Source organism: Epargyreus clarus, unplaced genomic scaffold, assembly GCF_041222505.1.
Source record: "Epargyreus clarus isolate Ecla_fem2 unplaced genomic scaffold, WU_Ecla_fem_2.2 ptg000014l, whole genome shotgun sequence".
Taxonomy (NCBI): Eukaryota; Metazoa; Arthropoda; class Insecta; order Lepidoptera; family Hesperiidae; genus Epargyreus; species Epargyreus clarus.
Genome location: NW_027332222.1, coordinates 1736036 through 1807142, shown reverse-complemented (window position 1 = coordinate 1807142; position 71107 = coordinate 1736036). Strand labels below are relative to the sequence as shown.

The 71107-nt window shown below is 35.3% G+C and overlaps 2 protein-coding genes across 4 annotated transcripts in view; one reads left to right on the top strand and one right to left on the bottom strand.

Annotated features, from left to right (window-relative positions):
• Positions 1-17585: 17585 nt before the first annotated feature.
• Positions 17586-43393, bottom strand: LOC140747508 (uncharacterized; the record flags this gene model as incomplete). Its single annotated transcript, XM_073080007.1, has 15 exons — positions 17586-17757; positions 18724-18813; positions 19765-19929; positions 21582-21755; positions 22161-22283; positions 23060-23172; positions 23562-23697; positions 28774-28854; positions 29447-29578; positions 30128-30233; positions 31609-31776; positions 32285-32402; positions 32751-32878; positions 33212-33339; positions 43364-43393. Coding segments are annotated over 15 exons (1848 nt in total), but the record flags the coding sequence as incomplete, so codon positions are not given.
• Positions 43394-66244: 22851 nt separating this feature from the next.
• Positions 66245-71107, top strand: part of LOC140747101 (inactive ubiquitin carboxyl-terminal hydrolase MINDY-4B) — a 16322-nt gene continuing 11459 nt past the window's right edge. For 2 of the 3 annotated variants that reach the window (XM_073079353.1, XM_073079351.1), the window contains exons 1-2: positions 66285-66593; positions 70259-70347. In XM_073079353.1, coding sequence (XP_072935454.1) covers positions 66554-66593; positions 70259-70347 — 129 coding nt within the window. In that variant the 5' untranslated portion in view covers positions 66285-66553. Of the gene's footprint in view, positions 66594-70258; positions 70348-71107 lie in introns of all 3 variants that reach the window. The other variant, XM_073079354.1, reaches the window with a different exon arrangement.

Genomic DNA, 71107 nt, shown 5'->3' with positions numbered 1-71107 from the left:
TTTTTGTTTTGTATAGGCAAAATTTTGTAATAATATGTAAAAGAACAATCACATCTATAGAGAGCCCTCTCTGATGCGCAAATGGTCCCGGGTTCAATCCCCGACCAGACAGATGTTTGAATGATGAATTTAGATAGCTCTTCTGGTGTTTGGGTGTGCACGTGGTACCCACGACACAGGAAATTCTAGAGTGTGGCTGTGAGAGATGAGGTGTGAACAAGAGTATCTCTATTACAATATCACTCTTTGGTCTTGTGCTATGTTAGTAAGTAAAACAAACTTAAATAAAGCTGAAAACACCTTATTCCTTACTTAAATAAGATATTACCGTCAGGTGGAATGCACGACTATTTGTGATTGATATTTCTCTATAAAACCGATCTAAATAATGCCGTCTCAAGGAAACATTATAAAACTCTTTGTTAAAGGCAGAAAATAGATAACATACAATACAAAAGTAGCGATCATATTTGATCGCTTAATATGACCGACAGTTCAAATTAACTAAGCGACATCTGCCACGGACACGCCAGAAATATCAGTTATTTGGAAAAAGCTGACCGGTACACGAACTTGAACCATAAAACATAAGTCAGAAGGTCCACTAATACCTCATATTAATATGGAGGCTAATGTTATCAACGTTTCAGTGACTATTTTCAACTTTATGATGTTAAGGACAAATGACAATAAAGGCTGCGGTCATTGAACTGACTTAAATAAAATTAGTAACATTGTTTAACTACAATTGACCTCAAATATAAAGGTCGTTGACCTGAAGCTTTCCCATGCTCATTATTTTGTGAAATGTTTCATCAATTGGTATTCATAGAATCAGTATAAAGGCTCTTTAAATAATTAATACCTACTAATATATAATATACATAATAATATCCCGATTACACGAATTACGTATTATACTCGTAATACTGAAATGACACAATGTAAAACAAAAGCGAGGAACATTATTATAAATTGAATTAATCCCAGAAATTCTAAAATTTAAATTTACTGAATAGCATTTTACATTATATTTATAGGTCTATGTTTGTTATAAAACAATACAATTTATAGCTCACTCCACTCCAATACGAATTTAGAGTTCCGCAGTCATCTAAAACGAATCCTAACAGTTTACCCATAGCCATCACTCCCGTTTAGCAGCTAAACACAATAAATACTAATTAAATAACGCCTACAGGTCTTTATAAATATCGGTTCTTTGACACCAAACCCAATTAAAGATCAAAGTTTGACAATTCTGTCTACTAGAAATGTCCAATTTGGAATTATAGTAAGCAAAACATTGTAGATTGATTATTAATAACGGCGTTAAATAATGTATGGATTCTTCAAGTTCTTCGATTTTTCGTTTGCACTTTTATAACTTTGCTTGAAATTAGATTAAGTGGGACTTCACTTTGTGTTACACATTTTCAAATATAGTTTAGTTATTTTTTTTGTTGAGTTTAATCTTATGTATAAAATTCTCGTGTCACAATGTTAGTTAGCGTACTCCTCCGAAACGGCTTTACCGATTTTCACCAAATTGTATATCATGTTCAGTAGATCTGAGAATTGGCGACTATCTATTTTTCATACCCCTAATTGATAAGGGTTATTCACCCTTAACATTTTTTTATTTATATGGCAACACAACGTTTGCCGGGTCAGCTAGTCATATATAAAATACGTATAAACTATTAGTAACTTTTACATTTAATTTCACTGCAACATCAACTTAGTATTCCGCAGTCGTCTAAAACTAATCCTCACAGCTTACCCGCAGCTCTGCCCATCGCTCCTATTTAGACGCTAAACACAATAAATACGGATTACGCGTCTTGTAAGTAGCGGTTATTTTTTATACATTCACACTGTTCTTAGTTATAAAAATAACGCTAACTTCTGAAGTTTATTATTTCGTAAATAATTATCTTATATAAAACTTAGGTATACTGATTCTGTTACTCCTTAAGACTTAATAATAGAAAAAAGGAAAAAGCAACAATCGATATTTTTTGCGTAAATACTGCTTGACCGCTAAACACAATAAATACTGATTACGCCCCGATGTAAGTAGGGGTGATTTTTTATTAAAAAGCAAATAACTGTACCGTCCCGTGCCAAGCAGTGGAACAGTAATGGGTTGATGATGGTAATTATTAATTAAGTTAATTATTAATTAAGCAAATTTTCTTATCAGTCAACTAAAATAATATTTATCTCTCCGCCTATTAAACACCGCACAATAAACACGCATTGCGCCCCGGTGTAAGCAAGGGCGATTTTTTTTAAAAGTAAATAAAAGCAACGCAAATTTTCTTATCAGTCATCTGAAAGAATTCTTAGCTCTACCGCCCATTGATCGTGCTTAGCCGCTAAACAAAATAAATACGTATTATGCTCCGCTATACGCAGGGGTGATTTTTTGTAAATTTAATAAAAGCAGGCCCCTGCCAATCAGTTGGATAGTAGTGGGTTGATGATGATGATGATGATTAAATAAAAGAAACGCAAATTTTCTTATCAGTCAACTAAAATAATGTTTAGCTCTTCCGCCCATTAATCGTGCTTAGCCGCTAAACACAATAAATACGGATTACGCTCCGATGTAAGCAGCGGTGATTTTTCTATATTTCTCTTGTTTCCTGCGTAAGTCCTATTATGTCGTTCCCAGGCTTAACGGATACAAAGACTATTTGAGGTGCCTTGTGGTGTCTTCCTTTATTAGAGTAAATCTATGTATATGTGAAAATATACTTATGTTGTAATCTTCTTAACAGTACAATACAATTTTATGTAGGTTGTACTGAGTCGTCATGACCTACCTTTACAACTGAAATGTTTTTCTACGGGGTATTATTAAGTTGGATAGACAATTCTTACACCGAAATAATATGTTATTTCGTTTTCATTTGGAGTTACACGAAGCATTTACTCCTAAAAATTACATCTATGAACATTTTGGGCATTGCAATAAGCTGGATAACAGGCATTTACGAGTATATGTTCATGGACCCTTAAAAGCGTTAGGTCTATCTGAAAGTGCTTGGTTCAATAATTTCCCTTAAATATTTGCACCTTGCAATATCAACATATTATTATTACATCACATTAGTTGTAAGTTCTGCAAGTCATGATGATTATTGTGATGATGTTTGTGTGATGAGTATTGTGATTGATGTCGATGGAGGCAATTCTCCAAATGAAGGGCGAAAGGGCGGGCTTTGATTGCTTCTCCATTGTTATCGAAAAGCGCTTGATAAAGGGTTTGTTTGGAATGCTTTTGACAATATATTTTGTCGAAAATGTAGACGCCGCTTGTGCGACTTTGTTAATTACTTACATATATTAAATGTTACAATGTCTAGTATGAAGAAATTCTATGAGTTTTTAAGAGTATCAAGAAGATCTATGGTAGGCAAAAAAATTGGTAGATTAAAAACTTATAACGGGCGTAAACATGGCGTCCTAAATTAAAGTAAGATTGAAACTACTACATTTAGTTTTAATTGGTCATTTTTATGAACTTTTTTATATCCTCACTTATAACATTATAAACTATGTATGACTTCGGACAATTTATATATTTTTTTACGATTTCATATGTTCTACTTGCGAGGTTCCATATGCAAATACCTACATAAGCTCAAGTTTTGAGTTTATACCTAGTGTTGTAAAGTATTACATATCACTGCAAAATGCACACCGCGTTAAAATCGCGTACCTCCACAATTTACTCTTTTATTTGTTACTCTATTTTGTTCTAAACAAAATTGGTTTCATTTTATAAAATCAACAACACAAAGGGGTAGTTACTCGGTTTCAAAAGCGCAGTCCCTGAACAATCCACATCGCGGTTCGTGCACAGAATGCCGAAGCAAGCGCTTATACGTTGCAGCGGCTGAAATATTTTGTCATGTAAGTTATAAGCACATAGTCTTTTGTAAGTTGTTTCTGCAGTGAGTGTATGAAATAACTAAGAGCAATGACTTACTAATTGATCAGAAATGTAATGCTGCAATAGAAGTAAATAATTGGACAAGTGCGTGTCGCCGCCCTTTTTTATTTTTTTTTTATTTTTAGTATTTGTTATCTTAGTAGCCATAGAAATTAAAGCATTGTGGAAGTTTAAATTCTCTGCCTATTATGGTTCAATAGGTAAGTCAAAAACTGTTATTACGTAAAAACGTTGAAATACTCAACGATAATTATATAAAGTCACACTAAGTTAGTATTGTCTTATCGTGGTATTGTGGACTATGAACTCTTATTTTGAGAGGACACTTTTTCCTGAAAATGTGACAGAAACATGTCAATGATAAGACATTATACTCATCTCTGAAAATGAAGGTACCGTTACTGTGCTAAAAAATCCTCCATTTATTAGTGCACCTTTTAAGCATCACACCTATTCACATTCAGCAGAAAAGTTTTTCAATATTTAATAAAAGTTTTTATATTTCAACTCTAGTGAGTCGATCGATATAGTTATGACGAATGACCTGCTTTTTCAGTATATTAATTTCATATGATAAATGGATACTGTAGCTGACAGATCCATGATCAAATATTTATTAGTCGTAGTGATGCATTCATACCCCGTGGCTTGTATTGAACCAATATACAAATTATGCATCGTTGGTGGCTTCGGAAGGTTAATAAATAACTACTATTGTATAACTTCAAATGCGTTTATTCCTTTGACAAGTAAGAAACTCTGCCAGGACACCAATGTACCAGTGATCAACTACAAATAGAAATGCTTTTTATATTTGAATTCCGTAATATGTATCCAAGCCAGCGAGTGCTTACTATCAGACAACGTTATAAAATCTATCAAGCAATCTTAATTTAAGAATATAAATAATTATAGTTCAAAAACTAAAAACCACTCTAAAATCGCACAACGAAAATCGTTAATCCTTATTCCTGGCGATCCTGATGAGGAGAATGGAATAAAATTATTAAAATCGTATATTGTCATCGGTTCTTGATAATTGTTCAAAATTTTAAATTAGTCGGACCGTTCAAAGTGGGTAAAAATCGAGGTCAAAGATTCCATTACATACATACATACAACCTAAGCTTATAAAAGCATAGTAATAAGCATAGGTACACTTATAGTAAGTTTTATAAATAGTTTTCAAGTTTTATGCGTATTACAAATTCATTATAATCTGATAGTAGGTTTTTTTTATAGTTTTCAAAATTAGAATAGTGTCATTTGTTTAAATGTAAAGTATACGTTGTATACATTGTACACACACATTTATTTATAAATAAATATTTCTTTTTACTGGAGACATGAGCACAAAATGCATTTGAAAGCAAATCCGAGGATTACTGCTAGTATATCTTCAAAGCTTTGTCATTATCTGCCAGAACTCGATACATACGTCTTGTTAAGAGGATTAGTAGAAACGTGACTGAGAATATTAATGTATATTCATTATAGAAGACATGTTGAATCAAGATTTAGCCTAAATCTTAAGGAATGACGTAATTTCAACACTGTGCTCAAACTTAACATTATTGATGTAAGATTAATTAACCTTCGCAATGGTTTGCAAGCTTTAAAAGTATGCATCATTTCTTCTCATTTTTTTAATTGAATTGAATCCCATTATTTACTGAAAATATTTTAGATCCGGCTCGAAGGACATCGTCTTAACCGGGATCGAAGGCTTCAATTGATGAGGTTGACTACAGACGCGTTGTTACACTGATGACTAAGTTGGAATGCCTCAAATAAGTATGTCTCCCTTGTAACACTCTTCAAAGCGGAACACAGCAGCACTTAACACCGCCGCTAGGTGCCGCTATAATAGAACCACAAAATGTCCTCAACCTTCGCGGATGGATTTAAAAGTAAGCGCATTCCGTCGCTCAGTTCACAGAAGTGTAGCTTCGGGCGCAATTTCTGTAATTTCGACTGCATGTTGTTTACGAAACGCGATATTAGCTTCCAGATACGAGACGGTATTTATTCAAGTCTGTAGTCACTTCGTGGAATGGAAATTGGGAGAAGCGAAACTTTTGTACTTTGCTTCTCAGTAAATAGTGTGTACGATTTATGTTTTAAAGTTTTAGGATGGCGCTGAATTAAGTGTTATCGTTACATTGGGTATACGCGTCGCTACCCCAAAGGACAAAATTGGAATGCCCCTTACAAGCATCAAATCGTACCACACATTTGGAATCGGAATACAGCAACGCTATAATATTGAGGTATCAAAAGGCATGTAGTCCACCTGATTGTAAGTAGCCGCGCCGCGCAAGGATATCTGTAAATAATCTATACATATAAATAAAATTGGAGCGTCCGTCTGTTTTTAATATTGAAATAACCGTTTTTACTACATGCATAATTGTATATGAATATACGGTACATACACCAAAATATCATTTTTTACAATTTTTGTGTGTCTGTCTGTATGTTCTGGCTAATCTCTGAAATGGCTTGACCAGTTTTGACGGGACTTTAATTTGCAGGTAGCTGATGTAATAAGGAGTAACTTAGGCTACTTTTATTTTAGAACTAACTTTTTTTGTTTATGATATTGTAAAATTTCTTTTTAACCCGGGTGAAACCGCGGGGTACAGCTAGTCTCGTATAAAATTAGATTCCTACCTACAGTTGGCCACAGATGCATGCTACCTCTAAGGACTAAATTGCAACATCTGATATGTCACCACACCTTTCAAAACAGAACATAAAAGCGGTTAATACTACTTCTGAAATAGAAATATAGCAGAACATCTGGAGTCGAAAACCAAAGAGTACTGTGCACAAATAGAATTTTTAGAAAAACATAATAATAGTATTTTTTTCATTTGGAGTTTTTTAACTACGCATATATTTTTCAATGCTTTGTACATTTCCGTCAAAACGTATACATTACCTTTGCAGTAATTTTAGCTGTTGCAACGTTAGTTGAGTGCCTTTGAGATGTATTCAACTTCTATGAACACTTTGAATCAAAAAGAAAGAAGCATTAGTTAGTATAGTATAGTACTGTTGTTTTTCTATTCATTATAAAACATTAATCATAATAAGTATTATATTTTTTACTTAACAAATAACGTAGTACATTTTTTTATGAATAAATTTTATGTTGTAGGCCAATATATATGAGTTTAAATTAGGAGTAAATTCATAGAGTTGAATTTAAATTAAAGATGTCAAATTTTGACCATATTTATTTAGCCACCCATGACACAGGTACATGTTTCGGGGGCGGGGAGCAGAACAGTACTAGTAACACAGCGTTCCCACGAACCAAGCGAATACGATCGCCATTGCTAACCATGCACATTGCACTGTGTCCCTACAATATTATTAATTATAACATGTTTAAACGCTTAAACGCATTCTACAACCTTTAGAACATGTTGGCCAAGTATTAGTCGAACTGGCACCCAGAGGGTCCCGTTCCACCAATTTCTTATTATTAATTTTTAATACATGATGTCGTCGCTGCTATAAAACTACATGCACGCTGCAAATGTAAACTGTCTACCTATAACCGTTTAATAAAATTATAGTACCAAAAATACAGCCTTTGGCAGATACAGATTTAACGTATAATTGCAGGAATCCATACAAACTTCATACTAGAATTAAGAAACAGTCACTATAAAAGAAAATTGATTGTTCAGACCAAGTAATCTGTCATAATTTTACTATATAAAGCACTTTAACTAAACTAGAAAAACTCATAAACGATATTTGTATTAAGATAACTTATTCACACCAGTTCTCGTATATGCATTTTGTATACGCTAAAGATAATAATATATTCATTTTACTCAGATATAAGAAAAGTACCTTGAGCATAGGGCGCTTCTACACTATGCGTGTAAACAAATATTTTTTTAATAATTTTAACGTATGAACCTGAATATCGCTACAACAGACTGGATCATCAATATAAAAATTAATATGTGTCTCTTGAGACCTAACTTCATACCAAAAAATATCTACAAATGGTGTTAACAATGTTTTAGAGTTTGTTTTATCTTCGTCTATTTGTACCATATATCTTATATTAGTAGACATATATGTTTTGATGTCTACATAGAGGTACAAATAGAATCTATGTTTACATTTTTTAACTGTACCTCTATGTACATATTTTAACTTCATTCATGATCACGGAGAAAACGTACCATCGAATATTTTACTTATATGTGTAACGTGTTATGTGCGACTTTTTACTTATGTGTAACGTTAAAAAAATAGTAATCGTAGTAGTGTGGACGCTCCCTTTCCATAACCAACTCTACCGTATCGCTACATACTGCAGTAAAAATGCAATTCTGCCACATTCACCTCCTTTACAAGCCTCTTACGGGATACAATATGTGTAATGAAAATATGACTATTGCCGTTATATTTGCAGAGAAACTTGTTGTAGAGATACTCTACATATTGTAGAGATGGTTTAATTACGTTGCATTTGAAGATATTCTTTGTGAGTTTTGTTTATACGAGAAATTATTTTAGAAATGGTAGAGCAAGCGCGCTGCGCCGCTTGCGTGCACGCCCGCGTTATTTTTTGTATGCATTTTAGAAATTTCATTTTATTGATCTACTACTAGCTATAAAATAACGCCGATATAAATAATTAATCATTCCATTGTCCGAAATATTGAAATTTGACATTTACTACTAAATTGACAAATTTCCACCTTTGGTATGTAAACCATTGAATAGATTATTTCTCAATTAAGAATTTAAGAGTGCTATAGTCTTAAGACTCCTTATCTGATTTATCTGATCAGATCAGATAACTCGCGTATTTTGTAAACAGGTATATAATATTATGAACAGACGAGCAAATTATTTTGAGATATTTGCGCAGTTATTTTTAAACTTACACAAACAAGATTATTTATTTGTGTAAATGTAGAGTATGTAGCGTTTTCTCAGTGAAGAGCAGTTGTACAGACAGTTGAAGTGGGAGAGGTACTTTTAATTAGGTTTGTTTTCAAGAAAGGTTTCTTTTATATTTCTGCTTGCAGGAACTCTTATTTGCAAACAATATTCTGAAGATGTAGAAACGTACGTCTGTGAAGGATAGTTTCAACAGAAGTAGTTATTTTTTAACATTGTTCTTTGATATACAATATTTATTTATAAAATAGATTTTATGCACTTTATTCGCTCGCAATAAATCGTAAACATTTTTTTTGGTTAAATTTTGTTTCTTATTCCCATAAAGGCTTCTCCGCATGAAAGTCCTATAATTTTCAGCTTAATTGTTTCCAAAATTTAAAATCCAGAGAGATATCGATAAAATCGAGATACAATTTCATGTTTTAGTAGATTATTCAGTAGATTTGTGTACTACGTGATAATACATGTCCATCCTTACAATTGCGCTCTCTTGTGAAAAAAGCGCATAATTGCTAGCCGACTTAAGCGAATGTGGAAAATTTAGTGGAAATTCTTTACAACTTTAAGTGTACCCTAAATGCTGAAATACCCAAAGGAACATGAGATCCAAAGCGTAATGGGAGACAGTTTGGAGATATAAATTCATTTTACGACCCCCGCCACCGCTGGATATGAGAACTGGTGATTGATTGCTTGGGAAATTGAGAAATTGTTGAGTCGGTATTCTTTACTGGACGTTTAGTTCTGAGTAGTTTTTAACTGGAATGGGGGTTTTCCGGATGTAAATGTTGGGTGTAATTATAGAGTATGATGGATGAAAGGAACTTATTGTAAATTACCAACCTACCCTAAATATGCATAATATTATTAGTATAATTAAATAACTACAGTTGTAATATAAATTGTAATGTAATGATGTCTCTTTTAAATGTCTAGCCATGCAGACGAAATAAATCCATTTAAACAATTTGTCACAAAATTAACAATTTCGATGGATGACAACTTATGTAAGTACGTTACAAATTAATTAAGCATTAATTTTGTTCCGTCGCGTAAACTCCGAAGGAAAGAGGAAAAGTTTGGAAATAAACAGAGGATATTTATTTTGTCCCCATTAAGAGTTTGCTGATAGCAGGGTAACGGCACAATTAAGGTGACGTTGCGACTATTCGACTATTTTACGACGCACCAGTACCCTTACCATGAGTTTTCAAAACATCCCACAATTTTACGTTACGTTTACTCAATGCAATATTCCGTTCCGCTTGCTTCAGTAGACTGAGTAAACGTAACAATAAGTAAGTGCTCAAGTCTTTTTGTCTGCATCACGTGTTCGCAAAAAAGAGAGACAAAACATAAAACGCCATTTTGTCTATTTAGACATTTAATGTTACGTTACTGACACTATAGTTCTGATACAATCCGCTAAAGGCGCTGATTGGAATTTGTATGGGCAAATACGTAAACAAATACCAAAACAGTCATATTTGTCAAAACGTAAAAACTCATGGTAAGGGTACAAGAAACATCTTTGATGGTGATTGTTTTTGTGTTATTGTGTTACATGCTACAATAGCACATAATGTTACGTTAGTAACAAAATAAACGCTTCGTATATTGTCGTATTTAGATATTATATTCGTGTCGTTATAATGTACGGTTTGATAATTGTAGTTGCAAATAATAATTAATATATAAATATATATATAACTTAGAGTATTTATTTATTTAAATCATATTTACAGCTAATATTACAGGTTTACACCGAAAATTATATTGAAAAGTACTTATAAAAATCGATACTTTCAAATCTAAGACTATATACAAATTGTCCGTGCGTTGAGTCCCCAGAATGCTGGCAATTTTAGAATACAGACCTCAAATAAAGATTTATATTATTTTACGATGAAGTGGACTTCATTTCATAATATGAAAGTATCGACTTTCGTATTATGAAACGAATTATAATAAAAATAAAAGTTTCGATTCAAATCCGGCTCGAAGGACCACTATGTTTACCGAATTGTCAACCACAAGAAATATTAAGTAAATTAAATACTCAAAGCATCGTAACCGTGTATATTTCAAAAATGATACAGGAAACACTAAAATAGTTTTCAGGAAGTTAGTGTCTGTCAGTTGACAACGTCGAATGAAGGCAGAGACAATCTTATTATTTGAACGCAGTATTTGGAAGTTACTTATTGGGCATAGTACTTATTGGTTACTTGTCGTATTGTAGATACATCAAGTATTGAATCCAATTAAAATTATAATATCGGAATCTGTTTCAAACCGCCACTCAGTACATGGAATAACGGTCAATCAGATAAATTCAATTCATCCCGAAACAAGAGAGTTTACGCTACATTGATTAAATCCTGTGGGAATGATTTTGACAGATACAATTATTTACTATCGAACACGTCCAACCGTACCGTACCGTACCGTATGTTCTAGCCTTTAAACTACCGAAATTGGAATAACAAAATTTTAATATACAACTTTGGGGCGAATTTTTATCGAAATTGTTCGAAAGTGTTCTATTATTACCTACGGCTCTTCTCACATACATGCTTTTTTCAGGTTTTAAAGAAATAAAGTTTTTTCAGGATAACATTCCTCCGCTACGAACGCAGAGGTAATTTTGCGTACTCACATAATTTTGAAAAATAGAGTGTGAAGATTTAAACAACAGCCTAAGAAACCAAAATTATACCACTACGAGTATATATTATCACTCGTCGCCTATGTTTTTTTTTATATTATACTAGATGTATGTACATATCGATACCTTAATTCGCAAATCAGCCGACTCCACTTTTTGTCAAAATGATTTTTATTTAGTTTGATTATTTATTTTGATATTGACAAAAAGTGGACTAGGCCGGTTTGCGAATTAAGATCCGGCCAGCCGGTTTATCGATATATTTGTTTTCACGGTCTTACGTAGTCTCTAATACCTATTGGCATACATAAGAGTATGAGTATAAAGTCGCGTTACTAACTTCAGTGCGTAAATTCCTATCCTCAATTCAAGGAATTGAATTAAACCATGTTTTGCACTGCAACTCATTACATTATGCCAGGTAATCTAATATTAGATAGGGCAAATAGTGCCCTTCGGATAAGTACCCTCAAGGCACACACAAAATACGCCGAACCACATAAAATATTAACCCAATCCGTATGAACCGATTTAAGATTACCCCTACCTTGGAAGTGGTAAATAGTTTCGATCCAAATGACAAAAATGTGAGTCGTTTCGATAATTATTACAATAAAAAATGTTTTTACCCTAAATGTAATGTTTTCTTTATAATTTTGAAGTAGCAAACGAGCATGCTGTCCACCTGATTGTAAGCCACTACCGCCCCCCATGGACATTTGCAAAAAATCCAACATCCTATATGGGATCTGGCGTTGACGATCAAGTTTCAACGCCACAGATAAATGTGTCTTATCTACCATAGTCCTTTAATCGGAATACAGCAATTATGAGGCAGACAAAGGTGTTGCAGTGGTGCGTCTACAGTCAAACATATTTTTAAACATATTTCGAATGTGGTAAGATTATTTGTGGTTCAAATCTCTCGTAATCTCATCGACCTACATCGCATTCGACAACTTGTAGTAGGGTAGATGATTCAGTTTATCGCCGCTAGGGAATCGAAGGCTCTCCGTTATTAACGCGGCCGCTTCATCACGCAGCTTGATGTGATAGTTGCTGATGAGGGCTGTCAATGCTAAGACTCGAAGCAAGTACTTGGTCTTTAAACTGTGTATATAGATAGTATTTTTGTAATACACCAACCATCATCTTTTTTATCGAGGAACCTAACGATAAAGCAGACTGACCTGATGGAAAATAGTTACCGTCGCCTACAGACATTTTCAACACCAGAGGAGTCAACAATGCATCGCCGGTCTTAATGGAAAGCTTTTTATATCTATTTGGAAGGCCCCATGCAATAGCGCTCCAGGAATACCTCAGGATTGCATGTATGTATGAATGTATGATTGATAGTGTGTACAAGTATATGTGTATCAGATTATTTTATTTTTGTCATATGTTTATCAACTCAATTCTAACTTAGTTCTGATCTTTGCACCGTGCCGACAAATGCGGATTACATATTTTTGAAAATATCTAGTAGAGGAAGTTTCTTACATTGCTTTTTCTATCAGTAAAGTAAGTAGTTTTCCAGAGTTTGAATTCAAATCTAGACTCAAAACATGTGTAGCTTTCTATGGTAAAAACATACAAAAGGTACGTCCATAATGAAATGGTTGGCTTTGCGGTAAACAAGGAGTTAAATCCTTGGGACGGACGGGTTGCTATTATAGCAGACATTAGAACACGCGGCAAACAACAGAGGTTTAACATCTCTGTATATAGCGACCTTTTGTTTACCTTCTCTAATTCCATGCAGAGTAGCTTGCCGTGTGTAGTACTCAATATTTACTATTTCATACAAAAGTAGCGTACCGCGTTTGTGTCTTCAATTTCACAGACAATTTTACAGAGTAGCGCGTAGTAGCTATTCAGATTTTTTAATTCATCATAGAGTAACATGCTATATTTGTATCTATTTTACTGTAGAATAGCATGCGTAACTTAATAATAAACATGTGAATAAATGTATCTTGCCTCACCATTCACATCAGTAAAATACTGAAAATACTGTGCTGTTCAGCTAATACGCCTTGGTTATTACCCGAATACAGTGGGTAATGTTTCGAGCGTACATACATATGTATGTATGTAAGTACCATATGTACTATGTAGTAGTGTACGTATGTATGTAGAAGAGGTTATATTTTTAAGCAGTAAATATATTTTTCCTTAAAACCATATACCTTATAATATTTAAAACCATAACACAGCAAAAACACCTTCTATCCTATGCTGAATCTTTACAAATAAGTATTACAATTAAAATTACTCAACCTTTATTAATTTTACAGCTTCCGATCGAGAATACCGTTAAACAAGTTCGACTGAAGCAATCATCCATAATGACCCCAATATCGGAAGTCATAAACGCAAAATTACCTCAAACCGAAATACCTGTTGAACGATTTACTTTATTACGCTATTTCAATCAAAATTTCATAGCTTATTATGTAGCTATCGGGAAATGAAATGGCTTGATGACGTAGATGCAATAAGCTTAGATTCTATTGGAGATTTTATGAGAAACGTGTAGAAATATATTAAAAATGTTTGTTATATCAACTACCTAACTGTTGAGTGGTAAACTATGGCATCCATAGATCCATTTTTAAACTGCGATGACTACCGTAAACCTTGCGCCTGTCTTTAGAGAAATTACCTCTATTTCCTAGTAAAAAATATCTTTATTTTAACTCATTAATAATAATAATACAGTTATAGTTTTTATCAAAATTGGCCGAACAAGTCCATTTTCATTTGCATTTTTCTAGTTTGGGAACTATTCCCAATACGCGTCCGAACGCTTACCAAATCGTCACAAATTCAAATGTGTGGATAGAGACTTTGCCTTGTGTTTTGTAGGTTTGCAAGTATTTGGAGCATAGCTTTTAATCAAGCCAAACGTTTGTAGAGGTTTTGAATTTCCGGCAAACGCCAAGCGTGCGGAAGGGATAATAAACAGTTTCAGATGTCTCTTCACGCACACTTAAAAAATATCCTTTACGTACTGAACACATAAGCAAAAAATTGAAAAATGAAATATGCACATATAAAATCTTTATTTACATGTAAGCAAGATTAATTACTTTTCTTGTCTGGCTCAAAATGCACTTCACTTTGCACAGTCGAATGTCACGATATACCTGATGTCTAGTTTGTATGTCTCTAATTCGGATTCTCCATAAAGTAGCGGCTTAATGCCCTTATAGTTAGTAACTTCCCAGTACAGTCAGTCCGTATTTTAAGCTTTTAAGGTTTTTAACGGACTGTGACTAATGGACGTGTATTTCGTACATACATATTATGTATGTACGTCTCATTTTCTACATGTTTTTTATTATATTGTCGTTCTATTCGTCTAAATTGCGGGAGGAACATACATTATACTATAAGGCAGCTGAGATTTTATAATAATTATTATGTTTATGTTTTAATCATCTATGTCGACGATTTAGAAGGCGGTAGGACCCTTTGTGGTTCGACTCTGGCGGCACGATCGCAACACCTATTTCTGCCTCATAACAACAGTATTACTTTTTGTTTCTTATTTTTAATTATAATAAATTTTAGTAACATAGGTTTTTAAGTACAATGTAAATACTAACAAAATATGGACTATGTCTGAATTAAATGGAAATAAAATAAATAAATAAATTAAGCGCTACTGTGATATTCCTCAGGGATAGCGGCGCATCTGTGGCCGACCTTAGGTAGAAATATCTTATCCTATTTGGGGGTGATTATAGATGTCCATGGGTGGCAGTGGCCACGGTACACGGTATTTAAGTTAAAAAACTAATAAAACCTAAAACTAAACTCGACGACACTTTTTTGGCTCGATCTGATTAGTATCAGTTTCAGTTATTCAGTTCTCGCAGAACATTGTGATAATAAATATGTGTATAAATTAATTTTAATTTAAATTCTAGTCAATTCATCTATCTTTAGAGTTTTGCCGATACAAAAAATAGGCTGTTGTTTTGTTTTGGGCCAATTAAGTGCAGAATCTATGTAACTTAAAGCACTGGTTTAAAAGAGATCAAGAGGTCAAAATTAAGAGAAGTAATGGAACTGTGTGGAGTGATTGTTGAAAACATCGTGAGGAAACCTGCATACCTGAGAGATTTATAAAAAAAAATCTCAAAGGTATGTGTCTGTATGGTAAGTCTGCCAATATGCACTTGGCCAGCGCAGTGGACATGGCCCACACCTCCTCCTTATTCTGAGAAGAGACCCGTACTCAGCAGTGGGACATTAATGGGTTGATGATGATGATGGAGCTGTTTTGACGGGAATATGTGTAGAGATGGTACCAAAGTCAAGCATTAATATTTATTTCTCAAAAATAAATAGCGAAAGCCCTGGTTAGCTACGAAACTTGTTACATTCATAAACCCAAAATAGGATTCGTAATACATAAATACATATAAGTACATTAAATATGAGTACATAATTTAGAAATTTCCCTGGCCGGGGAACACTCACCTGTTAAACTTGATCTGTTGCATGGATGTAATCTGAGTTTTGCTGGAAGGTGATACAAATGCGCGGTAGTAAGACAGTTTCTCTTGCAACGTCGCCGGTATCACTCGCTTTTGGGATGGTACTTCTTCCTACAATAAATACATATCTACTCTATAACACTTTCCACTGCTTGTCAGAGTACCACGCGAAAACTTCTAGACGTATTTTATATTGAATAGTATGATTTTTTACTCAAAAGCTTGCGACAAGATTTGAAAATTAGCGAAATTCAATAACTTAATCCCTGAAGATATACGTAATGAAAATCTTCCATGAATAAATTCGTAGAAAGGAAAATAGTGGGAATTAGAATTATTTTAAGTAACTCTTTAATATTGGTCATCTGCAATCCACCAAATATAGATTTGAAGTATTTACTAAAGCCACAGATTTTTAGTAACCTTTAAGGACTAACTTAGAACACTTCTCTTATCACACCCTTCAAAGCGAATAACAGCGTTGAACACTGTTGTTACTTATACGGCAAGGATAGATCAATATTTCTATAAGAGTATAGTAAAAGATTCTATAGTAAAAGAAAACTCAGATTGATCTGTAAAACCATTGACTGATACAAAATCTGAAGGTTTTGTTGTTGAATGACCAAAGGGACCCCGTCAAAGGACCCCGTGCTTCTAAGACCCATTTGCCAGTTCGTATCCGAATCTTTCTTCTCGTCATCCACAAATTCAACGGAATCCTTCATTCTTAAGTCTAATTATTAGTTGAGCTTGTGATTGTGTTATAGGTATAAGAGGCAATCTGTAAGTATGCGCTAAATAATTCATATGTTTGCGAATACTTTATTGTAAGTATATTATAATATTATTTGGGTTCAATAAATATAATAGATAAATATTATGGTCATATTTAAACGGTACTTCTTGACAGAAAATAATTAAATACTGTTGACGCTGGATTTGTCAAACTCTTTTTTTTTTTTGCTCTATAAAAATGTTGGTTGTTTTTACTTCCTGCCTCAGCTTCCTGCAGTTAGTAGTTGATTTCAGTCGGTAAATGCTCTAAGGTTTTATGCAATATAGATATTATGTAGTCTCTGGTAAAAAGTTAAAATCACGCCTAAGTTAGGGTGGGTTGCATCGTAAGCCCGGTTAAAGTTTGCGTTAAAGTTAAATATAACAGTAACTTTGACGGTAGCGATGGAATGTAAAAATTCTGTGTTGCACTAATTGCTTTGTCATTAACGTCATTTGTGTCGCTATCACCGCAATTTTTAGTCGACCGATCGATTTCGAGCGGTTAAAGTTAAGTATTAGTTATGACGTAATTTCAACCTCAACTAAAATGGTGCAACTAATTATTTTTTAACCATGGATTTGACGTTTGGTTAGGCTTCTGTAAATGTTAAAGTTACATGATGCAACCCACCCTTAAGAAAGTAAAGGTCTACTATTTCTTGGTTTCCTGCAGTAACACTTAACAAAAATTAAAACACCAAATACATATTATAATCTTTATTAACTAGCAAGCATAATTAATTACTTTTCTTCTCCTGTTCAAAACGCACTTCGCTTTGCAAAGTGGAATGCCGAGACAAACCTTCGTACATGATATCTAGTTTGTATGTCTCTAGTTCGGATTTCTCCATAAAGTAACGGCTTAATTGCCTTGAAGCTTGTGAGCCGATATACTGGAATAAGAAAAGTAAGGATTACTTGAATGATTAATTTAACTGCTGTGTTGTTGTTTGAAGGGTGTGGTAAGGGCGACAATACTTTTCTGAGGCGTTCCAGCTTAGTCCTCAGGGGCGGTAGCGGCGCATCATCTAATCAAATCTGGGGTTGATTACAGATGGCCATGGCTGGCAGTAGTCACTTAGTCATCAGGTGAAACATGCTCGTCTACCACTCCTATATTATATATTAAAAAAAATCCACTGTAGTGACATACTTATACATGGCGATGAAGGAAATCACCTCTTGACCAATGGCTCTATTTTAATCTGGGGGATAGCTCTTCTGTGCCTATATACTCGTACAACTGTTTCTAGTGTGAAGCAGTTCTGCGTTCGGTTGGAAGGGTGTGGATGCCGAGTGCCTTACATAAAAGGCAATCTTTTACGTTAGGACGTAATATTAGCCTCAGGAGTAACGCATCTGTGATCAGCAAGTAGAACTACGCATTTACTATATGGAGTAAAGTTACAAATGCCCAAGACCATGGGTGGTACTGTACTTACCGTCAGGTGGATTGCATGCTTATTTACTATTTCAATATTATCTTATACATAAAATGTTCGTGTCACAATGTTAGTTACCGTACTCCTCCGAAACGGCTTTAACAATTTTCACCAAATTTTATATGCATAGTCAATAGGTCTGAGAATCGGCTACTATCAATTTTTTATACCCCTAAGTGATAACGGTTGTTCACCCTTAACATTTTTTTATTTATATGGCAATACAACGTTGCCGGGTCAGCTAGTATTATTTATATTACAATAAAAATAATGCAGGATTTTGTATGCCTTCATCAATGTTTATAGATGACACAAGTAAGAATATTACACATTTTATCCGCCTGCATAAATCGTACTATTAATGCCTTACTTGTTATATTGGGAGCTTCATAATATTAAAATAATATTGTAACTAACTTCACGAGAATCATACAGCTTCCTCAGTTGTCGTATGTTGAAGTCCTTAGGGCCCCACTCTGGCCGCGGTACCAATAGTTGTGTCCACTTCTGCAACAATTATACTAATTATGTGAATTTTAACAGCAAGGTGGTAGAATCACCAGTTAAGTTCCGAGTAGCCACCGCCGCATCTACTTTTGCCTTATACCAGCAGTGTTAAGCGCTACTGCGTTCTACTTTAAAGGGTTTAGTGAGGGAGACATACATTCATACATATTCTAGTCGTTTCAAGTTAGTAGTAGTCAAACTATGGATATGCCTTTGCAACTAAAATAAAGTAATAGTTCTTCACGACAAAAAAATGCACACATACGAACGTAATTATGTAGGATGACATAATATTTGCCAGACAATGTTTGGACTATTACTCAAAGTATTACGACAGCGCGAAATTGCGTAGGTGAAGTCGCGAGCGTTATGGAATAGCAAAATTTTCGCTAAATTTATGCCTACACTTATAATAAGTAATGTTGTCGTTGGCTTACATATATAAGCATACTAGCTTAACTCGGAGACTTTGTTGGCGCGATGGTCAACACCTGACACTGTAGTACAGTGTTTCTCAAAGTAAATAACGGTCTTTCCTGGGCGGCAGAGGCCTACAGGAGGACCACTGAAAAGCCCAAAGTATAATATGACCGACCGGAGATGACTGTTTTGTGTTTTGCTAATAATTGCAGAATTGCATGGTCTCCCTTCTAGACAACAAGTTTTGCCAATTTTTATAGGAAAAATTGTTATAGGAAATTATTTATTTTTTCGCTGACCTTGGATGGTTCTAGCAAAGAATTGATTTAATAAATAATTTAGATAAGTTTGAAAACCTCTGCTACTGGCTACAAAAGATCAACCATGGCTTCTCTTTGCTACGTACGCTTACTTACACGCTTACTACGATTCACTTAAGTATGTTTTAACGAATCTGCCACTAGTTGTAATTATTTTATAATAATTTTATTAACTTAGTTCTTATAGAAAGTAACGAACATTAAAACTTACCTCTTTTTTTCTAAAAACTACATAGAAAACAGCATAAACTGCACCCAAAAGAAATGGACCAATTGATACACAGTATAACACGTCCATATAATGAGGATTGTATCTCTCATAATGTTCGAAATGAAGTATTTTCAAAACATTATTCATCATTGCGATATATTTTAACTGAAACAATTAAAATGTTTAAAAAAAAGAAATAGAAAAGAAAATGTATCGACCTGATGTTAAATAATATCGGTCACATGAACAACTTTAATAAATTTCTTGGAGCAATGATGTGGGTCTGCCTTAATATCGAAATACGTGTCGAAAGTGTTATTATATTTGAGCTTAACGATAAAACATAATTGCTACCTGAAGGAAAGTATTCAACGTCGCCTATAGACATTCTCAACACCAGAGGAGTCGCCAATCGCAGGTTTTTAGCACCTTTTTTAAAGAGCCTCATGTAATAGCACTCCGGGAATACGTCAGGAGGAAGGTTACTTACACTTTCGTGGCGGGCGTCCTTGCAAACCGAACCTTGAACTGCCACGAATATAGTTGGTGTGGATGAAACTGTGCTACATTGTAGCTACAAGATTTTCGATCCCACTAAAGTTAATGAATGGTATCCAACCAAACTATAACCAAAACCGACGGCTTAAAGTGCTCTCCAAAGCACTACGATACCTAATCATCAATTCTTATAGTAGAAGATCCCGATATAAGACGACCTTCAACGAGCTGGTTAATGGATGAAACGTTTTTTAATACCAAATTAAATATATCAAAAAGGATATTGCAATTGGGTTGACGAAAAATGACAGTCCAGAATATGTTTTTTTTTTAAACATTTTACTAGTTTAGTTAATAGAAAAATTACATACTATTCGAAAATACAAAGCCTATATAATATGCAAACGTTAGGTTGACTATTTTTTCCTGTCACAGTCCTTGGGTAGGCCAACTTGTTCACCTATCTATACCCGCTTACCCAAGGGTTGTGACAGGAAAATAATACTCTTAACATTTGCATATTCTACAGACTTCATACTTTCGATTGGTATGTAATCTGTCCATAAATCAGACCATTTTTTTTTTGTTTTTTTTTTGTTGACGAGGGGGAAACTTTCAAAAGGAACTTTATGCCGTGGGAGCGGCACGGGGTTATGTGGGATTCTGACCGCACTAAAACCCCCCCGGTGGCCGTCCTCGGCGCCGCGTAAAGGACTCCGGGATCTCCAACGGAACGCAACCGGAGTCCACTTGGCGCGTTGCCCCGTCGGGCTCCGCCCAGGTGGGCTTGAGACTCACCACACCATCTGGTGTTCACGACGGTATGCGACCACACATACCGCCGTCCATCCCGGGGTTGCTGGCCGGGCGGTTCGAGCTCTCACTCTTGCCGTCCGCAACCCCGGAAGCCCCCTTTTAGTCGCCTCTTACGACAGGCAGGGGATACCGTAGCCCTATTCTGGTCCCGGAACTACAGGGACCCATAAATCAGACCAGTGAAATGTTTAAGAAAACAAATTGTATTTTTTAATAGTAACAAAAACATATCCTGGACTGAATTTTTAGACAACCCATTTGCAATATAATTATGGACATATTTAATTCAATTTAAAATACCTTTCATCCATTAACCAGCTCGGGTATTTCACAAATCTATTAGAGGATTTTGGTAAACGGGTTTCCTCACGATATTTTTCTTTTAGCGTTCCAGAGTATGATAGTTAATTTCTAATACTCACATAACTTTGAAATACCAGAGCTGCTTGTGATATAAATCCTGGAATCTAGTGTAATCAAACTTGTCCCCATAAAATACTTACAGTGTAAAAAATTGGTACGAGCCTCAAGTTGAAAATGCGTAGTGACGTTGGAGGTACACCACAGTGGAAAGTAATGTCGTCGATGAGTCGACCGAGAGGATAGAAGCAGTATAACGCAATGACCTCCCATAACGTTGCCGCGCCAGTGCAGAAGATGTAGAGGACATTAGTTGACTAAAAAGATTTGTTCATCAAAAGTTAAGGTAAAAGAATCTCCTTATTTTTCTTAGGTTTTGTCGTAATGGAACCCTTTGTGTATAGACTTAAGAGGCATTATCACCACACTTTGCGTGCGTAATAACAGCAGTATTAAACGTTGATATGTTCTGGTTTGAATAGTGTTGTAAGAGAGACATACTTACCGAGACTTACTTAGCAATCGGTCTATGGCCAATATTAAACTAGTGTCGGGGTCTGTTACTAAAAGTAATCAATGTTTTTCATACTAAACATTGACATTGCTACGAGTACGTATTAGAAATTGTCAATTTTCTCTCTTCATTAGGTAAAAATGAATAGATTCATTATTAATAACAAGTGTTTAATTAAGTCTTATAACTCTATGTGTATAATACTTACACCTTCATTGATAGTGTAGTTGTAGATATTGCCTATCACGCACAAGAGACTAATGGCGATCCAACGCTTCAACCAGACCCACTCGCTCACTATTGCTTCTACCAGGCAGTTGAAAGTTATCATCTGGTTATTAGACAGATTGTTTGTAAAATGTAAAAAAAAAGCATTTTGTAAATTGGTACAGTGGTTGCTTAGTAATTTCTCAACTTATCAGCAATGTAAGTAAGGACAAATCTGTGTCCCAGTTGAATAATAAAATCTTGACATATACACTTATGTGCGTTTCAACTAAATTTATAATGTACTCCTATCGACTTCACGTGGGGCTACAATCTTATTTGCAATATTTAGCACAGATCAACAGTTATACAGCTTTTTCGTTTACTAATTAAATTTAAAACGGGGAAAAAACAAACAAAATAAAAATTAATAAAAAAGAATAACACGTGTAATTAAATCTAAAATCTGAGGTCCACCGCAAAGGCGTTGATATTCGGGATGAGTAGTCAAAACGCGTTATATTCAATTGCTGCCTATACACCTTTAAAACCAGTAAATATCGGCTTTAAACCACAATTAATATATTAGAACTACTCGCTTTTTGAAGGTGGTAGAGCCATCTGTGGTTCGACTGCGGCGGTACCACCGCCACACCTATTTCTGCCCCATAACAGCGGTGTTAGTGCTGCTGTGTTCTGGTTTGAAGGGTGTGGTAAGGGAGACATACTTTTCCGAGGCGTTTCAAATTAGTCCTCAGGGGTAGCGGCGCACCTGTAACCGACGTCAGGTAGGAATATCTAATCCTATCTGGGGTTGATTACGGATGTCCATGGGCGGCGAAAAGTTGAACCTTCTTTATCAATTATTCCATTAAACTATCTGAAATAAATAATACTTACCACAACAAAGAACTCCGTAATAGAGTTAAGGAGAAAGAAAAGAATCGAGTAAAAGTCACCCAAATAGAAATATGACAAATAAGTTGGCCACAGATAGAATGATGAATAGGGATCTGTAAATATTAACCAAATCATTAATATATGAAATAGAAGAATGCAAGGTTTCAAATACAGGGCAGCAACAAACGAAACGAAATAATGAAAGCAGCAAACAAAGGAAAGTAGTTAATATGATTACACCTATTTCTGTCTAATAGCAGTGTTAAACACTGCTACGGTCTGCTTTGAACAATGTGGTAAGGAGCCATAAGTACTTATCCTAGGCGTTCAAACGTTGCCTTCGAGTGCAGCAATGTGGTCAGTCTTAATGTGGCATCTTATCAGGTGTTGATTATAGATGTTTAGTTTTGATTATAGATTATGGGCGACACTAACCATTTTCCACAAAGATTTGATCATAAAAGGTATTAATTTTGCAAGGGAGACCATTTTTAGGACTTACGAAGCTGTGTTAACTGTACCGGGGCACCAGTCAAAGTTTCACAGTATCTGTTCATCATATAAATCAAGAGGCCCCTGAATATGTAATATGCTGCATTGGAAGCTATTATGATCGAACTGTGTCGACTAGGCTTCACTTGTAATTCATTTTTTTTATTTTTTGCTCATGTAAGTATTAATAAATATAAAAAAAAAACTAAAGAACAAGCTTTTATGATAAAATCAACTAAAAAGTAAAAAATAATTCCAGGAATCAATTGAGGAACAGTAAATAGTATACTTGTGGAAAAAGTGTAGGGTGCTTTACGAAAACGGATAAATGGATCAACTCTGTTGAAATATAGACATACTTTTTGGACGATTCTTATTGTCTCGTTTTCTATCTGTCATTTGAGCTGTCACTTGCATCCACGTATCTATGCTTGTATCCGATATTCTCTCATTTGAATAAAACTAGAAAAACTACAAATTGCTATTTTACTTTAGGTTATGGGCCATTGACCCGTTTTTAGTCATTGTTGTTTAAATAGTAATTCCGATAGTTCAGTAAAACTAGTTCCGCGAGTGTTTTTCTCGATTTTTAGGTCGGCCGTTACAATACAAAATTTTCATTTTGTACCGAAGTAAAATGGCCGTGTCTAACGTTCATATAGACAAATTAAAGGGACGAGAGAATTATAATACTTGGAAGTTCGCAGTCCAAACCTATTTACAACATGAGGATTTGTGGGATTGTGTCGAATCTGCCGAAGATTCTACCATAAATGCGAAGAACGACCTCAAGGCGAAGTCGAAAATTATTTTGCTTGTGGATCCGATTAATTACGTTCACGTTCAAGAAGCAAAGACTGCCAGACAGGTATGGAAAAATTTGCAAAATGCGTTTGAAGACTCAGGTCTGACACGAAAAGTTGGGTTACTCCGCGATTTGGTAAATACAACCTTAGAAAGTTGTGACAGCATAGAAGAATATGTGAATAAAATTGTGACCACCGCCCACAAACTTAGAAATATAGGTTTTAATGTTGATGATGAGTGGCTTGGTACTTTAATGTTAGCCGGTTTGCCGGAAAAATACAAACCGATGATCATGGGGTTAGAAAGCTCAGGTATAAAGATAACAACTGATTGCATAAAAACCAAATTACTTCAGGAAGTAAAAGACACGAATGTTTCAGTTCTGTACACAAAGCATAATAATAAAAATAATCTCAAATTTAATAAATGTACTAAATCACCTGGTCCCCGTTGCTACAATTGTAATCGATATGGCCATATAAGCAAATTCTGCAACTTTAAGAAGAAAAATGATGATAATGGAAAAGGTTATGCAGCTGTTTTTTCTGCAACTCGACACTCTGTAGATAATGCTTCATGGATTGTAGATTCTGGCGCATCTTTACATATGACGAATATTCTTGATGGAATGTATGATATCCGGGCACCTCCGATACAAAGTATAATGGTTGCCAATAATGAATCAGTTGCTGTACAATATGTTGGTAATATAGACTTAAACCTTATTGGTGAAGATGGTAATGTAAACAAAGTACAGGTGAAAGATATTCTGTATGTTCCAAAGTTGAATTCGAATCTATTGTCAGTCAGTCAATTGTCTAAGAGTGGTTGTCAAGTAATGTTTAATAAGATTGGTTGTCAAATATTAAATAAACAACAGAAAATAGTGGCTACTGCTAAGCTTATAAACAACATGTATAAGTTGAATACTTTTAATGGCAATGCATTTGTTGCTACTTCCGAAGAAACGAGTTTAAATATTTGGCATCGAAGAATGGGGCATCTGAATTACAATGATGTACGGAAACTGCCATTGTGCACTGAAGGAATTAAGTTAGTAGAAAACAATAATATAAATATCAATTGTATTCCCTGTTTGAAAGGTAAACAAACCAGATTTCCTTTCTCAAATTGTGGTTCGAGGGCAAAAGAGCCATTGCAAATCGTGCATTCTGATTTGTGTGGACCTATGGAAGTGTCATCTATGGGTGGAGCAAGGTATTTTATAACCTTTATAGATGACTTCTCTAGGAAGGTCAATGTCTATTTCTTAAGAAATAAAACAAATATAAAAGAGGTGCTTCAAATATACAAAAACGAAATGGAAAATCAACTTGACTGTAAAATAAAAATTCTTCGAACAGATAATGGCTTGGAATATATTAATCATGAAATGTCGAAATTTTTATCAGGTTACGGCATCAGGCATCAAACATCAGCGCCCTATACACCAGAGCAGAATGGGCTGGCAGAGCGCATGAATCGCACGCTCGTAGAACGTGCAAAGTGTATGCTGGAGGATGCTGGATTATCCAAGAAATTTTGGGCAGAGGCAGTGGAGTCTGCAGCTCATATTGTTAACCGTTCTCCGACTCGCGTCCTTAACGATGTGACACCACTGGAAATGTTGACAGGTTTGAAACCAAATATTTCTCATTTGAAAATTTTTGGATGTAAAGCCATGGTGCACGTGCCGAAGGAAAAGAGATTGAAGTGGGATTCGAAATCCACTGAAATGATATTTATTGGATATTGCGAGAATACGAAAGGGTACAGACTGTTGGATCCTGTCACTCAAAAGGTTACAAAAAGCAGGAATGTCGTATTCATAGAAGATGTTCAGAAAGATGTATTATTGCCGAATGTTAACTCTGATGCCCCATTACAGGTATCCATGCCGTTAGATGAGCCTGCTAAAACTACCGATAGTGTCAACAATCAAACTTGTAGTTCAAATGATTCTAATGAGGATGTAACTAATACAACTTTATGTGAAAGCTTTGAATCTGTGGATAATATGACAGATCAAGATCCGACATATGAACCAAGCACAGATTGTACATTTAGTTCTCCCGATAATTTTATTAATCTTAGGCCTCGAGGAAGGCAGCTAAGATATGTCAGTGATGATGAACAAGATGGAAATGAAATAGAGCATGCATGCTTAGTTTTAAATCAAGATCCTTTAACATTAGAAGAAGCTCTATCTAGCCCAGAGTCCAGTCAGTGGCAAAAAGCAATGGAAGAAGAATTCAAATCTTTACAGATTAATAATACTTGGGTACTATGTGAGTTACCAGTGGATAAGAAAGCTATATCATGCAAATGGGTGTTTAAAACCAAAAGGGATGAAAATGGTGACATAGCAAAGTATAAAGCTAGATTAGTAATTAAAGGATGTGCTCAAAGAAAGGGATATGATTATAATGAAGTATATGCACCCGTAATAAGATTTTCCTCTCTACGTTATTTACTTACGCTAGCTGTGAAATATAACTTGGATATAGACCAGATGGACGTTGTATCAGCGTTCCTACAAGGCGATATTGAAGAAAACATTTATATGCTTCAACCTCCAAACTTCGAAGTGAACAATACACAAGTATGCTTATTAAAAAAGAGTTTGTATGGTCTAAAACAAGCTAGTCGGCAATGGAACTTAAAACTCGATCGTGCACTTAAATCCATTGGCCTAAAACAGTCATTACTTGATTCTTGTGTTTATTATAGAATAGATAACGAAGATATAACTTTTCTGGCTGTCTATGTGGATGACATTATTTTATTTACAAGTTCCATTGAAACTAAGAATTATATAAAAAATAATTTGTTTGATAAATTTGAAATGAAGGACTTAGGTGAATTGAAATATTATCTGGGTATACATGTACGTAGAGACAGAGAACGTGGAATTCTAAGTATAGATCAAACAAGATATATAAAAGATATATTGAGTAAATATGGAATGTCAGATTGTAAGAGCGTTAAAATCCCAATGGATCCAAAAACAAAATTTAAAATAATTGAAAATGTAGATTCAATTACTGATAAATATCCATATCAGGAAGTAATTGGGTGTTTATTGTACTTATCACAATGTACGCGCCCTGATATATCTTATGCGGTAAATACATTGAGCAGATTTAATTCAAAGCCACAAATGCAGCACTGGGTGGCGTTGAAGCGCATACTGCGATATTTGAAATTCACTGAAAATTATACACTTACATACAAAAGAAATGAAGAAAATTTTATACATGGTTATTGCGATGCAGACTGGTGTAATGATGAAATCGATCGAAGATCATGTTCCGGCTTTATTTTTATTCATCAAGGTGGTGCAATTTCATGGAACTCTCGCCGACAACCGACGGTTGCGTTGTCTACTACAGAGGCGGAATATATGTCACTTTCAAGCTGTACTCAAGAAGCAATGTGGCTTAAACAGATGCAAGAAGAATTTTGGCCGCAGTTAGTCACTGAACCTATAATTATTTTATGTGATAATCAAAGTGCCATTAAACTTGCAGGTACCATTAACTATCATCCCAGAACTAAGCATATAGATATACGACATCATTTTGTGCGCGACAAGGTACGTCTGAAGAAGATTGTAATAAAGTACGTGCAAACAAGTGAGATGGTCGCTGACATTCTGACGAAAGGAACTCCTCAGCAGAAGATTGAGTTTTGCTCTTCAAAGATGGGTTTATGTCTAAGGGAGGATGTTGAAATATAGACATACTTTTTGGACGATTCTTATTGTCTCGTTTTCTATCTGTCATTTGAGCTGTCACTTGCATCCACGTATCTATGCTTGTATCCGATATTCTCTCATTTGAATAAAACTAGAAAAACTACAAATTGCTATTTTACTTTAAACTCGAGTTGATTTTATCATAAAAGCGTATTTTTTTTAGTTTTTTGAACTATATTTATTTTATTAACTTTTGGTATTTGTTATTATAGCGACCACCATTATGCATGCTTTATAAAAAAATGAAGTGTCTATCTATTAGGGTTTAAGAGATAAAGCCCTGTGACACGCGAACAGACAGCGGAGGGCTTCGTTTTACCCTGTGAGTACGGAATCCTAAAAATCAATCTAGTAACTTGCGATGAACTTTCTCTAAGGCGCTCGAACACGTTGTGCACGAACATGTTGATAAGGACAATGGTACAAAATTATTAAAATCGTGTATTGTCATCGGTTTTTGATCATTCTTCAAAATTTTGAATTAAACTGAACGTTCAAAGTAGATAGAAATCGGGTTCAAAGATTCCGTTACTCTGTTACAAGGTAATAAAAGCGTGTTAAAATTGGTGAAACAAATAAATAACTCCTAAAATAACTTAACTAACTAGTATTATATACTATTCCTTAACTATTTGTACAATAATTTTTAATAGCAAACCTTTTCTGTTCCTCTAGCTGTCAATATATGAACAATCGGGGGACCTGTCATCGATTCCGCCAACATATCAATGTCTGTTTGCTGAAAAAAAATTAAATACAAAAAATATTTACAAAAATGAATATCGATCGAAAACTGACTGATAATCGCAAATAAAATACAGATTTTTATACTTCCTAAGACCGCTTAATCAAAAATATGTGAATTCCGTTTGCTTCAGTAGACTGAGTAAACGTAACAATAAGTAAGTGCTCAAGTGACGATGAACTTTTTGTCTACCTCATATTATGTTCGCAAAAAAGAGAGACAAAACATAAAGCGCCATTTTGTCACCGTAGACATTTAATGTTACGTTACTGACACTAGTTTTCTGACACAATCCGCTAGGGGCGCTGATTGGAAATTGTATGGGCAAATACGTAGACAAATACCAAAACAGTCATATTTGCCAAAACGTAAAAACTCATGGTAAGTGTACTGGTGGCCTCACCATGATACCCCGCATTCACACCCTTGTATCGCAAATTTGCTTCATGCTAAAAGTGGATGTGGCGGTGATACTTTTACGGTGGAAAAAAATGGCTTTGTTGAGGTTCACTCTTGGCCGAAGAAACAAACGGTTTGAATTCTTATTTCTTATATATTTTTTAAATATTATTATACATATTCTTACCCATATCTCGCGTGTATATTCGGGGACCTGTAGATGTAGGTTTACAAAACCAACTTTGAAGTAATATATGACCAAATGTGCAAAAGTTATCACGAATATAAAATTAAGTGCCCATTGTGTGTAGTTCAAACACTGAAATTATTTAAAGAAACAGTTACCAAAAACTTGACTGCGTAAAAAGTCATCAACCCATTACTGTCCCACTGCTGGGTAGGTCTCCTCTCAGAATGAGAAGGATGAATACAGAAAACGTGCTTATATGTAAACAATGACTCAAGTCATCATTATCATCATCATCATCATCAACCCATTATCGTCCCACTGCTGGGCACGGGTCTCCTCTCAGAATGAGAAGGATTAGGCCATAGTCCACCGCGCTGGCCAGGTATGGTAGTGGCCAGGTGGCGTATTGGTAGACTTCACATACCTTTGAGATTATTTTTTTTTATATAATCTCTCAGGTATGCAGGTTTCCTCACGATGTTTTCCTTCACTGTTTAGCAAGTGATAATTAATTTCTAATACGCACATAACTTTGAAAAATTAGAGGTGCCTGGGATTTGAACCTCGGACCCGATTCCTCGGACCTCGATCGAGAGGTCGAGTTCCTTGACCATTAGGCTATCACTGCATGCACGGTTCAACCACCTTACTTTCCCTTTACTTATTTGCTTGACTTACTTTCCAGATAGCTTTCTTAAACAGCTGTTTGTGTAGTAATCCAACTGTCACCCACAAAATCAAAAACATCGCAGGACGGGTAAATGATACTGACTGCATTCGCGTCCTGTAACGACAATAAATTATTAGGTAATTAATATTATAAGCGTGTAAGTATACAACTTGTATTATACAGTTGTGTACTACAAGTATACAACAATAGAAGGTAGAACCCTTTGTGGTTCAACTCCGGCGGCACACCTATTTCTACCTATGTGTTAGGCGCTGCTGTGTTCCGTTTTGAAGGGTGTGGTAAGGGAGACATACTTTTCCGAGGCGTTCCAGCTTAGTCCTCAGGGGTAGCGGCGTATCTGTGGCCGATCTCACATAGGAATATCTAATAATCCTATCTGAGGTTGATTACAGATGTTCATGGGCGACAATAGCCACTTACCATCAAGTGAACTGCATGCTCGTCTGCTATTCCTAAATCACAAAAAAAAAGTAAAAAAACTCAGCAGTCTTTTAGTAGTAATATATTTAAAAATTTTCATAGTAAGTACAACATGATGGCGGTAGAGCTCTTTGTGATTCTACTTCGAAGGCACCATCGTCACACCGTTTTTCCACACCGTTGTACCCTTACCATGAGTTTTTACGTTTTGATAAATATGACTGTTTTAATATTTGTTTACGTATTTGCCCATACAATTTCTAATCAGTGCCCCTAGCGGATTGTATCAGAACTATAGTGTGAGCACGTAAAATTAAATGTCAAATTGACAAAATGGCGCCTTACGAGTACGTTTTGTCTCTCTTTTTTGCGAACATGTGAGGTAGACAAAAAGACTTGAGCACTTAGTTATTGTTTACTCAGTCTACTAAGCAAACGGATCTGAATAATGGATTGAGTAAACGTAACGTAAACTTGTAGGATCTTTTGAAAACGAATGGTAAGGGTACTGATTTGAAGGGGATTGTAAAGTAGACGTTAGGTTAATTACCTAAGGCGATCTAACTTAATCTTCTGGGATAGCGACGCATCAGTGGTCGACCTTGGGTAGGACTTTAATCTTATCTGAGATTGATTGAAGATGTCCATGGGCGGAGATAACTTACCATCAGCTGGCCGGCTTGCCCGCTTGCTACTACTATGTTATAAAAAATGGTTTTGAAGACGGCTCTTATACTTGACACAGTTTACGTCGTAACCCAGCAAACTATGCACCATGTAAGGTAAATGACCACTCTGTCCCTGTAGCTGTGGCACGACGGTATGCGACCACACATACCGCCGTCCTTCCCGGGGTCGCTTGCTGGACGGGTCGAGCTCCCACTCTTGCCGCCCGCAACCCCGGAAGCCCCTTTTAGTCGCCTCTTACGACAGGCAGGGGATACCGTAGCCCTATTCTGGTCCCGGAACTACAGGGACAATCAGGGTACCGGGTACCTATTGAAGGTTTTCCCCTCAATAACAAAAAAAAAGGTAAATGACCACTCACTTGAAGAACAAAGTCGGCGCTATTTGTAGTATTTCGTCTGCGCCAGCCACTATCTTGTACCCGTAGCGCTCAAATACTATCGATTCGTTCTTAATCTTTTCAGAAAATTCGATGACGTTGTAGCACGTGATTGTGTAATTATTAATCATATGCACTTTTTCGTCGCATCTAAAAATTAAGATTATGATGAATAAATATTCATACGTAAAATACGATTACAACAAACTAAAATCTTAAATTAATTAGTCTATCAAAGTCGTTACATGAAACACTACCTATTTTGGATCCCTACACCATTCTTTCAAATTATAGTGTATACATTCAAATTGTAATGTAATTTTATTGTAATAACATTTACCAATGTATAATAACCTATCACGGTTGCACAGACACGGACCGTGTCAGACACACAGGCACTGGTAATTTTTTTTTTATAGATAAATATAATTTTCTTTGCCACAACAAGACACAGTTATGGCAAAGTAAATCAATTGATGTAAATACATGGAACCTAACATTCTTGGTATAAGTGCCTGTCCCTTAACAAACACAGATCAAAACAGATCACAGCAGTGTCAAGACTGCTGCTATTAAGCAGATATAAATCTTGCGGGATTACTTCCGGAGTCGAAGTATAATGGTTTCCCTGCAACAAAGTTTCTTTAATAAAACATACCGGTTCCATGGATTCTTGTATAGTAATCCACATATAGTATAGTCCCATAAAAGCGTCACATAATAGGAGTAAATCACTGTCTCAATGAACCCACTGAGGATAGAAGACCACATGCAACCTGGAAAATAAAATTTACAAGGACAGAAGAATGCCAAAATGTTTTGATGCAAAATGAACAGACTAAAAAGAGGCCTGTGGTGTTGGTTTAAAAATAGTAGAATCCTTTGTGGTCCGTTCCTGAAGGTACCATCGTCACACCTATATCTGCCTAACACTACTGTGTTTAAAGGGTGTGGTAAGAGATACATACTTATCGGAAGCGTTCCAATTGAGTCCTCATGGGTAGCAGCACATCTGTGTTCAACCTCAATTGTAATTATTTTATTATCTGGTATTGATCACACAATAAAACAAAATCAAGTTCATGAAAACCTTACAATGAAACAAATATATTACTTAATAGTACCATAGAATATGGGCGTCATTTTCGATATGAAGAAATGTTCCTCTGGCGCATAACAGCTCAAAAACACATAAACGTAAGTGGTTGGCAGGCTTTTGCAGAACACGTTGAATATGTAGTACCATTGGAATCTAAAAAAAAGGGCACGATGCTTAATAAAATCTAACTTTTTATATACAAAAAATGAGTTTCACGTGCTAAATTACAATTTTGTGGTCTCAAAGAATGGGAAGAATTAAGGTAGTTGTTTATTGTGGTTAAGTGCTAGTTGCTTGAATTGTAACTTAAACTCTATTATCTACGAGTAATAGTAATCTAATAGCAAATAATCGAGAAGATTGAAATCATAGTGACCGTATCCATAGTGCCAGTGGCATAGATAATCATAGTGGCAGTTCTACATTTAATTCTTGTTTATTTTTACTACACGCGTTACATGTAAATCTCTTGTTTTTTTTACTAACCTATTGAACTCAATTTGTTGCACGGATATAATCTGAGTTTTGCTGGGAGATGATACAAATGAGCGGTAGTACGACAGTTTCTCCTGCAACGTCGCTGGGATCACTCGTCTTTGGGATGGTATTTCTTTCTACAATAAAAACAGATGACATATATTATGACTATTTCTCTCAGTGTCGCGGATATCACACGCCTTTGGGATGATACGTCTCTCCAGACACCTGTTAAGCGCTACTGTGTTCAGGTTTGAAGAGTGTGGTAAGAGACGTATTTATTCGAGGCACTCTAGCTTACTCCTCAGGCCACGCATCTGTGCCAGCCAGTTGCCATTGCCATCAGGTGGACTGTATTCTTGTCTGTCACTCCTCTATCATAAAAATACTGTGAGGGAATTCTTTTTGAAATAAACATATCTATACTATAACCACTATGTGCACTAAAAATTATATACTTTTATATATAAAAAGGTTTTATTAGTATACAATAATAAAAGCTTTTTCGATTTTGTTTACTTTTGACTCTTAAACTTTATCCCAGAAAAATCTGACGAAAACATTTTCTAATATTGATCTCATGGAAACCCGAAGTGACTTGCCTCATACAAAATCTGAAGATTTTGTTGTTGAACGACCGATCGGGATCCGGTGGTATCGTAGGACCCCGTGCTTCTAAGACCCATTTGCCAGTATGTTTCCGATTCCCTCGTCTCTTCATCCTCAAACTCGACGGAATCCTTCATGCCGTAGTGCGATTATTAGTCAAACGTATAAATAATCTCAGCTATGTAAAAGACACTCTGTGCAAAATCTAAATCTATTTAAATGCCTATTATTTCCTATATGTTCGCTATGCTATGACAGACACGCAAGTGATGTTAATGACAGTTATGTTTCAAATATTTTTTATTTCGCAACCCACAAGGTGTTTATGTCCATGGTACCCAATAGCGTAGGGAAAAAATTCTAAGTCTATGTACCCAATACAGGGAACCCTAGTGTAGAAAACCTTTTTTGAGTTGGATTATATAAATCCACGGGATTTAGTGATTGCTTATCGCCCGGTAGACTATAATTTGTGCTTGTTTACTGCTTCAATAGCAAATGAATTTGAAGGTAGTAGAATCCTTATAGTAGAACCCTTTGTAGTTCGACTCCGGCGGCACCACCACCACACCTATTTCTACCTAATAACAGCAGTGTTAGGCGCTGCTGTGTTCCGTTTTGAAGGGTGTGGTAAGGGAGACAGGCTTTTCCGAGGCGTTCCAGCTTAGTCGTCAGGGGTAGCGGCGCATCTGTGGCCGACCTCAGATAGGAATATATAATCCTATCTGGGGTTGATTACGGATGTCCATAGGTGGCAGTAGCCACTTACCATCAGGTGGACTGCATGCTCGTCTACTACTCCAATATTATAAAAAAAAAATTAAAAGATCAAATCATGCGATTAATCTTTATCATGTCATCGTATCGTATAAACCATTTTTACTACGTTCAGTAAAGGATCGTGTGCTATCTTATTGTTCTATCTTTTTAGTTAAATTTTGCTTGTTATCCTTCTGTAACACTAGTATCAACCACATTTGAATACCCCCGAACCGTATTACCATGGACATAAATAAATTAACTTTAAATACCTTTATTGACCCAACTTCACGTATTTTATTGGTATTGGAGGGTGCACTACCCAGAAATAGGAAAGCTGTTCATTATTTGTGCTTATTCCATTTAAATGTAATTAACCTAAATCATCTGAAACATTACGTTCAAATAGAACGCTTTGTCTCAATTGGGTATTTGTCTCAGTTTACTGAAGAGTCTGAACGCGATTTGGTTGCGATTTGCGATAATTTATATTAGAAATTCTTAAATATGTATTTATCATCATGCATGCTAACGGACTTCGCGGTACATTAATTTCTCAGACCCGATTGGTGTACATTGGTCCGTTAAATCTTATGGGATCGCGAAACACCGATCAACCCGATTACCCCGTACCGATTAACCCGTATCGGCGTCTACCAGATTATCTACAAATCTATCTGTTTGAGACCTTCCCCAGCCGTCTTTTTTGTACCCATCAAGAAGGGTATCAGCCAGTCTAACACACAAGTAATAACAACCTTTACATACTTTGGCGTGAAATATTCATCAATAAACACACTTATAGTAAACATCATTAGTGAAGTATAAAAACATATGTAATATAAATCCATTACAGATATGATGTTGGAAATCATATGTTAGGCCTCTTGTCTTTGTTTTTCGTGAGGAATCCCGTCATGTGTTTCTCTCAGCCTCGAGGGCAGCTGAGAGGATATGCCAGTCTCCTACCGGCTAAAACCCCACGGTGTTCCTCAAGACGCCCTTTGTCGACTATGTATAATATTTCCTTCACTCTTCTCGCTGCTCGCTATACAGCGGCAGTGACGCAACTGCTTAAGGTTGTAAGATAAATTCAAATGCCAAATAACAATGCCAAGTAATCACTTTGAGTGCCTCCGATAGCAATAAAATTATCAACAACCTGGAACCTTCTGAAGATCAATTTATATTTCGCCAAGGTGCCCTTCTTATAAACACGCTCTATATATAGATATAGATAAGCGTATACTTTGTTATATTAGTAATACATTTTCGGAAATTTAGAATTGTGAGAGTTATAAGTATTAGAACTATTAAGTAAAGGAAAAAACAACGTATATGAATAGTTAAAAGTTCTCTAAGAAAACTTTACAGTGGCTACCATTTCGCATTAGTATTATGGTTGTTCCTATTTTGAAAGAACACCCGTAGCTAGCATTGGGATAAGATGATGAAGTTCATAAAAATGTTAATGACATGTGATAGGCGTCAGATATTCATCAGACAGAGACATTGAGTTACGTTTGATTGTTCTAAATAGATATGTATGTGGGTTCTCACACTACAATTTATTTTATAGATCAAATACGTTTATTTGTTGTTTATTTCCGTTGGTCAGTCAGTTTTATACACATGCCGTTTTTCAGCCCCAGCCTAGAGAAGTTTCTAGGCTACGAAATATCTATTCAGGATTGATATCCGTTTCGTAATAGCAACGCATGGAATTCCCACTATTCATGCCTGGTTCATGATAGTCATTCTTTTGTAATATTATCTGCTTGTAATGGGAATTATTGTGTTAGGTGTTATAATAGTGTCCCTGTAGTACCGGGACCAGAATAGGGCTACGGTATCCCTTGCCTGTCGTAAGAGGCGACTAAAAGGGGCTTCCGGGGTTGCGGGCGGCAAGAATGGGAGCTCAAACCGTCCAGCAAGCGGCCCCGGGAAGGACAGCGGTTTGTGTGGTCGCATATTGCTGTAATCACCAGAGGATGTGAGAGGAGCGTAAATTGCTCCCCCCAGGGCAGAGCCCGATAGAAGGGCATCGCGTTAGAAGAACTCCGGTTGTGTTCCGTTGGAGATCCCGAAGTTCTCCACCAAACGCTGAGGACGGCCACCGGGGGGGTTTTAGTGCGGTAAAAATCCCACATAACCCGGCGTCACTCCCATGGCGTCGGGTACCTTTTGAAGGTTTCCCCCTCGTCAACAAAAAAAAAGGTGTTATAATAGTAGGTCCCCTACCTACTATTATAAACTAAATCTAGTACAATGATAGAAATGAAATTTTATTAATAAAAAAATGGTTGCCTGTAAAGTCGGTTTTACGGGCGAAGATTTTACGTGACAACGTCTTTTTTTAATAATAATAATCATAGTAATATAATAATAATTACTCCGAGGTCCAATTCATATTATAAACATATTATAAATCCATGACATGCATGTCATTTTTTAAACTAATAATTTACTTAACACTATCAACATTTATCAATAGTATGACATAACCTATAAACTCAGTTTCTCAACTTTTGTGTCAATCTAACAATTAATCAATCAATCATAGTTTACGATAATGAAATATCAGTGTACAATTATTTACCTTTATTGTTGTAGTTGTTGTAAATGATAAATGACGAATCTAAGCACTCCATATTTTCACTACAGACACAGCTGACGATACTTTAACCACACGTGTGAACTTGTATTGTGACGCTTTCTTGTTTTTCCAACGCCAAGAACGTTCGAGAAAGACAAAGACAGAGACACAAGCATGCGCCGATTCAATGCGCCTAATTCTCTAGTGCTGCGCGCGCGGCAGACCGATCATAGTTGAGTGGGAGAGAGACGCAAGGCATTCGGCGGGCCTCTCTCTCGTTCGGTGACTCATCGTAACGTTACCGGGCGTTACACTTTTTCATAAGTGACTCCCAGCCGCAACCTAATTTAAGACGTTGTCACGTCAATAAAACTATGATTTAAAAATGTAATCAACTATTTCCAAGGCTATCATAATCATTACCTACAGCCAAAAGAAAGGACACTTACGTTATAGATTTATACTTATTTGGTTTCAAAAGTACTTCAACAGAGTTGTCAAGTAAACTTAGTACTTTTTTCCAAAGTTAGTTGGCTCATGTTGACGTATTTAGGTATTAAGCTGGATTTCTCATATCCCTATAACCGAGCCCTATAATACGTCCATATCAAATTGACCGCTTACGACAATTAGTCTACGCCAGACTATCATCCACTGACAACAACCGATAAATAAGTGAATACATCAGCTTTACCTTCACTCACTCTTACCAAACAGACATATATATTTATTTTATTGGAAGGAGCACTCCATATTGAATCATTTACTTATTTTTGAGACGATAATTTTAGTCCCCAAAAGTGGCAATGCATCTGATTGGTTTCATATAGAACCCCAGTTGATAACATATTTCCATGGGTGACAACTGCATTATTATTATTATTAGTTGGACTGCATGACAGGCTTCCTCCAATTTGAACTGGAAACTGGGGAGAGACCTGTAAGAAATTAAAAGAACTGGAAAGGAGACCAAGTAGTGAGCCTTAAAAAGAAGTTCAATCAATGAAACCGGCAAATGAGAATCCAACGAAGTATTGCATTAGATTCTATACAACGCTTTTCAGGAAAAATATCCTTTGTTTCATAAATCACCCCAGAATAGTACGTGTGAGTAAAGAGCATGGACAATTAATTGAATAGGGAATATAAGACAATACATCACTTCCTGGGGAACCACAATCTTGTCACGGACGAAGCAATCAGAAACCAGTAAATGTCTAAATGTGGATGTCTAAAGTATCTATCACACCAGCGGTATTAAGCGCTACAGTTTTTAGAAAGGATGTGGTTAGGAAGATAAGTTAATGTGAGGCATTCCAACTTTATCCTTTACCATACAAAATCTAAATACAACTTAACTCTATATTTCATTGAAAACCAGCAAATTTTATATTCAGACAATATAATAACGTACTCTACATATAGATATGAAATCAGCAAGTACTTTCTTTCTCAGTATGTTGAAGACTTGATATCCTGAGGGTCCCACTCAGACTTCTACTAATAATTGTTATCAACTTTACAATTTCACCGAACAAGTTTTTACTTTAACTAAGATCAAAAAGACAGACTTAGCCTTTCAAACTCAATTTTAATTGAGTTTTGAAAGTATACCAAATTATGAACATTTGTCTAGGATAAAAACATTCAGAACTTAAATTATTTAAGTTAAATCATTATGAATGCGTTCAGTACAATACGGAATATCGAAAAAATCGTACACCAAGTTCCATTCAGTGTTGTTCATTGCGCATAAAATATGTGTTTGGAACAAAATTCAATGAAGTGTTTACGTAGTGTTGTCTTCCTTTCTTCTAGTCTAAGACTTTCAATAAGTTTCTTTGACGATTTATAATGAGAATGTAAAGAGGAGTCTCAAATCTGAAGACTTAAGTTTTCTTCGCGTCTTTGAGACAACTCAATCTTGTTCTCAATATGTTTTTATATATAAGAAATTAAATATGTCAGTCTGGATTTATAATTTATAATAAAATGTCTCGGATAAGTATGTCAAAGAGTGTGGTAACGGTACACCCTTTGACCATCATACAGACCAGAACACAATACCATACACAGTTAAGCGCTATGCTTAACACTGTTGTTATTTGGCAGTTATGGCAATGCCTCCGAAATCAAACCACTTAAGACTCTACCACCTTATAAAATATACTACATTTGGTCAGTGATGTTATGGTGCCTACGAAGTTGAATACTACCATGGGTTACATTCAAAAGTCCCATGACTATGCCCAATAGTGAAAAGATGAGACGATAATGTATAAAGATGAAGAAAACCTAATCGAGTTTATAATTTTACGATAACTTAAGATGGGAGCGGCGCTTGCTTAGTGGAAGCTATTCCCTTAATTTTATATCCCCCAGGATCGTAATCTCGGAAGTTAAGACCGAATTAAAGCCACACGGAATCCAGATAGCCCTCTTAAGCTTTTTTTGTCATTAACGAGACACTTTAATGGGTCCTCTAACAAAGGGTCCTGAACCCTTAGTTATAAGAAAATCTTAATTCAGATCTGAGTTATGAATTGAGATTCTGATAATTGGGATAATTAGTTTGGAAGTTTTATTTTTATTGACATTTAATAGAGCAGATGCTTAGTGGTTTAAATTTTGGCCTTACATTCAGGTTTAATCCTCTAATCCTTCGAAGTTAGTAGATGCAATTATTTCTGTCACACTGGGCATGGGTTCTTACAGTTATAGGAGGTCATATATCATGCACTACCATATTGCGCCAAAACCGATTGTCGTATTTAAAGGAAGTTAATCCACCTGGTGATAAGCGGTTAATCTGCAGGTCATTAAATTAAATTTTAAAATGTGGAATGCGACCAACAAAGTCTTAAAGGATGAAAAATAATTAATTGCTGTACTCATAGCTCCACATTGATTCCCTATGACCTACACATATATATGCGATTATAATAGACAACCAAGAACAAATAACTTCATAAATTCTGCAAAACCTGGGAACAAACCGGAACTCTCAGCGTATCAAAATTCATGCCACTAACCTAGGCTTTGCATTTATTGCTTTAGCTAAACATAGCAAACTCGACCTAAATCTTCCAAAATATTTCAATTGTCCCTCTTCGTTTGTGTATTCTGGCACTAAATCTAGACTAGCGCAAACAATCCTCCCATTTACATTACAATCTAATTTGGACCTTGTTTGAGCACAGTTATATCGGGAATCGTTTGTTTCTTACAATTTATTGCTATTTAGGAACTTTGTAGTGTCACTATATATTTTTAGCACCCTATTGTATACTTGATAATGGATACGGAATTGATACGTTTCTTTCATCCATTCATACACCCTATCATTCAGACATTTATCCATTAATTTATTATTTTCTTCACTTGACGTATATTCATTTATTGTATTTGTTTATTTATTTTTTAGTTTATAAACATTACAAATAAAGACATAAATTATTAAGATACATACCAGTATATTTTTTACATACCAGTACATTTCTTCCTAATATGTATTATAAATGCGAAAGTGTGAGAATGGATGAATGTTTGTTACTCTTTCGCGCAAAAATAACCAATTTAATTTACATGATATTAGGCACACTTTTGTCTGATTAAATGATTTTGTCTGATTAAATCATCACATACTACATAGGTCGTCAATAAATATGATACACAAAGAGTGCATGAACATGAATATAGGCATCTCAACCCATCATTTAGGTTTAAACCGAAATCGAATTCGGATCCCTCCGTATGTCCTCTGCCCATTTGAATTCGTACGTCTTTAAATAGCAACACATTTCAAAGCTCATCCCTAGCGACACAGGGAATACATAATGTGTGATAACTACGAAAATGTTTGAAACCGTTTGTGGGTCCCGGCTAGACCCCGGGTGTAAGCCTGTCGTCTGTGAATTGGGAATGATTACATACGCATTTACGTACTAAACGCTTCACTAAAAGGAAATACCTGATTCGGTTTAGGTTTAAAAAACACTAGCATAAACTGTAAGTTCCCTGTCAATCAGTTTTAAAGTTGTATTATGTATTCATTATTATTATGCCCTGTCAGCAATATTGGTACCTACTGCAAACCTTTGCAAATGTTAGGCTTGATCAAAAGATACGCTACAAGTGCTTGCAAGCCTACACAAATCAAGTCAAACGCTCTGTCCACACTTTTGAATTTCTAACAGTTTACAGGCGTGCGGACGCAATATTATAATTTTAAGTGAGAAATTTAGTATTTACAAAGAATAACAAATTAAAATATTACATATTTGTTCTAACCCTTTTTGAGTACTGGCGTAATTTAGACTAAATTGCGCGAGTCTTTCCTAAAGAAGTGCACAAGAATTTTCTAAAGAATGTTTTTAAATTAAAAAAAATACAGTATCACTTAATGAATTTTAAACAATTCAAGACAATTAAGATAAATCAGATAAACAGCATAATTTTATTGCAGAAGCGTTGTAACCAAAGGGAAGCGGGGAGAAGCAAAAATTGCAATGCACGCTCCCCAAATTGCTGTTCCCTCCTCAACGTCTTTACAAGCCATTTATTCGGAAACAAAGAACCCGTACATTTCGCTTAGTGGTCGCGGAATATGCCAACGTAACGATACGTGGATGTGCGAAGATTGAAATGGATGAGGTATGCGCAGTTATATGAATGAGGCTCGTTTGTATTTTGTACCAGTTAACTTACAACAGACGCTCATTAGAGGACAGAAGTGTCAAAAAAACTGTAGTCGGGTTGATGTACATCAGGGGTAGAACCCTAGGGTATATTGTGTTGGTTACAGCTGTGCAAGTTGTTCTAAATGGATTTATTACGTTGACTGCATGCTCGTTGCTTACTCAATCTAAAAAAATATATAACATTTTAAGTTTTACATTCAGAGATATAATTTGTAAACAGTCAACTATACCCCTTTAGTACTTTATATTTGAATGGTATCTCTAGGTCACAAATCCAAAAACTAAACGGAAAAACACTAACCCAACGACATATAAGTAATGGCTCTACGGAAAATATCTTCTGAAATATTTTCACAGTTTTCTCATTACTTATAATCCTGTAGCATTTCGTTACTAATTTGCAAGATGATCTGAACAACATCAACACCTTACTTTTTTTGTCACAAAAGTCAGAACAATTTCTATCCTCATTTCATATGCCATATCCAAAAATATGTCTTCCAACATCACAGTAAGGAACATTCGCGAAAGTTTAGCGACTGTGATAACCTTGCTTCTTTGAGCAAGGCGAATGTTATATAATATAATCCATCTCACTGCCACCTTTGTAATTCTTTTGATTCTGTGTAACATTTTCAGGGGAATCTGCAATTTACAAATTGTTTGAATAGGAGCACTACCGTTCCAAACTTTGTCAAGGCACTTTGGTAGACTCACATCTTTTAGATTAAGTTCTCATTAAAACATTTCCTTCTCTTACGAGATCATATCTTCACACGTTAGAATATTTCAATATCTCTTATGTAATGTCCATAGATCCAAGTAAAGCATTTTAAAATAATTTTCATTTTGAGTAAGTTTAACGTCTTCAACTTATTTTAAGAGAATCTGACCGCCCATCTCACCAACGGCTGGTAGCTTTAGCAATTAAGTAATGTTTAGCGTGAATGCTATCAAACTGCTCGGCGATTTCTTAGTAACTTATACATTAATATAGACGCGAGACAATCTACCTTTGAGAGATTTTTTAAATAAATTTAAATATGTTCCGCTTGTTTGCGCATAAGCCACAAATTGGACGCCCGAGTGGCATATACAACTGTTCAGTAGTTTAAGTGATATGACGGTTGTTTTAGCAACTATCGCTGGAGCGATGGTATTCCTAAAGCGAATATCCAAATTTACTATCGCGTACGGAGTAGACGTTATAACGTGATCCCAAGTTAGCCCAAGACTACTTGAGTACAAGTTCTGGCTAAGTCTCGACAGTCCTTTATAATCCCGAAGGAAATTGGGTTCGCACGGTCTCGGGTAATAGCCGCAGATTCCGGCGCTGTTGTTCAAATATTAATAACCTGGATTAAAGTTGGATAACCTATTTCTAACATGAAGAATTTTTGTAATTTGCTGAAACTATGTGGAATACAAATAAGTTATATTTGAGGCTACCGTCTTAGTCTCCTGAAATAATAACTCACCTATAATCAAATTACTTACATATTCATGAGCGCAGTGACGACTTGCATTTTTTTAATAATATAGGAGTAGCAGACGAGCATGCAGTCCACCTGATGGTAAGTGGCTACTGCCGCCCATGGACATCTTTAATCAACCCCAGACAGGATAAGATATTCTTACCTGAGGTCGGCCACAGATGCGCCGCTACCCCTGAGGACTAAGCTGGAAGGCCTCGGAAAAGTCTGTCTCCCTTACCACACCCTTCAAACTGGAAAACAGCAACGCCTAACACTGCTGTTATTAGGCAGAAATAGGTGTGGCGGTGGTGCCGCCGGAGTCGAACCACAAAGGATTCTACCTCCTTCAAATTGCACTGCATGCTCCTTTGCCAATAATAATCCAGGCAAAACATCTATGGCACCTACCTTACGTAGATCTCCAACCCTACTTGGGGTTAATTACTGAATTCAATGAGTGGCAGTGACAAATTATGACTACAAAGCATGCTCGATAAGTTTAATGTCAAAGTATTGATGTACAATGGTGTCTCCATGCGAAGTTATTCATCTACTGTTGTCACGCCACAGTAGACTTCCACGCACTGACACACCACACACTGACACACCTTGACATTGGAATTGTGTTAAAATTTAAATGAATACTTATTATTAAATTTTAAATTTTACAAATTTACACTTAATAAAATCCTAAAATTAATATTCTATGCTGCAGTTTGAATCAATGCAGTACTTTATTGCAGATTCTAAATCGCTGTGAAACAATTTAAAGAAACCCCAACGGGTTTTTTAGAGTTTTGTAGAGATTTGAAAGATATAGAGTAGTGTATCCTTTTTTTATAAGTTAAAATTTTGAGTACATTATAAGAGTTTATATGTATATTTTAATATTTGAAGAATGAAATTCGAACGTTTTTGTATTTTTTGCAGTTTATAAAAACACATAATTAAAAAAATTAAATACTTTAATTTGGGAGAAAAGGTTTCTATAAATTATATTGTACTAATACTGTTTCACTGTTGCCGTCTGTGATTGCAGTCGATTTTTTTGCATAATTTTATCACACCAAACGGCTTTTATATTAAATCCATTGCCACGGTAAAATGTAGCAAAATGGTAAACTATAGCATTATTTTGTGGCGCTTTCAACGTTATTTAGAAACAGTTATGTTAGTTCCATAGTAAGAATAACTGTCACAGATTTACTAGCTCTTGAAGACTGAGCTGAGAAGGCGTCGTAGTTGAGAAATGATGCAGCTTAAGGCATGCTTGTCTAGAAAATGTTTATTCACCCTTTCCTTGATAGGAAAATTCTGAAAAGGAAGACAAATAGTTTTCTGGTCGAATAAATGCGCTGAAAAAATTTTTATTTCGAAATTTGACATTTCTATTAGGCAGACATTGTAAAATTTCGATATTTGGTAAGCAAAACATTGAGTATACTGAATACTTACAACAAGCGTAGTGTTTTAAAGGTGGTAGAACCCTTTGTGATTCGTCTCCGACGACACCACCGCTACACCTATTTCTGCCTATTAACAGTAAGTAAGCGCTGCCGTGATCTGGTTTGAAGGGTGGTAAGGGAGCGGCGCATTTGTGGGCGACCTCGGGTAGAAGTCTAATCTTACCTGGGATTGTTTACAGATGTCCATGGGTGGTAGTAGTCGCTTGCCAATGAAGGACTGCAGGCTCATCTGCTACTCTTATATTATAAAAAATCACTAGGTGACCATTTCCCAGCAAAGGGGAAACGATTAAGTCAAATATATCACTTATTATACTATAATCAGCGCATTTCTGCATGGATAGCTTCACGTTATAAGGGTCTCTTATCGTGAACATAAATATTGTAACGAGGCATTTTGTAAGAGCACCTATTGCTTCTAATATGGCGAAGTCAAATGATGGGAGACCGCGATATCCGGTTTAAATGACCCAATTCCATCAATGACCTTTACCTAATAAAATAGGATGAGAAATTTGAAATTAAGGACTATTCAAAGTGGAAATAACATTTTAAAAAATATATAAATTTGTATGATGGTAAAATATGAATAAAATCATATAACTTTAAATAATTTTAAGTTAAAATTGATATAGCTATTTCAAAAATTCGTCTGCGTAACAGATTAAATAAAAAAATGAAAACATTGGATATGACTTAAGATAATGGCAAATATTTTTAGTAATTTTAAATTTGGTTAATTAATATCACTTAAAAATATTTTTAGACAATTTAATAACGCACATTGATAAAATGTATTTTCGTAAATTACAATTAAGTAGTAACTTACATTAAACGTCGATTTCACACCACCAACGTTCCAAAACGCAACACCCGATCAGAATCACTCAAGTTCTAATATGCCTAATACCCTCTCCACTCCACTCCTGTGCCGATGCAGGTGCTATAACAAATGCGCCCGGCGTTTCGCGAGACGTTGATCGAGCCGACACATTTATTCGGCACGGACCGATTCCGTACACGTAATATCCGTTTTATTAGTTACCTTGAAGAATTAGGTGTCTTCAGTACTGATGAGACTTAATTTAATATAGCCTTTTTCGTTCGTTCGGCTCGCACGGATTAATGTGTTCGATCTATTTGAGCGCATTTAATTGAAAAATAGACCCGAGGGCTTTTGGGTGGGTTTCGATGTTTTTCTGCGAGTCCAATTAAGCAATTAAGGCTGACGTTGCGTGACTTATACTATATAGCTGTTGTTACACCAAAGTAGTTTTTATAACAGCGATGTAATCAGCGGTTAAAGTTACTGTTTAGTATGAAAGCTGAGTTAAAGAGAGACTTTACATGACATGGTCCAACTTTATTGCCCAAATTGCTCATAAGAACAGTAATTGAACTCAGTCGACTGTTTGAAATCAAGCATGCGAGGCAGTGGCAGTATTAAGCACCATGTAGGTATGGTACCTAACAGTAGATTAACGCTAATAAAAAATAAAATATTGAATTCACAAACGCACTTTCATACCACCTGATCGTAAATGGCTATTGCCGTCCATAGACACTTGCAATCAAAATCAGATCAGATAAGACTCCTGCCTAAGGTCAGCCACAAATGCGCTTCTCCTGAGAATTGAGTTGAAACGCCTCGTATGTCTCCCTTTTTATGCCCTTCTATCCGGAGCATAGCAGCAATTTGTACTGCTATGATAATAGCATTGATAGCCTAGTGGTTAAGAAACTTGGCCTCTCGCTCGAGGGGTCCGAGGTTCAAATCCCAGGCACGCACACGCACTAGTCTGACTCTGATGTTTCGAAGTTATGTGCGTATTAGAAATTAATTATCACTTGCTTAAAACGGTAAAGGAAAACATCGTGAGGATACCTGCATACTTGAGAATTCTTAAAAAAAGTTTTTAAAGGTATGTGAAGTCTACCAATTCGCACTTGGCCAGCGCGGTGGTCTATGGCTTAATCCTTCTCATTCTGAGAGGGGACCCGTGCCTAGCAGTGGGACAGTAATGGGTTGATGATGATGATGATGATAAGGCAATATGTGGTGGTGCCCTCGAAGTTGAAGCACAAAGAGTTCTAATACTTTAAATTACTTACCTACCACCTACGTTACGCGCACTTACACCGATATGAAATAGAATAACACCAATACATTACACATCAAAATCTAATTACCTCACATTAAAGGGATGGTAGCTCAAAGAACTACTGCTAAATTTAATCAAGGAACGCATACAAATCGGCAGCCATTGTCAGACACTAATAGTACTCTAGAATACAATACATGGTGTTGATGATAGCGCCTCTCAACCTTGAAATGACTATAAAACCCTTATACGACACTCAAATCGATAACGTTGGGCGAAGTAATTTTGATCGTTGTGTATTTGTATTTTATTTTTATAAAAATACTAGCTGACCCGGCAAACGTTGTGTTGCCATATAAATAAAAAAATGTTAAGGGTGAACAACCCTTATTGCTTAGGGGTATGAAAAATAAATAGTAGCCGATTCTCAGACCTACTAAATATGCAAATAAAATTTGGTGAAAATCGGTAAAGCCGTTTCAGAGGAGTACGGTAACTAACATTGTGACACGAGAATTTTATATATAAGATTAGGTTAAATTAAACTGGGATGTGTAGATTTCGAAAACAACTAGTATTACATTAATTGTAGTCTTCATGAACTGTGAATGAAAATGTTGTTGATGACTCAAGTGTGATGATTGACTTGAGTCTTTTCTCATTTCTGACAGTTGTGTCAGGCATATAGATATTTACTGCCCAAAGCATAAAGGATAGAAACGCTACAGCTCTGTACCTCAAATGAAGTGTCCCAAAGGATCTTAACCGTAGGATCTACGGACGAATGCGAAAATGTACCGGCAGTCCCAACCAAAAGGTATCCGGAGGAACACCATGGGGTTTTAACCATTAGGACACCGGCACGACCACTTAATCACCCAAGCGGTAAATTGTATCCATGACGGATTTCCCTAAGTACAAAAATGGCATATAGATATTCATGACCAATCTTCACATAGCCAAGTTAAGGCTATTTATTGTTAGGTGTATAATATTATTGACGACCCGCGAGGCGGAGCGGTCACTATACCGGTCCGGTCCCGGGTTCGATCCCCGACCAAACAGATATCTAAATGATGAATTTAGGTTTCTGTTTCTCAGCCTAGGTGTTTGTGTACTTGTGTATTACATACAGAGTCCTGTATGTGTCCACTGTCTATAGCACAGGAAATCCTAATTTAGGGCTGTGAGTTTAGAAAGCTTTTTTTATGGGCAGATCCCTTTACATTGAGAGATGACAGTAGAGATGAACAGTAATAGGTTGATAAAGAAGAGAAAATCTATTTCTAAACATAATTATATCTTAACTAGTGGTGCCCGCGGCTTCGCCCGCATTTTAAAGAAATAATATGACATACATAAAACGGAAAATTTGTACCTGCATTGGAATGATAGTGGTGCCATCTGTCGAAAATTGGTCTTACCAACTCCCAAACCCTCGTGGGCTCCTGGACAACAACTTTTCTAAAGTTCATCACTTGATAAAAAACAAAGGGTTCTACCACCAAGAAGGTGGTAGAACCCTTTGTGGTTCGACTCCGGCGGCACCACCGCCACACCTATTTCTACCTAATAACAGCAGTGTTAAGCGCTGCTGTGTTCCGGTTTGAAGGGTGTGGTAAGGGAGACAGACTTTTCCGAGGCGTTCCAGCTTAATCCTCAGGGGTAGCGGCGCATCTGTGGCCGACCTCAGGTAGGAATATCTAATCCTATCTGGGGTTGATTACAGATGTCCATTGGCGGCAGTAGCCACTTACCATCAGGTGGACTACATGCTCGTCTGCTACTCTTATATCATAAAAAAAAATAGTTTCCGATTCTATAACTACTTACGAATTAAAAATTAATAAAAAAAATGTTTTCCCACGTACTAAATTGTGAATCTAAACCATTCTAAAGTCCCCTTGAATACACACAACAAATTTCATGAAAATCAGTCCAGTCGTTTAGGAGGAGTTCAGTGACATACACACGCACATAAGAAATATATATATAAAGATAGCTTTTCGCACATACTTAGTCACTTTCACGAAGACCTTTACTTGATGACTAACTTGACATGAATAAATTGAGACAACACGTGTATATACCAAATATATTTTAGCTCTTCCATTTTCATCCAAAAAGGACTTTTCTCTTCATTTCGAGTGCTAAAAGTAGATTATGTCACAAGGGAGCCGAATTCTATTTTTAGGACGAGGGCGCTATTTTGAATCTTGGGGGTAGCGAGGGATGGGGTGAGCCTCACCCTAAACTAGAACACGGCAAGCCTTCGCTGTCAACGATAATTATAGTGTAAAGAAGTTTCTACGATCTTTAATTGTCTTTATGTTATTAACACCAAACTACACGTGCACAATTTGTCTAAATTGTGGTGACTTTTATAATAAAAAATATAAAAATACTCCGACGCCACCACCGCCATACCCGTTTCTGTCTGGTAACACTGCTGTTGTCCAGGACATTGAGTCATATCGCCTTAGTCCTCAGGGGTAGCGATGCATTTGTGGCCGATCTCACGTAAGGATATTTTATTATCAGAAGTTGATTACAGTTGTCCATGGGCGACATTAGCCACTTACCATCAGGTGTACAAAAAGTTTCTATTACGTTTAATTATATTTGTTAACAAAATGCGTATATTTTTATAATACGTTATGTTACATAACACATAACGATTTACTATTCTTGCCTATCTACTTAGGAATATATGAAGAAATCGCTAAAATATAGTAAGCATTTACATTTAACAAAACATTCTTGCTAGCATATTTCTAAATTCCAGCAGCTGTATAATAATCAAATAATATGCTACCATTTACTTTGTTATAAAATTAAAAGATATAACACCAACACGGCATGCATTCTCTTAATAATATTCATGATGGCTGGCCGGGCTCGGTAAGTCTAAACGAGGTCGAGACGCTGGGGAGGAAATATCTGAGTAGGGTTTATTAAAATGAAAAGTTGCGAGTGGTTACAGGGCCGTTGATGTAAATTGCCGTCTCAGATGCCCGTTGTTATTGTTGCTTATTATAAATACAGTTGGGTTTATTGGATTCTTATGGTGCCACATGCTTGGCACTTGCAGTAAACTCCAAGTCTTTACGCAGAAACGTGTGGACACGTCGCAAGCTTGCAACAAATGCCCTTTTTAAGTAGTTAGAAACTGACACTCTATTTGATCAGCTACAAGCGCTTGCATACTTACACAAACCAAGTCAAACGCTATATCCACGTTTGAATTCGTAACGGTTTGTCCGGGTTTGGCAAATGTACGGACATTGCATTATAAAACACGTGTTTACGTCTTCGTGTCTCACAGTGTGTTTGTTTGTACGTTTATAACCCGAGAATTGCAAGTCTAATTTATATGATGTTTTCTTACTAAGAAAATATGTTATGTAGTCAAGTTTTAGTACCTATTTAGTTACGATAGCTAATCTGCATAATGCGAATAGCGTTATACAAATGTATAACGTCATCATGTCCCACCTTTTTCCTTAACGTGTATATCAGTACCTATACATTACATAAGTTTAAAACAATGATAAACAATTCTGAGTCTTAGCAAATAGTTTCAAGTGCTTAACTAGACAGTCTAGGTTTCAAGTATCAAGTTCACTAGAGCGCACTTTAATAAAAATAAAGCAAGACTTTTTAACACCTCCTGTATCCATATACCCTCGAAGTTTCAACAATTTGGTTTATTCACGTCCAAACTGTGAGGGAAACTAGTCAGTCATGGGTCCCATAACACATTAGAATACAAATACATACAATACACACAACATGAGCAAGGATACGGGAAATCGTTGGAAAAACGTGAAAGTCAATGTACAGAAATGTGAACAAACTTGTGTGAACACTGTTTTGAGCCTTAGAAAAAATAGGGGTAAGTCCAATTTTTGATAATCAATATAGTAAATTGTGGTTTTGTAATTAATTAACTACTTACTAATGTTTATTTTAACTGTTAGACCCAAATCAAACATTTCATATGGATACTCAAGAAACGTACGTAACACGTACGTAAGACGTAAACCATACCAAGACGACACAACCTACAATACCTACTTATCCGTGATAACACATTTTTGTTTAACTTTAAATACTAACTTAAAAACTTTGTAGGTACTCGTCATTTATTTGCAGACATTATATACCATATTGTCGTATTTAATAAATAGTATGTAGACGTAGAGTAGACGCGTTTTGGTTTAAATCGTGTAGTAAGAGAAACTCGCAACACGACATTTTCCTAATTAGAAGCATAGATTAGTAAAGATTACTCACTCCTAACAAAAAAATGTACCCAGTTTTGAGAATTGAAATAGTTACGTAAAAAAGTTTTGCCACGTCTCGGTGCTAAAATGTCCCTAAAATATTTGAAATAATTATTTATTTATTACGTAAATTACGTAATTATTACGTAAATTAGTTATTTATTCGTAATTTTTCTCTAAAAATGTTTTTATTTGTCAAGAATTCAAAAAAAGAACTTACTAAAATAAGCCATTTGTGGCTTCGTTCAATTTCAAGGCGGTGAAGTATCTTTACTAATCTATGATTAGAAGTAGCAAAGCATCTGAACAGCCTCAGGTAGGACGCTCAAAACTGGTGTTTTATGCGTTTTACATGGATGTTATCAATCTGTCTAGTAGAAACGCGCCCTTAAGGTTAACTACGACGACTATTTACGTCTATAACGCAACAGTCACAACGAACTAGATAAATTCATAAGAATAAAAATAATTACCTGATCCGCAATTTCGTACTGGCGGCCATATTGGATTTGAGTATTATATAATGTGTTGTATTCTACAAGTTAAGCAACTTAAGCTCTTTCATATGATACCCATACTGGGTGGGTTGTCTTCAAATATGTACGCCACAATTTTGTTACGGCGACCATATTGGATTGACAACAAAACTAAATTTGTATGATTGCATTGTCACGTGTAATAAAGATACATGTCAATAGCTCAATCGGATACTGGAAAGTGGGTGAAATTTAGCTTACAAGATTTAATTACAAACACCAAGACAGGTGAAACTAAATACAAGTATGTAAAAATATTAAAATGCGTTAATTAAAGCATGATTTTTGTGGAAGCTTTAAATTATACTATTAACAGACTTTCCGAACAAAAGAGGTTACCTTTTCTCTGAAGATAACAGCTCGGCTTAAATTCACTGGGAAAATATCTAACTTCTTAGTTTAGAGGAAATACAGCAATCCACTTAAGAGAACATCTCTCGGTGGAGAAATTGTTCACAAGCTGTTATTTCTTCGAAAGTTTAGTTTAACTTGTAACGTTAGGTAAGTTTATAGTTCAAGATCTGACCATGTATTTAAAAGTACGTCTAAATTTTAAATTAAATACCTACATTTATATTCATCAGTTATCATAATCATTATCGCCTATGATGTGTATTTTGAATATATTTTCATAAATTTGATACTATTTTGGAATAATAAAAATTTATCAAAAAATGTATTTTGTATTTGTAAACAACATCGCGATGAATGTTTTGTTATTGTGAATGTTTTGTTTGAATAGTTTCGAAAATTGAAACGTTATTTGAATGATATTTTTTCTGATAGATACACACCCATTTTTTAGAGAAATACGAGAAGTACTCGTACACTGTACCCTTACCATGAGTTTTTACGTTTTGACAAATATGACTGTTTTGGTATTTGTTTACGTTATTACCCATACAATTTCCAATCACCGCCCCTAGCGGATTGTATCAGAACTATAGTGTAGGTAACGTAACATTAAATGTCTAAATTGACAATTTATTGATACGTTTACTCAATCTACTGAAGCAAACGGAACAGAATAATGGATTGAGTAAACGTAACGTGAAATTGTGGGATGTTTTGAAAACTCATGGTAAGAGTACTGATGCCTCTCGTATTCCTCTATAAATAATAATTTTTATATAAAAGGTTAAGAGCTTACACTACGAAACATACGTATATATCATGTAGTCACATCTTAGATTAATAATGTCAAATAATTAATAGCTTATATTTTTTAATGTATATAATTGTATGAAAATATTAAATCGTAAAATCGACTTCAAAAAGGAGAGAGTCTATCATTCTCATACCTATGAATTTTATACCAAGTTCATTTATAAGTCGACGACTCAACTCTTAACGAATTTAAATTAAGTATGTTATGAGAATCGAAAAGTTTCTCAAATGAAATTTTAAAATTTATCCAGAAGTTTTCATTTTCATAAAAAATTAACTGTATGTTCGAAAAATACTATAGCAAGAAATCTAATGTCAATTTTATCTCCATTTACTAATAAACCAAACAAATTCATATATCTGCGTTATCGCAGGACATACTTATCAACTATTGTGCATTTAAATTATAATTTGTATAATAACTATGCCGCAATTTGGCAACGCACTCCATACTCCTTGTTCTTAAATTGTTTTTTGCAAAAAATGGGAAAAGAACCGCTTATAATTCCAACAATTTCCCTTATCCTTAATTAAGTCGTCTCTAACACCACAATAAAAAATTTAGTACCAACGTCTAGAACCAATTAAGAAAAACTTTCACTTCAATAATGAAAAGTGATAAAAGAATTTAGAACTTTAGTTTCTTAATCCAACGTAGCATAAATTTACTATTAAGTTAAATATCTATTTTTTCACTATAAGTATCATAAAATATAAACAATTCTTTTGTGCATGCTTGTATGTTTTTTAGTTTTATTATATATTTAAGAATTATATATTCATTATGTGTTTGTATACACCACGTTGCACCTTAAACCAAAATGAATTTCAACTTTCTGAATGATTTTTTGGCGTAAATACAGGGAGTGTAAATCCACACTTGGCCCAAAAGCCCACGCTCCTCCCGATCTGGGAGAAGTTCCATGCCCATCAATGAGACAGTAATGGTTTGAAGGTGGTAGAACCCTTTGTGGTTCGACTCCGGCGGCATCACCGCCACACCTATTTCTGCCTAATACCAGCAGTGTTAAGCGCTGCTGTGTTCCGTTTTGAAGGGTGTGGTAAGGGAGACATACTTTTTTAAGGCGTTCCAGCTTAGTCCTCGGGGGTAGCGGCGCATCTGTGGCCGACCTCATGTAGGAATATCTAATCCCATCTGGGATTGATTACAGATGTCCATGGCCGGCAGTAGCTACTTACCATCAGGTGGACTGCATGGTCGTCTGCTACTCCTATATTATAAAAAAAAATGATTAATCAATTAAACTTCAAAAGCCTGATAAATTCACACACGCTGCTCCAACTAACACTAACAACCTATAACCTCACGTTTCATTCTGGAAAACAAAAACAATTTTAAACTTCCGTGACGATAACTCAAGGTTACAAAACCGGTCTTAAAGAGAAATTTCGTAATTTACCTCACAACAAGGCTGTAGATAACCTAGCGTGTACCGGAACATAACATGCACATGCTTACGTGTGAACTGCTAAGAGGGCGTGCACATTGCTCGATCCGATATCGGTAATACCTATAGTTGATAAACGAATGGAGGAATACAATACGGAGGTTAGACTTAGGTATATGCAGTGATAGCCTAGTGGTTAAGACATTTGGCCTCTCAATCAAGGGGCCCGAGGTTCAAATCCCAGGCACTCACCTCTGATTTTTCAAAATTCTGTGCGTATTAGAAATTAATTATCACTTGCTAAACGGCGAAGGAAAACATCGTGAGGAAACATGCACACATGAGAGAGTTATAAAAAAAACTTAAAGGTATGTGAAGTATACCAATACGCACTCGGCCAGCGCGGTGGTCTATAGCCTAATCCTTCTCAATCTGAGAGGAGACCCGTGCCCAGTCGTGGGACAGTAATGTGTTGATGATGATGGAGGGTAGACTAACGGTAATATATTTTTTCCTTACAACAGCTGTGAAAAGCATTGCCATGTTCTACTTTAAAGGGAAAGCACGGACTAAACACGCCTTACCTCTACCGTAAGGCTCAAGGGAATGTAGCGTCGTATGTGTAACTTGTGGGATTCAATCCTATTAGATTTATTATTGCTATTGAAAATGTCCATAGGCGACGGTGACTGCTTTCCATCACGTAGCTCGTCCATCTTATGGTTAGGAATATTAAGAAATAATCTTTGCCTGAATTACATTTATATCGTATAAGATTGCACAAATACAGTGTTTGTACCTTCTCCATATTCATAGCTCCACATTTTTTGTGTTATCGATATAATGGACACGCACAAACGAATACAGAAGAATCTTAACGCAGAATAGAAATCTGAATCCTTAATTTAGGTAATTGATTTGTCGGAAGTGAAATAATGTCCGTGATAGCTCGTCGACCGCTCGAATAACATCGAATGAGATCATCGTATTAGGGTCGACGTACATTTTCGAATCGGCTAGTGGATAAATACACTAATTTAGTGTAAACCTTGAACAGAATGATTTAATTACTGAAGTTACTACATACTAACTTTGAAAGTATAAATTAAATATATCGAATTTTCCAATTTAATACAAATTAACCGCGACTGATTTTTTTTTTAAATTCTTGAATATGAATTTCAGCCAGGGAATGTGTTTTCATCTATTGATAATCTCCTGATTATTGTTAGTAATCCCCAAACCTTGTAGTGTGAAAGCGAAATTAAAAAAATAATGCAAGATTAGATGCCAGTAAACGAGCTTATTGGCTCAGGTCATAAATTTAACCAAAAAGTCAATCAATCACACCAAATTCTACATTTGCTTGTATACAAGAATTATACATACAAATGTGGTTTTGGTTTAAGATCGAATAAAAGTAATTAATAGTCTGATTCATGTAATAATTAAGGAGTTTAATATAATACCAGAATATACTAGATAAAACCAGAATAGTTCGGTAATTCGCCAGGTTGCATTTCGGTGGAAGATTGTGCATGAGGGTTAACTAAAAGAATTGGTTATAGTCATCTAGTAGTGATCACTTATGTACCATCACGTAATGTTTGTATGCTACTTGAACATTATAAATAAAAAATATAAAATAAGTGAAAGCTGATATCACTAGCCGATCATAAAAACTGATCCTAAAAACCCAATCAGACCTGAAGCCTGTAGGCCAGCGATAATATTTACGAAAATTTTACAAAAATGTTCAAATAAAAATTAACAAAGCATTTTAATGTCCATTAGGTCGTAAAAAATTTAAACTCCCTACAAAAGTGTCCGAACAGACCTTACGTTTAAAAGCCTTTGAGTGGTCCTTTGTTTCTTTTGGACCGTTTTATCGAAGGTCCTTTCAGTCGTTACCTCACATGTATATGGCCATTAAATTTTACTTACTTTTAATGGTATTGATAAAACGTTTCGTACAAAATTCGGAGTACAACTTAAAAATATGTAAAACGATATCATAAAAAATCGGTATAAATACAACATAGCATACGCCTGTAAGTTGCTAAAAAGATAACGGGTTTTATTTACAGTTATTTTAGCAACAATTTAAACGTTTTGAATATTTGAAAGAAAATTTTAAGGAACTTAAAAAAGTAAAGACACATAATGCTTTATTCTAATTCCATATTTAGCTAAAACTAAACATACTAAATGGAACATACTTCTAACATCAGCTACTTAGGTAAAACAATTATTTAAAAAATATGGACACATCAAAAACATTATTATATCCTCTATTCGTCTTACCATTATTAAGGAAAGAGTCATATTAACAAAAAGTTGGCATACAAATTCGGACCTAAAGCTATAAATGGTATTCAAAACGAAATCAAAATTTTACACTCCATTCCCCCAACTAAATACTTCCTAAAAACAAACGGGAAAAAATTAGAATCAATTTGCAACGACACATCCGTCCCCATACCACGTGCATACCTGAATATTTTAGCGCCCCATTCGAACCACCCAGATTGTGATTTACATAAGCGTTCTCACGCCATCGCCCACAGAATTATTCTAGCATTTGTGGTGTTCGCCCGTTGTCTATTCCTTTATCAATATTGAGATAGCAACTGTAACAGTTTATCGTACTTGTTTAAAATTATTGAATTTTGCAAGGTCGTTTATGTCTTTGTTTTGATTTACAACTTTTTTATTTTTATCTACAATTTAGCTATATTTTCAATTTATTTTTTTACGTTTTTTTTTAATAAAGCACCTGATTCCAATTTTTTATCGCTTAGTTTTAACACTTAATTTACATTTCGCTTACATCTTCTTCCTTATTACATACACAACCAATTCAATGTTCCCACATGCTTTAGTTTAGAAGTGATACAACGACTTTGTTGTACTACGAATTACTAACAACATATTTTACAATAAATACTGCTTATTACTAACTTTACAGTAAATATTTAATTTTCATCCCAAATCTACATCACTATACAGCACTGCATGAACAAGATGAATATAAATATGAACAACAAAGAACTATCAGTGGACCAACTGACTAATTTCCTCGTTTACAATCAAACTCCGGTTTCGATTAATAGCATAAATTACGAGAAAATGAAGCCGCAGAAAGTGGAGACGAAGGAGGCAACAGGAGACATTGACAAGAGACTCCTGCTACTGTCTCCTGATCTGGGAAGAAGGCATGATGGTAAGTGCTTAAATCAATTTTGAATGCTTTACTTAAATAGGAACAGGAATTTGGTAGTTTGCTCATATATGTAAAACGGGGTAATTAATTATTTTCACTGAATTAGACATTTTACTAATTTTCTTTTCATATTTTAAATATAAATTTATCTAATGTTTTTCTTGGCTGTTTGAAACTATTGCAATTCCATTTATATGCACTGCACATGGTATTTACTTAGATTAGTACATTATTAAGAACCCTGAATTATTTATTTGAATGATTACAAAATATTATTTATCGCTAAATAAAAATAACGTCAAAAGACTGAGTATACTTTTACCAGAGAATACGAATAGAGAAAATAATTTAATTGAAATATCATACTAAAACTAATTTAATCGACCAAGTTTTTGCTCAGTGTCAGTATAGTTATTTGCCGCAGGCTGTAATTATAATTATTCCTCTTTGAATTTCTTTATTTTAATTTAAATTTTTGTTAATAGAATATGTCAAGTACAAAACATTGAAGAATATAATACAATGGAATGTGGTACTAAAGAGAGTTACCAGTGGAGAAATGAACGCTAAATATTACCGTTGAAATGAACAGTATTTACAGTGTGATACGATTACAAAATATTACTGCTAGTTAGCATTTTCCTTATCACTACGATAGCGATATAAGCATAAAGATGGTGAGAAGGTTTGGTATAAAACAAGGGAAGAACCGGTTTAAGTATGTGGATACAAAAATCTATGAAGATTTTTTTATAACTTTAAACTTTTTATTTTGTACCATTTTTATGGCGATTAAATTTGTACGTGAAGATAACAATGGTTGACAAATATCAACACCAAAAATGACAAAATAAATTTAGGCAGGTATACAACTTACCATATAATTCAGATTTATCCCATGGTTATAATTATGCCTACGTATCTTACAGTACTTATAATAATGTAAACCGACTTCAATATTAAATACTATTTATTCACTAACAGATATTTGTACCTCAACTCATAGATTGGTACCCTCAAAGTATAAAGCTTTGTATCTTGCTCCCCACTTCAAGCAGTTTATCACTGTCAAACGAATTGAAACTCCTACTATATCAATTTTCAAGGGCCTGAAACCATTCTTATTAAAATATTTTAGCGCCAATATATTTCTATATCATCGTCTTTTAAACTGCAACAACACTATCACGCCACGATCTAAATCACGACTTTACGACTCATAAACGACTGTATTACAGTTGTGTCTTGAAGTGAATAGAAAACCTTCGAAACTTAATAAATAAATTCGGCTTCAAGTTTAGGTCTAGACTCCAGATTATTGTCCATCATTTTTAGAACACTTTTACTTACAATTTAACAGGATAACCTACAAGCGATGAAATATGATCTTGTCAAATAATAAGGAAGTCAAAGGGCATTTCTTCAAATAAGTGGTTCTTATTAACTATTAAATACAATAAATATAATAATTATTAATTCTTTTTCAAATATATGTACCTTAACAGCAAATGTTGCTATATCCTTAATATTTAATATGTCCTGTATTAAACTGTATTCTTATGTTCATCACTATGGTGGTGAACTTTTGAAATTGATGAAATTTTATGGTATAAATTAATGACTATTAAGATTAACCATTATCGACTTTTATTATCATTATCGACCAATTATTGTCCTATTTGTATAGGAAAACGAGCCCCATTACGAGTATAACAAAATAGATTTTGGATGTAGTCCATTACGCTGAAATAGTGCTGAATTGGAACATTTAAAAACTATCTAGAGCGCTCTTACGATTTTACGTTTACTTAATTGACTGTTAAAGGAAAATGACTGAATTGACTGTTAATGGAAAATTTTAAAATGAGAGATCTCATTGTCATACTTTGGACGTTCAGGTTAAAATACTACACTTAAACTAGTTTAACTTTTTTCAATCACTTTGAATTAATCGACATTACGTTATTATCGCTTATCGTTACTAGTTATTAGTCCAACTATAACCCTATTTAGCTCATAAACACCTAAAGCAATAACATGTTCATCGGGTCTATAAAGCGAATTGTACACCATATTGTCTTGTTTATGGATTCATGACAGCAACGGCGTTAATATAAACCGTGTTATCTGTTACTTCTACAGTCATATTACCTAAACATGAGTGAGTATTCATACTAAGAGTTTTTGTAATAATTTGTCAGTCTTCTTTAGTTCTGAGGACATAACACAGTGCTTGTTTCTCGTTTTAAGTGTTTTGTACAATGGAGTCAGCTTTGAAATGGTCCAAAATTGTTCATCTTCAGGGTAAAGTCTACTTCAACCGTGTTTAAAAGGTTTTGATATCTTTAGTTGATAATATCTTTATTGTTTAAGACCAATATTAAGATAATCCTAGTCATTTGTTGAACTGTAAGGAATTTTCAACATGCTTCAGCTCTAATCTTTGGTACGATGTAATGTCCAAAAAGTTCACTACGATTTTAAACTGCTATTAAATCACTTACTTCTATACATTTAACATTTACTTCTGTTATATACTGACTAGTAACAAAGACTTTATAGTTGAATTAATTCCTACATTTCTTCCATCCATCTGCCGCCGGTGGACGTTGATTTTCGTATGACGCATGGCGCTTAAGATGTGATGTAGGGAAAAGCCAATGTTTCATTCACATAGGTACATTCATCCATCAGTTAATCTTGAATGAGGCAGGAAGGTTTGAGAGGGAGGCAAAGAATATATAAATGATGAAGACTTAAAAAATCTCATTTTATATTCCTTTTCATGTGAAATATTTATTCGTCCAAATCTGTTATTTTTTTAACCCATTTAAGCAATATCTTGTTAACGAACTCATGTGGCATTACCTTATTAATTCCGACCTCTGAACTGCTCCAGACTGTCATCGTCTTCCTGGCACTCCCTGAACTCAGTAATTACACTTAAGCTAGCGGTGTAATCCCGGCCACTGGGAATAAGCGATGATGGGCCCGGACAAACTGCATTAATTTGTCAGTAAGTCAATCAGTTGGAATGGGGCTCGAATAAAATGATGATAAATTTGCATGGCTAAATTTTAATTAGAAGCTTAGAATGGAACAATCTTCATAATTCAATCTAATTTACATGTCATTGATTTAGAAGTCGTGCTTTCAAGAACTTTTTAAACATTAGTCTTTATGTCTAGGACAGAAACATAATGTACTTTTAACGATCTTCGATTTATACCTTAGAAGGTTTTAGATAAGTTCTGGGTCATACTGTTTTATGGTTGTCTTTCTATGTGTGTATGGTATCTTTGAGGGTTATCTTATTCTTTCGTAGTTCTAGTTATACTAGTCATAGCCGTCAATATCACGAGCATCAGAGTAACGGAATTCTCGTTTTCTCTTTCCTTTGCTTAAAAACGTGCATTTAAAAGCCTTTTCAACGAACGTCTTTGTCTTCAAATTGCGTGAAAGCTCTCCAATTCTTGATCAATTACATTTGCAAAAGCCTCTCGCTTTTTAGTAAGTTTTCTTTCAATTTAAAACGAATCAGAATTTAATTGTTCATTCATAGGAAGTATTAATGGGTGGAAATTTTCCGGCCGTCGGATACTCGTTTCGGAAGGCAATTTAATTATTTTTGAGTCAAGAAATATTACTGCCTTGTTGCACTGTGAAGCTGTAAACGACTTAATGGCTGTAATAGCCAAATAATACATACGACATTTATGAAAAAAAAAAGAAATAAATAAATTGAAGGTTAAGTTATTATTAAATTTGCTTGAGAGATTTACTTAGTCATTTTTAACTCAAGTGAAATAGATAAGTGTAATACGTTTGTCGTTTATGCATATGTATTAAGGCCTATGTGTGATAGTTCTTAGCTATGTTTAATCCATTTTTTTCAATAATTTGCTTCTCACTATTATGTACGTACTGTGAAGAGTCACAGTGATGAAATGGGGCACGAGCATCGCTACACTAGTGTCATACAACTCTTATGCTAAACGTGGTAGAAACATTTATGATTCCACTCCGGCGGCATCACCTCTACCCACTACTACCTACCACACCACCTATTACTGCATAATAACAGAAGTGTAAATCGCTGCTGTGTTCTGAGACGTACTTTTCTGAGACATTCCAGCTTAGTACTCTTTGGTAGCGGCGTATCTGTGACAACTCAGATGGGAATCTGGTCTTATCTGGGATTTATTGCGGGTGCCCATGGGTGGCAGTAGCTACTTAACATCAGGTAGACTGACCACTCGTCTGCTTCTTCTGTATTATAATAAAAAAATGCGGATTGATAGCTAATAGTACCCTATTACGGTACTACATTTTTAAAGGCTCCCTAAAAGGTATCCGTTTTAACTGATTTCAAATGATAACAACATAAATATATCTGTTTTTCTATTGTATTTTTAAGTACTTAATATAGTGTAAAAATTCCTATCTGCAATTATAATCGCTTATCGCTGCTCGCTGTTAACATAACCGTGTCCTAACGTGCACTTCGCCTCCGCTTAAGCCTATTGTTTGTAATTGCAAGGCAATCCACGAATTCAACGAAATTCATCAGTTTACACTGTAAACTTGTGAGAAGGTGGTTTTCTTTTTCGTTTTCACTAATTACTTATTTCCGTTTTAAGTACTTTCTACTTGATTTCGTATTTTTGTGGGAGATGAAAGATGGTGATGTGTGTAGACAAGGCGGTGAGTGTGATCTTTACATTTTTTGAGCTAAATTACGCTATTTTCCTTAAAATTATTTAGATATATTTTAAAGTTATTATAACATTTGAGTACAAAAGTGATATAGATGTCTTCAATAAAACTTAATAAGTTTTGTGGTTAAGTGACTGTTATGGTGATAATATAACAATAGGTAAAATTATAAATTGTGGTAAAAACCTAATTTCTTACTTAATTAGAATAATGTATGCTTCAGGCTTACCTTCATTTAGGAAGCCTTAGAAACTTCCCTTTATCTAGGGAAGGTACCCATCCTTGTTTCAAAATAAGATTGCCACTCATTTACTGTTATTATGAAATGGAAATCGGTGTGGTGGTGATGCCGTTGTATAATTTTACCGTTGTACCTTTTGGTTTGAAGGTGGAAGAACTCTGTGTGGTTCGACTCCGGCGGCGCCACCGCCACACCTATTTCTGCCTCATAACAGCAGTGTTAGGCGCTGCTGTGTTCCTTTTTGAAGGGCTTCCGTACTTTTCCGAGGCGTTCCAGCTTAGTCCTAAGGAGTAGTGGCGCAACTGTGGCCGACTTCAGGTAGAAATATCTAATCCTATCTGGGGTTGATTTCAGACGTCCAAGGGCGGCGGTAGCCACTTACCATTAGGTGGACTGCATAGGACGAAACTCATCATACATTAATTAAAAAACTTTGTGAACATTAAATCCTCTATTAAACTTAATATAAGCAAAAGTTTGAAAATGCCTTACAGCCTTACAGGCTAAGACTTTTAAGTCGAATATTACAGTCAAGTTTTAAGGCTTGAGTAAATAACTATGAAGACTTCATGATCTTGAATTCATTAAAGTCCTAAAAGTGTTATCTTTCAAAATTTTACTTTCATTGACGAACGAATAATTTGCAAATACAATTCTGCTTATTTTCTTCATTCAATTTTAGAAGGCTTATAATAATGAGCACATTGTTAGTACGAAATTCTTCTTACTGGGGTCGGGCTCGGGTCTCTTCCTATAGTAGTGGTTGTAGGACCAGTTGCAACTATACTGTACCCTTACCATGAGTTTTTAAAAAATCCCACAATTTTACGTTACGTTTACTCAATCCATTATTCTGTTCCGTTTGCTTCAGTAGAATGAGTAAACGTAACAGTAAGTGAGTGCGCAAGTGACGATGTCACATATTCGCAAAAAAGAGAGACAAAACATAAAGCGCCATTTTGTCAATTTAGATATTTAATATTACGTTACTGACACTATAGTTCTGATACAATCCGCTAGGGGGGCTGATTGGAAATCGAATGGGCAAATACGTAAACAAATACCAAAACAGTCATATATGTCAAAACGTAAAAACTCATGGTAAAGGTACAGTATAGTTCGATCTGAGAGATACCACTGATTTGCCCATTTCTAGTGAAAGGAACCTTGTGTTTAAAGGTAGAGTATAGAGATTATATAAGAGTATAGTCTTAAATATGCGACTATCTAGATCCTCAGAAGTGGGATCGTCGTTGTCATTAACTTTAGGTTTTTGTACCTGGAATTACAACTCTTTGTTGTACATGGCATTGGTTACAAATGTTCATAGAGGGCAGTGATTACATATTTAGATATTTAGATTACATATAGAGTACATATTTCCTTGCTATATATGCAATGATACGAATAGGAAGCAACTTATCATGGAGAAGTAGTATGTCCTCCGAAATACGAAAGAGCGTATGAAATTTACTTATTAACGATCACCCACCCTATCCCCGAACGCGGTCCACGTTGCTTAACATTTTTGAGTTAAGGTTTATTATCCTAAATTACCTGAGAAACACAAATTTTAAACATTTAAAAGACACAAAAAGCACGGTCAAATTTTGTCTCGTAAACAAAAATCGAAACATATATTTATTTGTCACTGGCATACGTATACAGTTTTAACTTTTGCATGCATTCACGTATGAGTAAATTCAAAAAAATAAATATCCGGGCGTATTGACTTTAAAAGCTCGTAAAACGTTGGTTTGAAAAATATTCACCAAAGCCGTGAAATGAAATGGATAATAAAGAAAACACTGTTTTGTAAAAAATATCGAACAAAATGCCATCGTTTCAAACTTCACCTAAAATTCAGTTTCAAACTATTAAAATGGGTATGTAAAGCAGAAAATCAAATAAATCAAAAGAAAACGATCGCTTAAAAAACAAAATACCCGCGCCGATACGTAACGGTCTTTTTTTAAAATCGAACGCGACGCCATTTTAAAATATGGCCGCGGTTAGTTATTGCCGCGATACACGAAGCTCTTTCGCGCTAAAAATAAAAGATTAATTTCCCATAAGGCCGATAGGTGGTAAGGCCTCAATACCACATAAGTACAACCGTCTATAGTGAATTGGATTCACAAACGGTGTACCTATTTCACAGACCAAAAATGGAAGACAACGCCATGAGGAAACCATTTGGTATTTAAAAGATTTTTTATACACTGATAACTAAGATTCTCTTTATCGTGCTATGGACACACACAAAGACGTATACAGGAACACACAGAAATCTAGTTCAATAATTTATTTTTTTGGCCACCTGTGCATCGTATCGGGAGTTCACTCAGATCGCTTTAATACCTTTTTCGAGGTTTAGTCTATATATTTTCTTTAGTCGAAGACCCATTTCAACGGTTGTACCGAGCGGTGGAACGGTTATGGGTTATGCTTAGCAACGTTAGCCTACACGGCGGGTTAATAGCAAAAACTGTATCAGCTAGTAGTCTAAAAGAAAATTGAAAAACTACCACTTATGGTCCTCGTGCTTGCACTGAATTTTTGTGCAAAATCTGCTGGAAATTTCTTATTTTGGCGCTGACTCTGTTATTAGGCGTCGCAAATTTCCTAATATTAAATGATATTATAATATTAGTTCTACATAGGAAATATAAGAATAATGCATAGTAATTATTTAAATATTAAAAGGCTAATCTAAATAAGTAAAGTTAAACATATTATTAAAGGGAATTCGGTTGTTAACTTATTTTAGGCTTCTTATCGTTTTATACATAGATAATCGCACATTTTAAGTTGGAATCTGCATTTTTACATCACTTTAAATTCTCCTAAGCAATTCCAATTCACCTGGCTTTTAAATCTGTACAATTAATTTAGTCAATATAGCCGAAGCGATAGACTTTGCACAGCAAATCGGTTAAATCGAAAGCTCTTTCAGTTCCCGGCTCTTTCGATACAAGTTTCATTTTCTTAGACAAAGAGCCAAAGCTGAATAGCAAGAGCCTGTATACGTCTATTCGTGAATAAGCTTAGCGTGGCTTTTTCAATTGAGCCCTTATAGTAAAGTCTTATACAGCTGACATAAAACTATTAACCTATTCATTTGAATGAGTCTACACTTTAGAAGCTGAATACTTCTTTTAATGGTAGAACAAAATTATGTGGTTTTATTCTCTACTGAAAAATTGATTTCACAAGTGCGCGAAAAGTGTGGATTTTGTGGTTGAAACTTAATGAGCAATTCCTGGGTAATGTGGGAAAATATTTTTTCTTTCAACACGGGTGTCACCACTGCCATACTTATTTCTACCTAGTAACAGCAATGCAGCGCTGTTTTATTCCGATTTGAGAGAGCATTAGGGGAGAGATACTAAAACAAGGTATTATAACTTGGTCTTCAGTGACATCTGAGTCGTTATCTGGTAGGATCTAATTGGGAGTTTATTACAGAGATTTATGGTCAGCAGTAGCCATATCATTAGATGGACTGACTGTGTTCCTCTACTTCATATATATTCCTTTACCACCTCAATTTCATAAAAAGCAACTGCCTAAAGTCAGTTTTCCGAAATGTTTCCACATTCAACGTGAGCACATTACATAACATTTCCATTCACACGACCCTTATACTTCCGTATATCATTAGCCTGCCTTAATTGCCTGTCTGTGCCTTTGAAACCAACCTTGAAATTGATTGCTTCAACGCTCGAAGCCTATTCAATACGTGTTACATTGAATCGTGTTTACCGCTGCACCTAAGTAAGCATTAGACATCTACCTCGATAGCACGCGTGACGTGTACTTCATTTTCCATTCCAAACGACTTATTGCCTTACAAATAAGAGTTAGTATTAAATTTTCGAGCTGAATCGTCAATTTTGTCTAGTTTAATCGCACTATGAAGGGTTGAGGATGTTTCGAAACGCCTAGTCGGGGTTAATACCGAGCTGTGCATACAAAGTGATAATATTTAGTTCTTGTTGTGATTCATTGGATTTCACACTTGGATTAGAGTTAGAAGCTGTGAATTGATAGCTTGGAAAGTAAAATGCTTCGTGGAACAAGAGAGCACGTTCTTCATGGTGAAGGTGATACAATATTTGATCAAACTACTTCATTGTGTTTTATTATAGAAACGAAAATCGAATACTACGTCATACAGTGTATAGCATACATCTGTGGTGTAAATCATAAGTGTTTATTATAGCTGTATAAAGTACGCATGAGCTTCTGATATGTAATAGGAATTTGACCAGGTGATCACTATCACGTTTGTGCTCCCTTGCTTTGGAGGGCACATAAACCATCAGTTCTGTTTTTCAATATGGGAACTATCACTTTATGAGCCGCCGCATTTACAGATTTTTTCGGGGGATACTTTGATCCTGTTTTAAGTAAGTATGAGGAAGTATCCAAGTCCACACATAACAACGATTCGGTATGAGCCAATTCTCATACTGCCATCTCATCATACTCAAATTGCTCGATAAGTAATTTGAAAAGTCTGTAATTTGAGGGGGTAACAGGATACTAACCATAGCATCCTCCCCCAATTCAGCAGGTGCATGAAATATATTTCTCAATTTTACAGAGTGACCCTTACAGCAAATAAAAAATACAAAATCAGTCATACAATTTATGCGTTTTTACTAAATTATTATAATTATGTGTAACTACTCCAAAAGAATAAAAAACAAGTATTTTATGCACCGCATTAGCAATGATAGACACTTGCATGATAAATTTCTTTAAAGCAACTTCACTATCATCAGTTCCATCAACTCTACCACGAGGCTATTAAATAGTGGCTTATAGATAATTATTATCAAATATCCCAGACGGCTCCAAGGAGAGTGTAATGCTAATAACTAATGATATCAAATATCAAATATATTTTTTATTTTACCATAATGAAATAGTAAATGAGCATGTCGACACTTGATGGTAAGTGCTTATGGACATCTATAGCTAACTACATATAGATACATACACTACATAAGAGAGGTTATTCCTGAACCTGATCATAGATACGTTGCCACTTCTGAGGTGTAAGGTGATCATCATCATCATCATATGCAAACAGCCAGCATCCATGCGCTTCTGCCTAAACGCAGAACCGCTTCGTGTTAGAAATAGGTGTGTGGTACTGTCCCGAAAACCATATTCCATTCGGGTCAGCTAGTAATGTATATTATTTATTACTTAATATTGATTATTATAGAAAAGTTTTATTCAGCGCGTATTTTGCAACAAATACTTAAAGTGCAATACCTCGCGGCGCATTCGAAGAAAATTTCTTCGCCCCACACGGTTCAAGTGCGAACTCAATCACGTACCAAGAGCCATATAATCTGCCCCTGACGGCGAATCGTGCGACACGAACGCAATTACCTCCAATGCAGTTCACATTTCACACTTTATTTCCGTACGTCAAGCTCTGATACATGGCATTGTAGCGAACTGATTCGCTTTATTCAGTTACAATCAATTCAGTATAACACCCTATTTCAATAACAAAAGGCCTTTGAAATGGAAAACGTTCTAGTGAACTTCCAGCCTTTGAGACACTCGCATCTCAGACTTTATAGAATTCCGCTTCGTTCCGAGTGATATCCTATTGAGATTCATTTGACTGATACAAAACGAACGGGTTTTTTTCCAATTTGATTTCGTTCCCAAATTTAACATCTTGTGATAAATGTGTTTTGTTTATGTGTCTATCGTTTTCATTATCAACATCTGTATTATCAATTGCTTATTTTTCATCGCCATTAGTACATTCTACACTCCTTCGTTCATTGAATTTTAAACAAAGTTATTATCTTTTTGTCTCGTGTTATATTTATTTCCCAAAATTAAATTCATCAGTTAAACGTTTATAAACAATGCCTGTGTTTCACTGTTATTTATGTAACTGGGCCGCTTTCATTTCTCTCGTAGCAATACTTAATTAGAATTCATTTCAGCAGCGATAACAGTTTGTGTTACTTCTAAATTATTTCGGTCCAACGATCTATTGTTAAAAAATAAAATAATATTTTGCTGTTGCGAATAAAATCCCAAAAGTAAATATTTCACTGCATATAATGCATATAAAAATGTATTTTTGTAACCAGAGTTGTTTTCAAATACGTGAACTCAATTTTTACTTTATATGAATTCTAATAACGGTATAAACGACTTCCTTTACTGTTTACAAAACCTTTCTCAAAAAATCCTTTGAAAAAGGCGTTTACAAAGTTGTTTCACCTACAAAGGTTAAGTTTTGGAGTTAAAAAAGGTAAAATTTTTAACAACGAAACTTTGTTTCGAGGGCGGCCATCCTGTTATCGATACTTTCATCTTTTTTCGCAGCACTGTCAGGAAAAAGCAATTCGATAGCTTTTAGCATAAAGTTTTGTGAATACTTTATCGAAACGGGTCAGCTTGCGACAGATTTTTCGCTCGAGTTCTGAATTTCCAACACAAATGTTAAGGAAACACGTGCTCGGGACGTCACAAGAGGAGATATTCGGTTCGAATAACTTTATTTACGTTTCCTGGAATATCTCTAGAATTTGTTTTTATAATAGTGCATCCAATTCCACCAAACGCCCGTGGCTATTTTGGTATCGAGTTTGCATAAGTGCTTGTTCCATTGTGTTGTGATCGCATTGCAACTAGGTTAGCCTAACAGACAGCTTAAATTAATTGCACTAAGTCTGAAATGTCAAACTTTACAGGAGAGCAAACAAACAGTGTCCCCATTAGCGACACACCTTCTTGCCAGTTTCTCTATTGTCCTGGCCTAAGTTTGAGAGCCGCTACCTCCACTAATGCGCTAGGTAACATAAATATGGTCGTAAAGACCTCATAATTGTTATATTATAAAACAAGCAAATAACATTAAGGGGTTAAAAATAATAATAATTATACAGAAGACATTACTGCCTACTTGTTTAGAAGTGGTAGTAGGATATGGCCGGGACACAGTCAGATTGTAAACTATATCTACTTATACTTCTGGATTTATGTATGAAGGTTTTAGGCTATAGTCTATAAAATCGACCATATAGGTCCAGAGATTCAGCTTGACCTCTGTGAAGCGTAAAATTTCATTAATAAATCATATGTCATATGTTCATATGACATATATTCTCATACTATTAAAATAGAAGTTATAAATTGTGACTTGAAACCGTGGAATACAGCTAGTTTATTATAATGTTTAAATATCTGTAAATCTCACTAGACTATATTATTAGTAGTCATTAGTAAACAAACATGTGAATATTAGCAAGTATACATATTTAATTATTATGTTTTAGTGGTTTTACTATTGTAAATATGTCACATTATAATAGCTGGCACATTTTATAATATAGAATTAGCAAACGAGCATGCAGTCAACTTAATGGTAGTGGCACTGCCGCTTATGGACATCTACAATCAACGCCAGATAGACTTCTAAAAGAGGTCGGTCACAGATACGGCTGAAGTACTAAATTGGAACCACGGATAAATATATTTTTCCATTCCCTTCAAAGAGGGGCAAAGCAGCGCTTAACATTGCGGTTAATGGGCAAAAATGGATGTGACTATCATTACAAAGTGGAAAAGCTGTAAAGAGATTTAGTAGTGTAAATATGTCAAATACTAGCTGACACTACTATAAAAGAAAATAGTAGACGTGCCACCGCAGTCAAGCCATCTATTAACCACAAATCGATATCAGCAATACTTGAAAATTGAAATGCAATTTATTTCTTTTCAGAACGAGTGCTGTATGCCCGGAATCGATTGCTACCGGGCTCTAAGCCGGCCGTCTCGGGCGGAAAGCCTATTACTGAAGAACTAGCTACTGTGAGTTTTTATATAGAAGTATCAAACGAGCATGCAGTTTACTAGATGGTTATTTTTGTTAGATATGAGTCACGAACGAACATTCGGTAGAACTGATAGTAAGTGTAGTATCGCCCATGGATATCCGTGTACAACCCCAGATAAGATTAGAGTCCTACGTCCTGAGGTCTTCCACAGATTCATTTCATTCATTTATTCATTCTTAAATTTGAATGCTTCGGACAATATGCATTACCATACATACAAACCAGAACATAGCAGTACCTACATAGCTGCAGCCTAGCACAGGTCACATAGAGGGCCGAATGCTGCTCCGCTGCCTCAGGCAGCTTACAACGCCGGTGGGCAATGCACCCACTGAGGACATTGCCCGGGTAAGGAGAGATTTCTCGAGGCCCGTAAACCCTGCGCCAGGCGTCGAAGTCACACCGACAGACACGAAGAGTTCTGTATTCAAAGTGTTAATGTATTTATTTATTTATTTAATTTTTGAAACACCTTAAACTAAGGGTAACAAGGGAGGACTTAATCCCTAATGGCATTCGACCACTAAATATTTTAATCATTACAAACTACCTTCATCACACTGTTGGGGGCAGTTATGCACTCAGCGTAAGACGGATTTAGGCCACCACGAGGGTTAAGTAGAGAATGACAGACCTCACACCTATTTTTCAGAACGTATTTTTCGGAACTCATGCTTGAAATACGTATCGTTGCATTGTTTTCTTTTAATTAATTAAAAAAATAAGTAATTTTA